The 72,089-nt window shown below is 38.4% G+C and overlaps 1 protein-coding gene, 1 non-coding gene and 2 pseudogenes across 2 annotated transcripts; 1 reads left to right on the top strand and 3 right to left on the bottom strand.

Annotated features, from left to right (window-relative positions):
- Nucleotides 1–18,160: 18,160 nt before the first annotated feature.
- Nucleotides 18,161–18,267, bottom strand: LOC125126642 (U6 spliceosomal RNA). The gene has a single exon (XR_007134737.1). It is a non-coding gene; the product is annotated as a U6 spliceosomal RNA (small nuclear RNA).
- A 21,703-nt stretch (nucleotides 18,268–39,970) lies between these two features.
- LOC125125426 (olfactory receptor 2T11-like) lies at nucleotides 39,971–40,937 on the bottom strand. Its single transcript, XM_047776420.1, has one exon. It carries the CDS (start codon nucleotides 40,935–40,937, stop codon nucleotides 39,990–39,992), a length of 948 nt encoding a protein of 315 aa, XP_047632376.1. The 3' UTR covers nucleotides 39,971–39,989.
- A 19,843-nt stretch (nucleotides 40,938–60,780) lies between these two features.
- LOC125124589 (vomeronasal type-1 receptor 5-like) lies at nucleotides 60,781–62,983 on the bottom strand (annotated as a pseudogene).
- Nucleotides 62,984–65,817: 2,834 nt separating this feature from the next.
- On the top strand, nucleotides 65,818–65,923 carry LOC125126621 (uncharacterized; annotated as a pseudogene).
- Nucleotides 65,924–72,089: the final 6,166 nt, after the last annotated feature.

Here is a 72,089-nt window from a genome sequence, read left to right as displayed (position 1 = left end):
TGTTTTTATTTTCATTATTCTAGGAGGTGGATCCAAAATAATATTGCTGCAATTATGTCAAAAAGTGTTCTGCCTAAATTTTCCTGTAAGAGTTTTGTAGTATCCAGCCTTTTATTTAGGTCTTTAATCCATTTTGAGTCTATTTTTATGTATGGTATTAGAGAATGTTCTAATTTCATTCTTTTATATATAGCTGTCCAGTTTTCCCAGCTGTTTACTGAAAAGACTATTTTTTTCATTGTATATTCTTGCCTCTTTTGTCATATATTAATTGATCCTATTAGCTAATTAGTGGATTAAGTCCCATTCCTGCCTCATGCTCTCATTTTGTTCCTTTCCCAAACAGTGGCATTTTTCTCCTTTGGTACAAAGGAGACCACTGGGCCTTTACTAATGTCATTGTTAAATTTATTGGTAACTTTGAAAATTCTATACTGTGTTTTTATTTTAAAATTACACCACTTGGAGTTCTCGTCGTGGCGCAGTGGTTAACGAATCCGACTAGGAACCATGAGGTTGCGGGTTCGGTCCCCGCCCTTGCTCAGTGGGTTAACGATCGGGCGTTGCCATGAGCTGTGGTGTAGGTTGCAGACGCGGCTCGGATCCCGCGTTGCTGTGGCTCTGACGTAGGCCGGTGGCTACAGCTCCGATTCGACCCCTAGCCTGGGAACCTCCACATGCCGCGGGAGCGGCCCAAGAAATAGCAACAACAACAACAACAAAAAAGACAAAAAGACCAAAATAAATAAATAAATAAATAAAATTACACCACTTGGAGTTCCCGTCGTGGCTCAGTGGTTAACGAATCTGACTAGGAACCATGGGGTTGCGGGTTCGATCCCTGGCCTTGTTCAGTGGGTTGGGGATCCGGCATTGCCGTGAGCTGTGGTGTAGGTTGCAGATGCAGCTCAGATCCCTCATTGCTGTGGCTCTGGGGTAGGCCAGTGGCTACAGCTCCGATTCGACCCCTAGCCTGGGAATCTCCATATGCCGCGGGAGTGGCCCAAGAAATGGCAAATAAATAAATAAATAAATTTACACCACTAGTACCATTCTCTGGAACAGGTTCTTTCCTACTTTTTCCTCACAGTATTTTAAGCCATGTTCAGTTTGTGATATGGACAGACACCTACATGATAATGCACTGTGGTTCTGGCTGCCTCCTACTCGTATCACGTCCCTTGCCTATCATATGTGCTGCTTCCAAAATTCTGCTACCAACTCAGCCCCTATGTCCATCTTGGGCCATGTTCCCACCATGTTCTTTTTCTTTTCTTTTTTTGCCACTGGGCCTTTACTAATGTCATTTGCTCTGTCAGGCTGAACTTTGCTCCTTCTCAGTCTCTGCCTATTGCTTCTCTTACTCCAAGAAACTTGTCCTGACCAACCTACTCCATTTAACAGTCATTCATTCAACTCACATTTTCTGAGCACTTAATATGTGCCAGGCCCATGAGTTCCTATTGTGGTACAATGGAAATTAATCCGACTAGTAGCCATGAAGATTCGGGTTCACTCCCTGGCTACACTCAGCAGGTCAGGGATATAGTGTTGCCTGGAGCTGTGGTGTAGGTCACAGACACATCGCAGATCTTATGTTGCTGTGGCTGTGGTGTAGGCTAGCAGCTTCAGCTCTGATTCAACCCCTAGCCTGGGAACTTCCATATGCCCTGTGTGAGAATTTCTCGCACTGATAACTCTGCCTGATTGCACTCTAGAGGCTGTACTACCTACGCTGGGGCCAACAGGATAATGTTCTTGCTTCCTACCATCTCCCCCACATTTGACCCTCCTCAGCTTTCTCATCTTTTATAGGTGTGAAGGGGTGTTTCACTTTTGTCTTAATTTTCATTTTTCTTACACTTGATTTTGAGCAACCTTTCACATATTTCTTGGCTATTCAGGTTTCTCTTTCTATGAATTGCCTCTTCACAGTCTTTATTTTTCCATAGAGCTTCCTATAGATTTCTTCTCAGGCTGCAGAAGCTCCTGGTATATTCTGGCTACTGACCAGAGTGTATTTTCTCATATCTTGGCTGTTGTAAATAATGCTGCAATGAATATAGTGGTGCATATATCAAATCAATGTTTTCATCTTTTGGAAAAATACCCAGAAGTGGAATTCCCTGGATCATTTGGTAGTTCTATTTTTAGTTTAGTTTTTTTTTTTTCTTTTTAGGGCTGCACCTGTGGCATATGGTAGTTCCCAGACCAGGGGTTGAATTGGAGTTGCAGCCGCTGGCCACAGCCACAGCCACAGCAACATGGGATCTGAGCCGTGTCTGTCACCTACACCACAGCTCACGGCAATGCCGGAACCTTAACCCACTGAGTTAGGTCAGGGATCAAACCCACATCTTCATGGATACTAGACAGGCTCGTTACTGCTGAATCACAACGGGAATTTCCTGTTTTTAGTATTTTGAGGAACTTCCATATTGTTTTCCATATTGGCTGTGTCAATTAATATTTTGACCAAAATTGTATGAGTTTCCTTTTCTTCACATACTTGCCAATATTTTTTGGTTGTCTTTTTAATAATAGCCATTCTGATAGGTTTGAGATGATATCTATTTGTGGTTTTTGTTTGTTTGTATGTTTGTTTTTGGCTGTGGCATGCAGTGGTTTAATGTGGGATCTCAGTTCCCAGACCAGGGATCAAACTCAGGCAGCAGTGGTGAAAGTGCTGAGTTCTAACCACTAGACCACCAGACAACTCCCTCATTGTGGTTTAGATTGACATTCCCCTGATGATTACTGATGTGAGTATCTTTTAATGTGTCTTTTGGCCATTCGTGTGTCTTCTTCGGAAACTATTTGGTCCTTTGCCCATTTTTAATCAAAAAAAATTTTTTTTCTTTTTTTCTTTTTTGGCCACTCCACATATAGAGTTCCTGGGCTAGGGATCATTTCTCTCTTTTTTTTTTGGTCTTTTTGCTATTTCTTTGGGCCACTCCCGCGGCATATGGAGGTTCCCAGGCTAGGGGTCTAATCGGAGCTGTAGCAGCCTGCCTATGCCAGAGCCACAGCAACGCGGGATCCGAGCCACGTCTGCAAGCTGCACCACAGTTCACAGCAACGCCGGATCGTTAACCCACTGAGCAAAGTCAGGGACCGAACCCGCAACCTCATGGTTCCTAGTCGGATTCATTAACTACTGTGCCACAATGGGAACTCCTAGGGATCATTTCTGAGTAGCAGTTGCAACCTATGCCACAGCTGTGGCAATGTCAGATCCTTTAACCCACTATGCCAGGATGGGGATACATCCTGGTGCTGCAGAGATACTGCCGATCCTATTGCACCAAGCAGGAATTCCTTAATCAAATTTTTTGACGTTGATGTGGGTTTTTTTTGATGTTAAGCTTTTACCAGATATATTGTTTGCAGTATCTTCTCCCATTCAGTAGGTTGCTTTTTTGTTTTGTTGTTAGTTTCCTTCACTGTGCAAGAGCTTTTTAGTTTGATATAGTTCCTTTGGTTATTTTTCCTATTGTTTCCCTTGCGTGAAAATACACATCCTCTCAAAATGGCTAAGATCAATGTCAAAGAGCTACTGCCAATGTTTTGGAAGTTTTATGGTTTCAGATCTTACATTTAAATTGTTAATCCATTTTCTAATTTATTTCTGTGTATGATATGAGAAAGTAGTCCACTTAGATTTTTTTGTATATTGCTATCCAGATTTGCAACCATCATCTATTGAAGAGACTGTCTTTTCCCCATTGCATGTTCTTGGCTTTTTTGTCATAGATTAGTTGATGATAGAAGCATAAACTAATTTCTGGGCCCTTTACTCTGACCTATTGATCTATGTATCTGTTATGTCAGTACCATACTGTTTTGATTGATGTAGCTTTATTGTATAGTTTTAAACCAAAGAATATGAATCTCTAGCTTTGTTCTTCTTTCACAAGAATATTTTCTCTATTTTGGGTCTTTGTGTTTCCATATGAATTTTAAAATTATTTTTTCTAGTTTTATGAAAAATGATTTTGGTATTTTGATAGGGATTGTTTTGAATCTGTGAATTACTTTGAAGAGTGTGGTTATTTTAACAATATTAATTCTTCCAGTCCATGAGCATGGTATGTTTTTCCATTTGTGTGCGCTGTCTTTAATTTCCTTCATCAATGTCTTATATAGTTTTCTGAGTATAGTTCTTTTACCTCCTCTTTTAAAATTCTGAAGTATTTTATTCTTTTTGATATAATTGTAAATGAGACAATTAGTTTCTCCTTTGGATAGTTCATTGTTAGTGGTATCTGTAGGCTTTTTTATATACAATATCATGTTGTCTGAAAATACTGACAGTTTTGCATTTTCCTTTCCAATTTGGATTTCTTATATTTCTTTTTGTTGTCTAGTTGCTGTGGCTAGCACTTCCAATATGATGTTGGATGAAAGCAATGATCATGGGCATCTTTGTCTTATTTCTTACCTTAGAGGAAGTGCTTTTAGCTTTTCCCTATTGAGTATGATATTGGCTTAGGTTTGTAATATATGGCCTTTATTATGATAAAGTATGTTCCCTCTATACCATCTTTTTGAGAATTTTTAAAATCATAAATGTTGAATTTTGTCAAAAGTTTTTCTGAGCACATGATTTTTACTCAATTTGATAATGTATGTATCATATGATTGATTTGATTATCCCAGAAATGAACCATCCTTGCATTTCTGGGATAAATCTCAATTGATCATTGTGTATAATTCTTTTCATATATTGTCAAATTCAGTTTGCCAATATGTTGTTGAGAGTTTTTGCATGTATGTTCATCAGTCATATTAGCCTGTAATTTTCTCTCTCTCTCTCTTTCTTTCCCTTCCTTCCTTCCTTCCTTTCCTCCCTCCCTTCCTTCCTTCCTTCCTTCCTTCCACTCTTTCTTTGGTTTTTGTTATTCAGGTAATGATGGCCTCCTGAAATGACTTCAGAAGCATTCCTTTTTGTTAAGTTTTTTGGACTATTTTGAAAAAAGGATGGCTGTTAACTTTTCTTTAAATGTTTGGTTCTGGACTTTTGTTTGTTGGGAGGGTTTTTTTTTTTAATTACTGATTCAGTTTCAATCTGTTCCTATTTTCTATTTTCCCTGATACAGTCTTGTGAGATTGTACATTTCTTGGAAATTATTAATTTCTTTCATTTTACCCATATTATTGACATAAAATTATTAATAGTAACCCCCTATTATTTGCATTTCTCTGATGTTCCTTCTTATTGTGTGAGCCCATCCCTTTCCTGAAGTTGATTGATAACTTCCCCCTGTCATTTGCTGCCTATTGCACATCTGTCTGGATGGAGTGATTGGATTGGTAAGCACTGTCTGCTGACCCCTGGAGCATCGCATATTATGTCTTTACTAGTTTTCCTCTGAGTGTGGGCAGGAAGGAAAGAGGAGAGATTTTGAAGGATTGATATGAAGAAGAATTTATATCATATTGTGCACTATATGTTAATGAAGTAACTTATGTGTTCTTTCTTATTGAGTTGTGTCAAAACCCTTTGTAGGCTGTATTCTGATTATTTCCTTCCCAAAGAGAATGTTAGGCTCTGGGGGGAGGGACGAGACTGGGGTTCAGATGGGTTCCAGAGTTGTGAAATAATAGAAAATATGGATTTTTCTTGCCTCCCAGTTCTGGCACAGTGATCCTGAAATCCCTGTGATTTCCTAAATGATAAGAATGCTAGGAACTATCTTTGTGGTAGTATTTGTCTTTGACCCCATTCCTGGCACAGAATTCCTGAATACTTTGGAATTTCCTGGATGACAGTGGTGTCTTTTCTCTTATTGAGGCAACTCTGGATGACTTCTGGATATTGGCTGATCACCTGAAAGTCTAGGCCATGATTAGAAGCTTGGAATTTTCAACTCCACCCCCATCCTCCAGATAGAGGAGAGTGGCTAGAAATGTAGTTAGTAATTGATTATGCCTACATGATGAAGCATCTATAAAAATGCCAAAATTAAATGGTTCAGAGGGCTCTCAGATTAGTGAACACATGCAAACTGGAGAGCTCCTTTTAGGTAGCTGCAAGTCATCTTGATTTTCTCCAACAAAGACTTTCTCCCTACCTTGATCACCTGAAGCAGTGGGTGATGGTAACTGAATAGCTTCCAGGGTTCTAATATGGAAGAATTGCGGGCTACATTCCTGCCAAGGAAGCCTCCTTCTCACATTACCCTAGTTGCAAGATTTCCATTGGATTTGTTTCCTCTTTCACATCCTATGATCTTATGTCCTGCTCATTTTTATATTGTAGAGGCTTATAGATAACATGATAAATTTGGACAGTGACCAGAGGAAACATCAGGTGGGCATGTCATGAGGGACCATCAGGAATAACTTCTATTTACTGCGGATATGTGCAGACATCAAGTACTTTTTGAGCATCTGCTGAGTGCCACACATTGAGCATAGCAATTTGCCACTATGATAGCTGCAGTGAGACAAGCCCTGGACACAGTGTAGCTATAGAGAGATGGCCTTACTTCTCAGTGCAGAATTCCAGATCTCCTTCCTTTATTTTCCCTAAGGAGATTTTAAGTGTGTCTTTATGACTGATCTCATATTTTCTCATAGTCAGTGAATTAGAGATTGTCCAGGGGAAAGAGCATGGAAATATCCTTGCTTTGGGCAGGCAGGCCAGGACTGCTTAGAGAAGCTCTACCATTAGGCCAGTTGCCAAGGCTACATTTTCTGGGCAAAGTTCTTCTTCTTTTTCTCTCTTTTTAGGGCCACACATATGACAGAGGGAAGTTCCTGGGCTAGGGGTTGAGTCAGAGCTGAATCTGCCAGCCTACCCCACAACCAAAGCAACATGGGATCCAAGCTGTATCTGTGACCTATGACACAACTTGCAGGAACACGAGATCCTTAACCCACCAAGTGAGGCCAGGGATCAAACCCACATCCTCATGGATAATAGTCAAATTCTTAACCTGATGAACCACAATGGGAGCTCCAAAATTTCTTCTTTTTTTAAAAAGAGTTTTGGAGTTCTCGTCTTGGTGAAGTGGTTAGTGAATCTGACTAGGAACCATGAGGTTGCGGGTTCGGTCCCTGCCCTTGATCAGTGGGTTAACGATCCAGCGTTGCCATGAGCCGTGGTGTAGTTCACAGACGCGGCTCAGATCCCGCGTTGCTGTGGCTCTGGCATAAGCCAGTGGCTACAGCTCCGATTAGACCTCTAGCCAGGGAACCTCCATATGCCGCGGGAGCGGCCCTAGAAAAAGCAAAAAGACAAATAAATTAATAGAGTTTTATCATTGTTCACCACAGTATCAAGGAAGTGATTTTGCAAATAGAATATCTTTTTAAAGTAAAGGCTGATATCCAGGATTTTCCCTAGTGACTGAGCAAATTTCTCAATATATTTCAAGTTTTCCCCCTAAGAACACATCATTCTTCTCAACAGAAAACAGAAAGACATACATTTGCCCTGAATTTCTCCACTGAAACATGCAAATCCTCAGATATGATTTCCAGGGATGTACCAACTAGCCCAAAATAAGACCTATAGAGAGTTAAAGTCTCCTTCAGCTTTGCCACTGGTCAAGTTCACAAAAAGGACAGTGGATGATGCTGCCATGTTCAGAATTCCCTCTTCCCATCAATGGAAGCTTCAGTAATACTGGGCAGGCATTGCATGAAGATGTGCTGCTTGAAATCATAATCTGACACAGGAATACTGAAGACTAAGAAGACCCAAGGGATCCTCCAAGTAGTTTTTCCAGAGAGTTGTCTCAAATCTTTTGTAGGATCCTTTCTTTTTTTCTTCCTTTTCTTTTTTCTTTTCTCTCCTTTTCTTTCTTTCCTTTTCTTTTCTTTTTTTTTTTTTTTTTGTCTTTTTAGGGCCACACCCATGGCATATGGAGTTCCCAGGCTAGGGGTCGAATTGGAGCTGTAGCTGCCGGCCTACACCAGAGCCACAGCAATGCCAGATCCAAGCCACACCTGTGACCTACACCACAGCTCACAGCAATGCCAGATCCTTAACCCACTGAGCAAGGCCAGGGATCGAACCTGCAACCTCATGGTTCCTAGTCGGATTTGTTTCCACTGGGCCATGATGGGAACTCTCTGTAGGATCCTTTCTTTATCCAAGGTTTTTTAGTCTTAGACTTTCGTTCACTGCCTAAATCACTATCTACCTTGTTCAAACAAAATAGAAATTCTTCCTTATTTTTTCAATGACCATGGCCAGTTATGCATTATTTTATTTGAAATGTGTAGCAAAGATGATAATAAAATTTCTCTTAATCATGCTGTGTGACTCTGGGTGTGCTCTATCATCCTTCAGGATTTGTGAACAATAAAACCTGTTTTTTCAAAGTTTCCTGATGGTTGTTGCTGAGATGTGTCTTGCAGTCATAATAAGAACCCCAAGGACCCGTAGTCTAGCCACAACATTAACTCCAACTAGGGAAATATCTGTAGGGACAACATATATCCTACATTTTTTATCATTTATTTATATATATATTTTTTCTATTGTACAATGTGGTGACCCAGTTATACATACATGTATGCATTCTTTTTTCTCACATTACATGTTCCATCATAATTGACTAGACAGAGTTCCCAGTGCTACACAGCAGGATCCCATTGCTAATCCATTCCAAAGGCAACATTCTGCATCTGTTTACCCCAAGCTCCCAGTCCCTCCCACTCTAACATACTAAAATGTTTCCCTTATTATTTTTAGTAGTTTTAATTACATACGTATTGCCTTTTTTGCCCTTAGGAACTTTAATTTCTAGTGAAAACCAAGAAGAAAGTAATTGTGAACTATTTTCATACTGCTTTTTTTTTTTTTTTTTTGCTTTAAAAGGCCACATTCGAGGCATATGGAAGTTCCCAGACTAGGGGTCACATTGGAGCTATAGCTGCTGGCCTACACCACAGCCACGGTGATACAGGATCTGAGCTGTATCTGTGACCTACACCACAGCTCACAGCAATGCTGGATCCCCGACCCACTTAGCGAGGCCAGGGATTGAACCCACATCATCATGGATACTAGTTGGGTTCTTTCTGCTGAGCCCCAATGAGAACACCCCAAATAATAATTTAATCACATGAATGAGAAAAGGCAGAAAGAAAGGAAAAGAGTAAAGTAAGAAAAAAATAAGCGTAGCCATTAAACAAAGTCAAGAACCTTAAGTTCCTCCTCAAGGGGTATACAGAGTATTCTGAGCCATGTCCTTTGAACTGTTTTGCAGATACTGAAACCCCCACCAGGTGGAAGGAATTAACTGTCAGCTGCCCACAAGCATGTAGACCCCAGACTGGTTGGAACCAGAAGGTTGATGATATTGGCTCCTGCTTAACTCACCAGCAACCAATTAGGAGGATATCCAAGAACCCACCACACACACAACCCCTCTCCCTCACCCTGTCTTTAAAAACTTTTCCCTGAAATACATTGAGGACTTTGGGCCTTTTAATCACTAGCTACCTAGACTCCTTGCATGATGCCCTGCAACAAACACTGTACTTTCCTTTATCCACAACCTGGTGTCAGTAGATTGGATTTACTGCATGTGGGTGAGTGGCCCCAAGATTGGTTTGGTAACAAGACTATTTTCTTTTCAGCCATGCCTGAGGCACGCAGAATTTCCTAGGCCAGGGATCAAACCTACACTACAGCAGTGACAACACCGGATTCTTAACCCACTAAGCCACTGGGGAACTCCTGTAACAAGACTTTTTAAGTAGACATTTCTAAAACATAATTATTCCCAAAGCATTCACTTCAAAAATCTTATTTCAATTACATTTAATTTTTCATCATATCAAGTTATTTTCCTTGCTGACAAATTTGCAACAGAAATAATATGAACTTACCTATTTGGGGAAAGAATTTGAAAAGGAATGGATATACGTATATGTATAACTGATTCATGTTGCTGTACCTGAAGCTGAGAACATTTTAAATCAACTATATGTCAATAAAATTTAATTTAAAAAAAGAAATAATATGAACTTAGTAAACCTAGATACAATTAAAATATACATAACATTTGATGACTCTAAAATATTTCTATATTAATTAAATCTATATAAATATTTTTATGGTGACACCTGTGGCATATGGAAGTTCCTGGGCCAGGGGTTGAATTGGAATTGCAGCTGTGGCCTATAACACAGCCACAGCAACACTGGATCCTTAACCCACAGAGCTAGGCCAGGGATTGAACCCACATCCTCACAGAGACAATGTTGGGTCCTTAATCTGCTAAGCCACAATGGGAACTCCTGTAAACTTGTTTTTATTTATTAAAAAATTAGTCTTGGATTATGTGATCCATTAAAAAAATTTGGGTTAGTTTCTGCTGTATTTGTAAATATTTGATTTGTAAGCACTTGCTTTCTGTTAAGCCAACTAAATACATCTCATTTATAAGTTAATTTTTACATAAAGTCTGATGGAACCAGAGATCTCATAGCTTCATTTAAAAACTTAATCATGAACCAGGTATTTCAATATAAAACTTATTAGTTTATTTTTATTTTTATGTATTTATTTTATTTTATTTTCCCACTGTACAGCAAGGGGATCAAGTTATCCTTACATGTATACATTACAATTACATTTTTTTCCCCACCCTTTGTTCTGTTGCAACATGAGTATCTAGACAAAGTTCTCAATGCTACTCAGCAGGATCTCCTTGCAAATCTATTCTAAGTTGTGTCTGATAAGCCCAAGCTCCCGATCCCTCCCATTCCCTCCCTCTCCCATCAGGCAGCCACAAGTCTATTCTCTAAGTCCATGATTTTCTTTTCTGAGGAGATGTTCATTTGTGCTGGATATTAGATTCCAGTTATAAGTGATATCATATGGTATTTGTCTTTGTCTTTCTGGCTCATTTCACTCAGTATGAGGTTCTCTAGTTCCATCCATGTTGCTGCAAATGGCATTATGTCATTCTTTTTTATGGCTGAGTAGTATCCCATTGTGTATATATACCACATCTTCCGAATCCAATCATCTGTCGATGGACATTTGGGTTGTTTCCATGTCCTGGCTATTGTGAATAGTGCTGCAATGAACATGCGGGTGCATGTGTCTCTTTTAAGTAGAGTTTTGTCCGGATAGATGCCCAAGAGTGGGACTGCGGGGTCGTATGGAAGTTCTTTGTATAGATTTCTAAGGTATGTCCAAACTGTTCTCCATAGTGGCTGTACCAGTTTACATTCCCACCACCAGTGCAGGAGGGTTCCCTTTTCTCCACAGCCCCTCAAGCACTTGTTATTTGTGGATTTATTAATGAGGGCCATTCTGACTGACTGGTGTGAGGTAGTATCTCATGGTAGTTTTGATTGGCATTTCTCTTATAATCAGGGATGTTGAGCATTTTTTCATGTGTTTGCTGGACATCTAAAACTTATTAGTTTATAAATAACAGTTGGAATAAGTTTAAGTTTACTCACTTGAATTTGAAAGACCTCTTTTAATTTTTTTTCTTTTTTTGTCTTTTCTGGGACCGCACCTGCAGCATATGGAGGTTCCCAGGCTAGGGGTCTAATTGGAGCTGTAGCCACCGGCCTATGCCAGAGCCACAGCAATGCAAGATCTGAGCCGAGTCTGTGACCTGCACCACAGCTCATGGCAATGCTGGATCTTTAACCCACTGAGCAAGGGGTCGAACCCGCAACTTCATGGTTCCTAGTCGGATTCGTTAACCACAGAACCATGACGGGAACTCCTAGTTTTCTTTTTTTGTTTGTTTCAAGTTCTATTATTTTAGCCAAGGCCATAGTCTCAGGCAGTGTGAGCTGTGCTTGCATTTCAAGGACATGGTAAAAGTTATAACTTCAAGCTTTCTCCTAGGAATAGTTTTATTTTTTTAGGGCCAAGATTTTGCAAAGACATTTTATCAAACCAGATTTCTCTAACTGTATATGCAAAAAATCAAGTTTTGGAATGTCAAAAGAATTCCATCTTTGCTGTTTTCCTTCAGAGTCTAAAGAATATTGTGGTCATTCAGTGTTTAAAAAAAAAAAAAACGCACACTTTTTTTCAGTGTTCCTGCTGTGGCACAATGGGATTGGTGGCCTCTTGGGAGCACTCGGACACAGGTTCTATTGCTGGCCCAGCATAGTGGGTTAAGGATCCGGCGTTGCCACAGCTGTGGCTTAGGTTGCAACCATGGCTTGGATCTGATTCCTGGTCTGGGAACTCCATGTGCTGCAGGGCAGTCAAAAAAAAAAAAAAAAAAAGGAAAACAAAAACAAAAACAATAACAAATTTTTTTCCTTTTCATTGGAACATAGTTGAAATTTTCCCAATTGTATAAGAAACACACCAGGAGACTACAAGATGGACCAGAGCTCTCATTATCCATTATTCTTATTTATGACCAATATTACCAGAAATAGTCCAGGACCAGAGAAACCGTTACTCAGCGTCTCTCAGGGTCACCATTCCCTAGCAAGAAAATGGAGAATTTCCTACCCACGGTTACAGGTGGGGGTACAAACAAGCCTTGGTCTAACAGGGAATTTCCCAGTTACTGATCAGGGAGTGCCAGACGGTGAAGAACTCCCTGACCCCAAAGAGAAATTCCAGTTAAAGTGGTACTCAAAAACAGGTGACCAAATCTTATGACTTATGCTTCCCCTCCAAAAGCAAAACTTCAAAAATGCAACCAGGGGATTTCCTGTTTTGGCTCAGCAGGTTAAGAACGTGACATAATGTCTGTGAGGATGGGGGCTTGATCCCTGACCTCACTCAGTGGGAAGGATCCAGCATTGCTGCAAACTGCAGAGTAGGTCACAGACGTGGATCAGATATGGTGTTGCTGTTACCTTGGCATAGGCCTCAGCTGCAGCTCTGATTCAACCCCTAGCCCAGGAACTTCCATATGTCACAGGTGAGGCCACTAAAAAATAAATAAAAAGGCAACCAGAAAGTAAGAACAGCCTGGTGTCTTCACATTTGAGGTTCTATCATTTACCTGAGACTTTTCACAGATCAGACCAGAACTGAGCTTGTTTTCTTTCCCCTGAGAAAGTTTTTTTTTTTTTCTTTTTGGATTGTAGCTGTGGCATATGGAAGTTCCGGGGCTAGGGGTTGAATCAGAGCTATAGCTGTGGGCCTATGCCACAGCCACAGCCACAGCAATGCCAGATCTGAGATGCATCTTCGGCCCATGCCACAGCTTGGGGCAATGCTCAATCATTAACCCACTGTGCAAGGCCAGGGAACAAACCTCCATCCTCATGGATACTAGTTGGGTTCTTAACCTGATGAGTCACAATGAGAACTTCCTCACCCCAGAATCAAAAGCACTGTGGACAAGTGAGGCCTGGGCAGTGCTTTCAGCTGTCCCTGAGAGAGACATTCAACAGCTGGACCTGCTCTTAGAGCTTCCACTGTAATGGAGTGGGTCTGTTTTCCAAGGTTTGGGCAGGGATAGTAATGTTGAAAACAAGTTAGGAAACCCTTATGCAGCCAAGAGATTGTGAACCTGGCTTTGCCACCCTTGATTCCTTCTCTGGGTCAGAAATGAATGGATGCCAGATTGAGAACAAGGAAGGGAAGGATCATGTTTCAGGGAGTCTTTTGCAAGGGAGTGTTCTTTCATTTTAAGCCAACCATGGGGCTGCATGAACTTGGGTAAGATGAACTCATCTAAAAAGGGTGGATTTCTTTACCATTTGTAAACATTGAAGAGGAAGTAGAAGGCCTGTGGGTTTGAGCTGTGTCTGTTGCCAAGATTCCAGTGGGGACATCAGCATGAAAATCCCCCTCCAACACCTCATGGTCTCTCCTAAATGAGAGACTTTCATTGCATCAGGGACCTTAGCAGGATTGCACCTGTCCCATCTGAGTGTGTCTTCCTACCCTTTATGTTCCCCTCAGCCAGCTCTCATCCTTATAATGGTGTCAGTGAGAAGAAGAAAGAGTGGAGGAGCTGACTCTTTTCCTGTCCCTACTGCAGCTCTCTGAGTTAGAGGAGGGGCTGAGTCAGGGCAGGTGAGATTTCAAATCTTTTAAGAGTTGAGAGAATGTTTATTAGACTGATTACTTAATGGGACCAGGACACAGAATTATTTCCTGAGCCGTTCCTCCCTTCCTCCAACCAGGAGAGGTGTACTTTGCATCTCTGCAGTTCAGAGACCATATTGATGTCCAAGAATACCTTCCCCATCTTGAGTGTGTGATGACCTAAGGAGACTAAAGTTTTAGAAACCTAGTCTTGTCAGTTACCACTGAACAGTGCCCAATACCAATTGAAAAGCTTAGTAAACATTTGCAGGGTAAAGAAAGGACCACGCCCATTTTCCACTTCAGCACCTACATTTATAGTTAGCTTGCAGAGAGTTTTCTGGACAAACTCACTCTGAACCTTGCAGGTCCCCACCTCAACCCAAGGGCTTTAAACAACTATTTTATGCCTGTCATCCTTCCTTTTTCTCCTGTTCCATGCTTTGCTTACCCAGATCCCTAGTTCTAGTCTGATCTCAGAAGGAGTCCTGGCCCTCAGGTTCTTGGTCAACTGTCCAGCTTGCCCAGTGTCTGGTGCTGAAGTGATGACCATGCAAACATCACATGGGTTGAGGGTCTGCCAGAAGTTAGAAAAACACGAGAGGAAGTGGCTTGACCAAAAAAAGCTGAATTTGGCTGTCTACCTGGACCTTGTGAATTCCTTTAAGCTCAGTTCCAAACCACATCAGGAATCTAATAGATTCACATTGAAAGCAGAACCCAAACCTGGAAAAGTTTTTCAAAGTAAGATCTTAAAGTACTAGCAGCAGCCTTTGTCTCTTGTGGGCTCTGCCCAAATTCTACTTTGGGTTCCTACTCTGTGTGAGGCAAAGGCATCTTCGCAGAGGCTCACAGACCCCTGATGGAGTCTCTTAGGAGTTTCTCCTACAGAGACAGCATCTGTGCTTGTGTACAAGGAGCAGTTTCACTTGGTAGGTGCTCAGTAGTGACCATGAGAAGTTGTGTCACCTTTTGTCCTGAGGAAGGTTCATGCGATCTCAGTGGACTTAGGGCTAGAAAGTCTGATTGTGGATTGTGAGGGATGCATTCAAGGGTATCATGCCCCAGCCCACTGGGCATTAGCCACTCCAGACCAGGGCTGGTCAAATGGGGCACCAGACTCAGAGAGACCCTCCCACTAAGGAACAGCCCAGCCCTGAGGAAACCTGAGTGGTATTTTTAATTTAATACTAAAGTCTTTAATTAGGTCTGTCTGTGTTCATCTGCATCCACACCTAGTTATTAAGTTCAATCATAAGCTTTCATCTTGGCCTTGCAGTTCTTTCTACCTGGAATGCCAGTCTTTCTTGTCCCTACCTCTTCTCTTAATGATTTCTCAGTCTTTCTCCTATTGTAGCATAGATTATCTCTATATGTCAGACAGCATATTTCTCTGATATTCTCAAAGTGTGGAAGGAGGGAGAGATTCATGACTAACTGCAGAGGAAAAAATATATGCAGCACCAATATGAAAAGAACTGAGAAAAATTTTCTTTTTAAAATCTTTTAGTTATTTATTTAAGGATTACCTACACACTGAGTAATCATTCCAATAATAACTTTTACCTCCTCTTGACTCACATTCTCTACCACCAGCCCTTGGGTAACTGTGTTTACACTTGTTTTACATTTACATTTGTGTTTTCATTTGTTATCACTTACATATGCATGCCTAAGCAGTACTTTGTTGTGTTTTCTTGAAGATTAATTTAAAGTGTTTTTTCCTACTAATAATTCTACTAAATGCCATTTATTTTAAACTCAGTGTTGAGTTATTAAGATTTGTTTACCTATGTATGACAATGGATCACTCTTTGCAATACCGTATAGCTCAGTTTATCCATTCTCTATTAATGGCTTGCCTATCTCTTCTCACAATTATGAAGACTGCTATTAGGAACACTTTTTATAAGTCCCCTGTTTATTCTTTTTAAATGGTGACACCCACAGCATATGGAAGTTCCCAGGACCAGGGACTGAATTTGAACCACAGCTGAAACCCACACCACAGCTGTGGCAATGCTGGATCCCTTAACCCATTGTGCCAAGCTGGGGATCAAACCTGCATCTCCGCAGCAACCTAAGCCATGGTAATCAGATTCTTAACCTACTGCACCACAGCAGGAACCCACCCTGCACATTTTTGCACAGTGACTCTTAGGTACCATCTTAGGAGTGGAAATTCTGGGTGTCTGAACATACAATTTTATAAAATTAAGTCACATTGTTTTTTCAAAGTAATTGTATTGATTACATTTCCAGCAGCTATGTTTTGAGATCCTACGGATTCACATGCTCCCTAATACTCAATATTGTCCAACTTTTTAATTTTTCTAATTGAATTGATGAACAGTGTAATCTCATTGTGCCTAGATTTGTGTTTGCCTCATACTATGGAGGCTGCTAAACTTTCTCTGTGCTTATTGGTCACACCTTTTTTTTTTTTTTTTGTCTTTTTAGGGCTGCACCCACAGCATATGGAGGTTCAATCAGGCTAGGGGTCAAATTGCAGCTGTAGCTACAGGTCTATACCACAGCCACAGCAATGCCAGATCCAAGCCACATCTGTGACCTACACCACAGCTCATGGCAATGCCGGATCCTTAACTCACAGAGCGAAGCCAAGGATTGAATCTGCATCTTCATGGATATTAGTCAGATTCGTTTCCACTGAGCCATGATGGGAACTCCTTTGTTTGTTTTTTTCCCTGAGAAATGTCTGTTCATTTTTTTTCTCCCACTTCTATACTGGATTGTTTTATTTCTTAGTGACTCCTAGCATTTTCTATTTATTTTTGGTTTCTATTTATTTTCTGTTTATTTTTAGTTTATGATATTTGTGCAAATATCTTCTCTAGGTGTCTGGAGTTTTTTTGCTGGTTTTTTTTTGTTGTTGTTGTTGTTTTGTTTGTTTGTTTGTTTTTTTTACTGCCCCTTAAGCATTTCTTTTCCAACAAAAGCTTTTCAATTTTAATGTAGTGTAAGGCACCCCATTTGTCAATCTTTTTTATACAATTACTATCTGGGTATCTCATTTAAGACGTTTTTCTCTACCCTAAGATCAGCTCTATTTTCCAGTAGAGTTTTCCATTTGAAGTTTAGGTCTTTACTCTCCTCTGGAGTTAATGATCAAAAGTCATATAGGTAGGGAATCAGTTAACCTTCTCCCATAAGGATAGCAAGTTTGTCCAGCACCATTTACTAGACAGTGCCTTCTTTACCCACTGACATACCATGTACATCTCCCATTCAATGTAATTCCACACATGCCTGAGTCCAAACAGGGTTCTATGTTGTATTATGTGGGTCAGTTGGTTTATCCCTATGCTAATACCCAGGTACAGCTTTAATATAATTTATTTTTATAGTGTATAAAACATACATGAGAATATACTGTATATGGTACAACAGGTTCTCCCATTTCCTCCTTGAAATGCGGGTTCTCAAATATCCACCAGATCTTCTGAGGGAGGAGCTCAAGTTAGAGACTATTATACTTCTTGCTGCCTCATTACCCAGGCAGCACAGAGGCTCATTACCCAGGCAGCACAGAGGCTTGCTACCCTTTGCTCTCTATAGTGACCACAGGAGCGCACTGTGTCTGCATTTTCTGGCAAGAACAGTTCTGGGGAGTTCTCCTGTGCATTTTCAGAATTTCCTGCTCTTTTGGTGGAAACATATGGATCTGATCTGTGTGGGAAATCTGACTTCTTTCTGGAGCTGGTGAGTGAGCAGACCCTGCACTGCAGTGGCCACTGCTGGCATTGTGCTTGGAGGATTAAGGACAGGGCTGACTGGTGGAGAGCTGAAATTCTATCCAGCAGCTCATGCCACCCTCTTTGTAGAACAGATAATCCTTTTGTCTGAAGATGCCTTTTCTTTTTTTGAAATAAAAATGCGTAAGAAAATCTGGAACAATAGAATGTTTACTAGTTGTCTCCAATGGTAAACTATGCAATGTTTTTTGCACACTCAGGGTTTTCTGATTTTAGCCTTCATTACTGTAGAGATATTTATTTATTTATAATATACAACAGAAATCTTTTATTTATTAAAGTGTAGTTGATTTACAATGTTGTGCCAATTTCTGCAAAAATGACCCAGTCATACATATACTTACATTTTTTTCCTCATATTACCTTCCATCATATTCCATCACAAGAGAAAAATATGGAACATTTCATGAATTTGTGTGGCATCCTTGCACGGGGGCCATGCTAATCTTCTCCGTATTTTTCCAGTTTTAGTATATGTGCTGCTGATGTGATCACCCATAGAGCTATTTAAATCTCTTTGAATTTTGACAATTAAAAGCAGTTCAAAATAATTATTTTCTTTGCTATTTTCTTATTCCATGCAGGCTCTAACTAAATACCACAGACTGGGTGCTTTATAAACAAAAATCTATTTCTTATACTTCTGGAGGATTGGAAGACCAAGATCAAGGCATCTTTACATTAGGAGTCTGATGAGAACATTCTTCCTAGATGGATGTCTTTTCCCTGTAAATTCACATGGCAGAAGTGTTAAACCAGCTCTCTTTATAAGGGCACTAATCCATTCATGATGGCAATGCCCATAGGATCTAAGTACCTTCCAAGGGTCCACTTACTAACAAAATCACTTTGAGCCTTACATTTCATCTATGAGTTTATGGGGACACATTTAGTCCATAGCAGGCATAGAAATAAATTCTGTCTGCTGAATTCAATGGATTTCCCACTCTTTCCTCAGAAGACAACACTCGTCTCAATATTTCAATATTCACGTCTCTCTTTTGTATTCTCCAATTCAGCTACCAGTAGCATTTGTTTGCTTTCTTAATTAGTCATTAATTAAATAAAATCCTTAACATGTGTCCATTTTATATTTGTTTGAGAGTCATGATTTTACTTTCTTTAAAAAATTATCCTTGTGCAAAATGTAGGATAGGAATAGAGGGCTTTCAGCATACCCCTGCTGGACAGATTCCACTGGTAATCCCTGAGATAACCTTATGAGTATAAATATTTTTTAAATCACTTTCTTTTTAAAAAGAAATTTATTGGGGAGTTCCCATTGTGGCTCAGTGGAAATGTACCTGACTAGTATCCATGAAGATGTATGTTTGATGGCTGGCCTCATTCAGTGGCTTAAGGATCCAGCATTGCTGTTAGCTATGGTATAGATAGCAGACACGGTTTAGACCTGGCCTTGCTGTGGCTGTGGTGTAGGCTAGCAGCTGCAGTGCTCCAACTTGACCCCTAGCATGGGAATTTCCATATGCCACACATGCATCCCTAAAAAAAATTATGGGAATATAGTTGACTTAAAATTGGGTTACTTTCAGGCATACAGCAAAGTTAAATCAGTTATACGTATACATATATCCATTCCTTTCCAGATTCTTTATGCACAGTATTGAGTAATCCCTGTTCTATACAGTAGGCCCTTCTTACTCACCTATATGTCTATATATAAATCCCAACCCCCTAATTTATCCCTCCCCCAGCACATTTCCCCTTTGGTAAACATAAGTTTGCTTTCAAAACCTTTCGTCTGCTTCTGTTTTTTAAGTTGTTCTGTTGTATCATTTCTAGTATATTCCACATATTAGTGATCTCATATGATATTTTGTCTGTCTGATTTACTTCACTTAGTATGATAATTTCTAGGTCCATCTTATGTTGCTGAAAATGGCATTATTTCATGCATTTTTATGGCTGAGTAATATTCCATTGTATATATGTATCATAGCTTTATCCATTCCCCTGTTGATGGACATTAGGGTTACTTCCATGTCTTGGCTACTGTATGTAATTAAGGAGCGGGTAGCGGTGAAAAGTGGGGCAGGGGACGCGAAGGGGAGGGGAGAGAGAAGGGGAGAGCAGAGAGGGGAGAGGAGGGAGGAGGGAAGGGGCGGGTGAGGAGGAGGGAGGAAGGAGACGAGAGGAGGGAGTAGGGAGGGGGGAGGGAGGGAGAGGAGGGGAGGAGGAGAGGGAAGGTAGCGGAGGAGGGAGGGAAGAGGGAGGGGGAGGGAGGGGGAGGGAGGGAGGGAGAGGGAGTGAAGGGAAGAAGGAGGAAGGAGGAAGAGGAGGAGAGAGGAGGGAGGAAGGGAAGGGAAGGAGGAAGGAGGGAGGGAGGGTGGAGGAGTGGAGGGAGGGAGGAGGGAGGGAGGGAGAGGAGGGGAGGAGGGAGGGAGGGAGGGAGGAGGGAGGGAGGGACGGGATGGGAAACGAAAGAGGAGAGAGAGAGAGGGGTCTTTTTTTCTTCTGCCCCAAGGGCTTTAGAGAAAACAGTGTAAATCCATTTAATCAGCTCTGAAATGTCTCCTTTATAAACTCATATTTATGAGGTAATTTTAAAGCAGTGTTCTACCTCAGCCATTAATTTCTGAGCATGAGCCAAGAATACTTAAGGTAAGCATTTATGAACTGCCTCACAAATTTTTATTTATAGGCCAGTATAATTATAAGTACCTCAAAGATAAAAATCGAACACTTCCATCTTATAACAATATATGTAAATATTTGTCTTCCATATCTACATAATTTTTGTAAGTACTGCAAAAATTAATTTGGTAATACAGAGATATCTGATTCCAAGGCAAATAACATGAAACCTTAACTGCAAAATTACTTAATAATTTTAAAAGAATTCTGATATGAAAGATATCTTGATAAACTTTAGAGGAATTACCTTTACTATTGAAAACCTAAGTCTTTTCCAAGGCATGAGAGTGAAGTCTCAAAAAAAGATCAATATGTGATTATTTTGACACAATCTCCTGGATGTCTTAGAGTAGATAAATGTTTCAGATGCCCTATTTTTAATTGAGACCTGGATTTAGCATTTAAATCCTGAGATAGTTTACACTAAAAATCTCTTTAAAAAAGAATCTCTGGGAGTTCCCATCGTGGCGCAGCGGTTAACGAATCCGACTAGGAACCATGAGGTTGTGGGTTCGATCCCTGCCCCTGCTCAGTGGGTTAATGATCTGGCGTTGCTGTGAGCTATGGTGTAGGTTGCAGATGCGGCTCGGATCCCGAGTTGCTGTGGCTCTGGCGTAGGCCAGCGGCTACAGCTCCGATTAGACCCCTAGCCTGGGAATCTCCATATGCCACGGGAGTGGCCCAAAGAAATAGCAAAAAAAGACAAAAAAAAAAGAGTGGCCCTACCCATCCCATGTGACTTTCCGGCCCCAGGCCCCAATAAAAAAAAAAAAAAAAAAAGAATCTCTGGCATAGAAATTAAACTGGGTGAAAGCCAGGAACATTTTGAGGGGATCAAGATAATAGTATCTGGGTTAAGAAGAATAACAGCCCCCCACCTCAGCAATATCCATGAACTAATTGTCAGATCCTGAGAATATTTTAGGTTCATGGTAAAGGAAAAATAAAACTGCAGATGTAGTCAATTTGACTAACCTCTTTATTTAAAATATGATAATTATTGTGGAAGAATTTGAATGTGTCCAATATAATCACAATGGACAAATAACTTGGAAGAATAAGGAAATAATAGAAAGTATCAAAGTGATGCAATGAGAGTCAACTGGTTATTATTTTTGCCTCCAATTGTTTGCTTACAATTTCAAATTTAACCAAAAAATTTCAAATTTAACCAAAAAAATGTCATTCAGTTATACTGTATAAATACCTTCAAGTAATTTTATACATTCCTCACTATCCTGTGTGCTAAATATCAAATGAGGGAATAGGAAAGAGTAAAAATAAAAATGCTTTCTAGTACAAAAGGCCCAGGTATAACAGTATCGATAATGGGCACCCTATTCAGGCATGATTGTAGGTACGTTGGTGTTTTACATATATTAAAAATAGTTGGTTTAGTAAATAATACTGAAGCAGTATTTTCAATAATTTATATGATATTTTCAGGGCCATTACAAAATTATAGGTTGAAATAAAAATGATAGTGGTGAAGATCTTGACTACTGAAGAGAAAAACATTGATGATGGGAAGTTTATTGTTTTTTTTTCCCAGATATTCAAAACATGTATCCTCTATGACTTTTAAGATCATCTATTTTGCCATATGTTACTATTAAATAATGCCTTTTTTTTTCAAGCTGCTACTGGAATCTTGGCCAACTCCTTGCTACTTCTCTTCCGTATCATCACACTTTTTCTGAACCACAGAACTAAGCCCACTAACTTGATCACATGTCACTTGGCCCTTGTCCACATAGTGATGTTTCTCACCATACTGTTTTCATTATCTCCAGACCTTTTCAGTTCATTGGATTTTCAGAATGGCTTCAAATGTAAGGCATTTTTCTACATGTACAGGGTGATGAGGAGCCTCTCCATCTATACCACATCCCTTCTGAGTGTTCTCCAGGCTATTATCATCAGCCCCAGTGAATCCTGGTTGGTCAGGTTTAAACATACATTCAGAAATTACATCACTCATATTTTTGTCTTCTCATGGTGCCTCAGTTTGTCTTGCAATAGTTATCAAATCTCCTACACTGTGGCTTCTTCCAATGGGAACCAAACCAAACTGACAGCTCTCAATAAACACTGCTCACTTTCTTCCATCAACTCTATAGTCAGTGGGTTATTTTTTACCCTGACAATATCCAGTGATGTTTCCTTTGTAGGACTCATGGTGGTCTCAAGTGCATACATGATGATTCTTTTGTTTAGGCACCAGAGGCAATCCTGCTACTTACACAGCACCAGTCTCTCCTCAGGTATTACCCCAGAAAAAAAGAGCCATCAAAACCATCCTTCTGCTGATGCATTTTTTTGTGGTCATGTACTGGATGAACTTTATCATGTCATCTTTCCATTTCTAGTAGGGGTAAATAACCTAATCATCCTGGGTCTCCAGAGGATTTTGGTCAATGTCTATGCCACTGTTAGTCCTTTGGTGCTAATTGGTTATGATAAAAGAATAATTAATATTCTACAATGCATGTAATGGAAGTGCCATCAACTTTTAAGAGTTAATGATGGAAAATTCTGAAAAACACATTCTTTCTCCATTTGTTAAATATATGTGTAGAATAATAGTTTTGTTATATCTGAGTACTCTTCAATCTGATATGGCCAAAGACAATATGGTTTCCTTAGTTTGCTGTGCACCATTACAGCTCCTACTCTTTCTTTTTGTTAATCAGACCTTCACTTAAGAAAAACATTTTTTTTTTTTTGCTTCTTGAAGTGTTTTTTTTTTTTTTGCTTTTTAGCACCCCACCAGCAGCATATGGAAGTTCCTAGTCCAGGGGTCAAATTGGAGCTATGGTTGCAGGCCTATGCCGCAGCCATAGCAATGTGGGATCTGAGCCGCGTCTTCAACCTGCAACATAGCTCACGGCAACACTGGATACTTAACCCATGGATCGAGGTCAGGGATTGAACTCTCATCCTCATGACTATTAGTCAGTTTCATAATCTGCTGAGCCACAACAGGAACTCCATTGAAGTGTTTTTTTTTTTTTTTTTTCTTTCAAGGCTACACCCAAGGCATATGGAGTTTCCCAGGCTAGGGGTCAAATCAGAGCTGTAGCTGCTGGCTTATGCCACAGCCACAGCAACACAGGATCTGAGCCGCATATGCGACCTAAACCACAGCTCACAGCAATGCTGGATCCTTAACCCACTGAGCAAGGCCAGGTATTGAACCTGCATCCTCATGGATGTTAGTCAGATCCGTTAACTGCTGAGCCACAACAGGAACTACTGAAGTGTATTCTTAAGATTCTTCTATTGTAATAAAATATCTCAGTGCTATAACTTTTGAAAATGTTTAAATGTATGCTTATTTATTAGATATATTTAAGTATCCAATTTTACCTTGAATAATAATTTATTTAAGCATTCAATATTTATTTCTATTTTTGCTAGCAATATACTGATTGTGAAGATTTTTCTCTCACCATTGTAGGTTCTCTCTCACTCTCTAGTTTTAAGTATATTTTCTCCTCATGGAGTTATGCTGTCTGAATAATATTTTTTTAAGTATTTTATTTATCATTTTGTTGGCACACAGCTTTTATGAATTCAAGCCTGCATGCCTCGTTCTCCAATTTAGAAATTTGTAATTCATGGTATCTTTGGTCATTATCTTCTATTCTTTTTACGTAGTCTAAGAAAATATTTAGATGTTTTATTTCATCTCATTTTAGTCTTATATGTACAACATTTTGTACCTCTTTTCTATATTTGTCTATATTAATTGTGTTCAATATTTTAGTTCATTATTCCTCTCATCAAATCTGTCTAATTTAATGTTTCACTCATATATTGTGTATTAAGTTTATTATGTTTTCAATTTTGTACTTTTTATTTGGCTCTTCAAACTTATTCTCTCTTGATATAATGTGATATCAAAATATCACATTATTTTGATTGTATATTTCTACTTATTTAATTAAGCATTTTAAACATAATTCCAATATATGAAGTTTATGTGGCATCATTTCTTCTGATACATCATTCTAGGAGTGTATTCCTAGCAGGCTTCTTAGTTTTTAATTTTATTCTAATTTTGGGGAGATATCACATTTGTAATGTTTTCAATCATTGCATTTATTTGTTAATTCCATTTGCCCTGGGGGCAAGGTGGACCACACACCAATTTGAAGTCCTTGTGATGTGTCAGTATCTATAAAAAGCACTTGCTTCTGAGTTTGATGACTTCTTTAGATATTTCCATAGATATGCTTCTCTTCCTAGAAAGTTCTCATACTTTTCTTTCAAATCTATCCAGCATTTTAAGAATTCTTGTAACTTGAAGATTTTTAGTTGTCTATATTAAAAGTTTTCGAAATAGTATTTTTCTTAAAGAATAAATAGTAAGAACATGAGTAAAATATTTTACATAGATAATTTTTGGCAGGAGATACTGTCTCAGGAGAATTTTCTAGCTTGTTTATGTGGAACACTCCCCATCAATACACTTTATGGAAATAATTTGTGGAGCATAACTAATATTTTTTTTTTTATTTTTAGGGCCACACCTGTGGCACTCAGAATTTCCCAGGCTAGGGGTTAAATCAGAGCTGCAGCTGCCAGCCTATACCACAGCCACAGCAATGCCAGATCTGAGCTGCATCTGCAACCTACACTGCAAGTTCATTAATGCCATATCCTTAACCCACCGAGTAAGGCCAGGAATTGAACCCACATCCTCATGGGTAGTAGTTGGGCTCTTAATCCACTGAGCCACAATGGGAACTCCCCAATTGCTTAATACTTGAAAATTGTTTTATATTTTGCACAATTTTCTGAAATGATACATTCCATTATAATAAATAGTACTCCTATATGGTGAGAATTAGTGTTTTTATCTGTAACATTAAGCTAATACAATAGAATCACTTATCTAATATATGTCTTTTAGTTCTCATTTCCATGCTTCCTCGTGGCATTTCTCTTTCTTAAAAATACTTTCAGTTTAGGTTTTTTAAAAATTCATAGTTTACTTAAAATGGGGCTAAATGAAATTTGCATGTGGCTAGATAGCAATTATTGATTACTTTAATCACAGTTTATATCATCGTTTTCAGGCCTAGATAATATGACCTGTTGGATTTCTTCTTTTATAAAGTTAATAACAATTATAGCCCTAAAACTCTTGTCATTTAAAAAAGTTTTTTTCGTATTTGAAAATAATATGCATTTCTACTTGCTGGTATAAAAAAACTTGTTTTTATTTGTATCTATTACCAATTAGATAAGCTTTTTAATAAAATAACTGAAACTTCTTTATGTTGATTTATTTATTATGTACCAAAAAAATTTTTATCTATGATGGTTTTAATGTCACCTAAGATAATGAAAATACTTCAATTGGCATTTTTCATTAAATTTTTTTTTGTCTTTTTTAGGGCCGCACCCACGGAAGGTGGAAATTCCCAGGCTAGGGGTTGGATTGAAGCTGTAGCTGCCACAGCCACAGCAACATGGGATCTGAGCCATGGATAGTAGTAGTAGTAGTAGTCAGGTTCGTTACCACTGAGCCATGACGGGTACTCCCATTAATTTTTAATTATAAATTTTTGACTCAGGTGTTAAGTCTATATGTATAAGTGGCTTAGAATAGTGCCAAACACACTGTATTTTCTAATTTCATATTATCCATTCTGATTCATTAAATTTTCATCTGTTTATAGCATTCTCAATTTGCTGTCATTTTGTATTTATTTTTTCAAAGATTTAATTTTTTGCCCAATCCAAATATTGATTTAAAAAAAATGAGTCACACTCAATCTTCTGTTGGGATAAGACCAAAAATCTAAGGGCATGCTTCACAAATTTATTCTGTAAAAAGTATCTTATTTGTCTGTATATTAAATGTGTTAATTACAGCAGTTATAACCTTCAGCCTACAACAGAAAATCATTGAGCCATCCATTGATTCCACAAAAGCCTTATTCTCATTTATCATTCTTTTGGATTATTCCCTGTCTGACTGACTAGAAAATCTAGAAACAAAGTATGCTACACATTACAAATGCATACCTTGATGTACACAAATTATCAAGGTAAACTCAAGAAGAAATAAAGTATATAATTAGACCTATATAGAAAAAATGTGACTAGATATAAGGAAATAAATTAATTTAAAAACTCCCAGAAAGGACATCCCATTATGGATCAGTGGGTTAAAGACTGAATGAATATTGTCTCTGTGAGGATGTGGGTTTGATTCCTGGGCTTGTTCAATGGGTTAAGGATCTGGCATTGCCACAAGCTGTGGTATCATAGGTCACAGATATGGGCTGGATCCAGTGCTGCTGCAGCTGGGCATTGGCTGCAGCTGCAGCTCCAATTCAACCTCTGGCTTGGGAACTTCCAAATGTTGCAGGTGCAGCCATAAAAACAAACAAAAATCTCACACAAATAAAAGATTGGGCTTAAATGTCTCAGTTGGTAAATTCTCCTAAATATTTTATAAGGCCAATACAAAGTCTTCATGAGTTCTTCCAAAAAATGGAAGTAGGAACACTTCCCAATCATTCTATAAGTCCTGATTCCACAATCAAAGATATTATCAGAAAAGAAAATAACAGCTCAGTATCTCCCATGAATATAAAAAAAAAACCTAGAAAACTGAAAATGCTCCATGATCAATTTGAATTATCTTACAAATACAATATTTGCCTAGCATTCAAAAATCAATCAGTCCTGTAGATTGGAAAGGAACAAGTAGAACTGTTTTTTGTTGCAGATGGTATAATTTTGTATATAAAAATCTGTTATGAATACATTGTAACCACTAGAATTAATAAATGAGTTGGAAAAGTCACAAAATCAAAAACAAATACAAAATTAAATCGTACTTTTATGTACTAGCAGTAATCAGTCTAAAAATGAAACAAAATTCATAATAACATCAAAAAAAATTATTTAGGAATAAATTCAGTTTTTACAAATTAAAAAAGTATTTGTTAATTCAAAGAAGAACAAAAATAAATAAGGAGACAATAAATATTTATTATGGTTAAGATCACAATACTCCACAAATTGATTTACATTTAATGTAATACCTTCAAATTATCAAGTCATTTTATAGACTTTGACAAGTTCACTTTACTATTCACATGTATATTTTTAAATTACTCACTGAATTTTATTACATTTATAGTTGTACAATGATCATCACAACCAAATTTTATAGCATTTCCATCCCAAACCCCCCTCATCCCCCCACCCACCAACCTGTCTCATTTGGAAACCGTAAGTTTTTCAAAGTCTGTGAGTCAGTATCCATTCTGCAAAGAAGTTCATTCTGTCATTTTTTTAGATGCCACATGTAAGTGATAGCATGTGATTTGGTGTCTCACTGTCTGGCTAACTTCACTTAGCATAATAATTTCTAGGCCCATCCATGTTGCTGCAAATGCCTTATTTCTTTCCTTTTAATGGCTAATATTCCTTTGTGTATAGGTACCAGCTTTTCTTTATCCACTCCTCTGTTGATGGACATTTCTTGGCTATTGTATATAGTACTGCAAAGAACATTGGAATACACATATCTTTTCGAGTGATGGTTTTCTCTGGATAGACACCCAGGAGTGGGATTGCTGGATCAAATGGTAGTTCTATGTTTAGTTTTCTGAGGTATCTCCATGCTGTTATCCACAGTGGTTGCACTGATTTACATTCCCACCAACAATGTAATATGGTTCCTGTTTCTCCACACCCTCTCCAGCTGTTGTTTGTAGATTTCTTGATGATGGCCATTCTGGCTGGTGTAGGGTGGTACCTCGTAGTAGTTTTGATTTGCATTTCTCTAATAATGAGTGATGTTGAACATCTTTTCATGTGATTTTTTGACCAACTGTATGTTTTCTTTGGAGAACTGTCTGTTTAGATCTTCTGTCCATTTTTTGATGGGGTTGTTTGTTTTTTTGGTATTGAGCCACAGAAGGTGTTTATAAATTTTGGAGATGAATCCCTTGTCAGTCACTTCATTTGCAAATATTTTCTCCCATTCTGTGGGTTGTCTTTTCATTTTGTTTAAGGTTTCCTTTGCTGTGCTATACTATTCATATTTATATTTAAATGAGACTGCATATACAAAAACTCCTGGAAAAAAATTTGATGACTCAGTTTCCTATATCAAATCCTAGTACAATATTACAGCAATTAAGACTATGTGGTCCTGGAGTTCCCGTCGTGGCGCGGTGGTTAACGAATCCGACTAGGAACCATGAGGTTGTGGGTTCGGTCCCTGCCCTTGCTAAGTGGGTTAACGATCCGGCGTTGCTGTGAGCTGTGGTGTAGGTTGCAGACACAGCTCGGATCCCGTGTTGCTGTGGCTCTGACGTAGGCCGGTGGCTATGGCTCCGATTCAACCCCTAGCCTGGGAACCTCCATATGCCACAGGAGCGGCCCAAGAAATAGCAACAACAACAACAACAACAAAAGACAAAAGACAAAAAAAAAAAAAGACTATGTGGTCCTATCATAAGAATAGATTCATGTAGATTAAATGATGTAGATTGAAGGTTTAGTAATAAACACTTCAATTTATGGTACGATGGTTTTGACCAAGTTTCCAGGAGAGTACAATTTAGAAAGAATGGTCTTTATAGTAAATGATGATGTAAAAATTGGCTATTCTTATGTGAAATGACAAAGTTGAACCACTAACTCAAATCATAAAAAAAAATGCTCAAACTCAATTATATACAAAAATGTAATAGCTAAATGTATACATTTCTTAGAGAGATTTTGGAACACAGTCCCATTCACCTGCAGACAGGCTCCCTGAAGTTACCCTGAGCCCACAAAACCTCTAAACACACCCCTTGGCACAGCTCTGATCAGATGGATGAGACCCAGTCCCACCCACAAGTGGGCAGGTGCAAGTCCCCCCTAACAGGAATTCTGCACAAGTCCTTGGACAATCTCATCCACTTAGGACAGACACTGGAAGCAAGAGGAACTATGATCCTGCAGTCTGTGGAACAGAGACCACAAACAAAGAAAGTTAGACAAAATGAGATAGCAGAGAAATATGTTCCAGGAGAAGGAACAAGCCAGAAGAATAACCAAGTGAAGTGGAAATAGGCAATCTATGTGAAAAAAAAAATCAGAGTAATGATCCAATATCTCCGAAAAAGAATGGAATCACAGACTGAAAAGATAGAAGAAATGTTAACAAAGATCTAGAAGATTTACAGTACAAACAGAGATGAATAATATAATAACTGAAATTAAAAATACCCTCAAAGGAATCAATAGCAGAAAAACTGATGGATAAGAAATATCCAAAATAAATGGATAAGTGAGCTGAAAGACTGATTGGTGGAAATCACTGCCACAGAATAGAATAAAGGAAAAAAATGAAAAGAAATAAAGACAATCTAAGAGACCTCTGGCATAACATTAAATGCACAAATATTCATATTATAGGTGTCTCAGAAGACAGAGGGAAAGGGCCTGAGAAAATATTTGAAGAGATTATAGCTGGAAACTGTCCTGACATGGGAAAGAAAAACTCACTCAAGTCTAGGAAGCACACAGACCCATACAGGATAGACCCAAGGAGGAACATACTGAGATACACAGTAATCAAATTGACAAAAATTTAATACAAAGAGAAAATGTTAAGAGCAACAGGGGACAAGCAACAAATAACATACAAGGGAATATCCATATGTTCATCAGCTGATTTTTCAGCAGAAATTCGGTAGGCCAGAAGGAAGTGACATTATATATATTTAAAGTGATAAAAGTGAAAAACTTACAACCAAGGATGCCATACCCAGCAAAGGTCTCATTCAGGCTTGACAGAGAAATCAAAAGCTTTAAGATAAGCAAAAGCTAAAAGAATTTGTCGCCATCAAACCAGCTTTGTGAAAAATGCTAAAAGAACTTCCCTAGGAAGAAAGAAAAGGCCACAACTAGAAATAACTTTAAAAGAAAGACTGTTTAAAGACAACTTTAAAACAAAGTCTATTAAAAGTGACAAAGAAGAACATTACATAATGATCAAGAGATCAATCTAAGAAGATATAACAATTGTTTATATATATGTACCCAACACAGGAGCACCTCAATGTATAAGATGTATGTTAATAGACATAAAAGGAAAATTTGACAGTAACATAATAATAATGGGGGATTTTAACACTCCACTTATATCAATGGAAAGTTCATCCAGATAGAAAATAAATAAGGAAACATAGGCCTTAAATGACACATTAGGACAGATGGACCTAATTGATATTTATTGAGCATTCCATCTGAAAGCAGCAGAGCACACATTCTTTTCACATGCACATGGAATATTCTCCAGAGAGAGAATGAGAAAGTGGCTCATCATGTCACATTAAATTCGGATGTTCAGTCTCCATTTACCAAAGACAATAGGGAAAGATGACCACCACATAAACTGCATGATTACATCTCTCTCTTTCAAGGAAATCTAAGCCATTGTCCTTGCATCTCTATCTCACACTGTTGGAACAAAGTCTACTTCAAATAAAATGATGAGCATAAATTACAGTTAAAATTTTTTTCTAATGACCTTAATGACTGGGGAATAAAAAAAATTTAGAGAGGGGAAATAAGCATTTAATGAAGTATAGTAGTTTAGAAAATATCACAATGCATCACAGATAATAAAGGTGAGACCTAGACCATGAAAGTTAAGCATTCCAATACTGATTCACAATGTTAATACATTTCTTAAGGTATATTTTGGCCAAGAGAACTTGAAAAAGTGCTGTTTTTATGATAGAAAATTTTGGAGATGCTAAATATCTTCACAAATATCAGGACACATGAAAAATAACCACTACAAATCCCATTGAAAAGATGGCTTTTCTATGAAAAAGCCTAAAGAAAAACAACTTTTGGTTTCCTTACATTCGGGCTATGAGGCCATCTTTCCCAGCCCTGAGTATTTAGAGCTCTCTTATTTGTCTTCGGAAATGTCACACTGTGATCCATAAAAGAAGCAGCAAGAAAAATTTCATAGGTGGGATGGTCTGGATTCCACAGCAAGGAGAAACACTCTCAAATAAGTTAGTATCATACAATTTAATATCCTGAGGTCTTTGTATGTGCTGAGGGGAAAGGAATGTGTGGGGCAGTGGTGGAGAAATATTTGTAGGGTCACATTTGTGTTCTCCCTGTTCTCTTCCTTAAGAAGGCCCTATGTCAACGGTTTCCCCAGACATCCCACCATTCCCTTGCCATTCCATCAGATTAGATTCACCTGCCTGCAAGAATGCTCTTTCAAGATAAAGAGCATTCTGTTTTCCTATCCTCTCCTAAAGTAATTTCCTTAGATTAGATGACCACATTAGAGCTGGGATGGAAATTTTCTTTCATGTCTTGGTCTTCAATGTGATGGTGGGCTGCCTCTTGACACAGACCAAAAATTTTGTGACCTCTGACACGTGGAAAACTAGAAAAAAACAGTCTCTGGGTAAAGACAAGTTCTCAGGACAAAAAAAAAGGGGGGGGGGAGAATAGAAGAACTTTATCCAATTTTATTGGCGATCCAAACAAAAATTGTCCTAATGGATGCATGATCAGTAATAACCACAAATTCATCTGTCTATGAGACTGTTTAGGAAATCAGCTTTATTGGTTCTGTGACCATTGTCTACTCTCTGATTCTCGATATTAGGACAAGCAACATTTCATATAGCACAAAGTAAAACAGTAACACAAAGAGAGAAAATTTCAACCAAGAATGCCAAACTAATGGGAATTATTTATTTACTTATTTTTGTCGTTTTGCCATTTCTTGGGCTGCTCCCACAGCATATGGAGGTTCCCAGGTTAGCGGTCCAATCGGAGCTGTAGCCAACGGCCTATGCCAGAGCCACAGCAACGCGGGATCCGAGCCACATCTGCAGCCTACACCACAGCTCACGGCAATGCCGGATCCTTAACTCACTGAGCAAGGCCAGGGATCAAACCCACAACCTCATGGTTCCTAGTCAGATTCGTTAACCACTGAGCCAGGACAGGAATTCCTGGGAATTAGTAAAATTATTAATATTACAACCTAGGAATAAAACTCAGAATAAGCAGTTGAAGATTTGAAAACACAAAGAAGAGTACAGACTTGGTGCTGACTTATCAGTCAGTGTGGAATTGATGTCATGAGCAGCAGCACACAATGAGCTTTTACGAATGGTCTACCTGGTGGAAGTCTTGGGTCTGTGGCAATAGGCAGTGCAGAATATCTCCCAATGGGGCCTCCATGGTAACTATGGAAATAAACAGAGGGCACCAATAAAATGCTACTTAAGAGTTTGTAATAGCAAGAGAGTCAGTCTTCTTGTGTTTAGCACAGAATCAAAAGCAAGCAGTAAAGTGAAAAGTTTATAGCACAAAAAGGAAACCTTCAGATATGCCCTGAATGGAGCTGTGGGCATGAAGAAGTTGAAGGTAGACTAAATAGAAGCAGAGATGATGCAGAATAAATGAAACACATCTACTATTCCTTTATTTTTTTTTATTTTTTATTTTTTTTAGCTTTTTAGGCCTGCTTCTGCGGCATATGAAAGTTCCCAGGCTAGGGGTCAGATTGGAGCTACAGCTGTTGGCCTATGCCACAGCCATAGCAATGCTGGATCCTTAACCCACTGAAAGAGGCCAGGGATCAAACCCATGTCCTCATGGATAATAGTTGGGTTTGTTAACTGCTGAGCCATGAGGGGAACTCCACATCTACTATTCTTTGATAAATGATCTTAGTTTAGGGTGTATCTGGAAGTATAATATTTGCTGAAATGATAATTATAATGTCAAGACATATAATTTTCACCCCTCCTGGGGAATAGCATACTTTAAGGAAAAGGAAGCAGGGAAGACAAAATGCTGCAGCAGCTTGATTACAAATCTCATGCAATAAATTTTTAAAAAATCTTAAAAACTTCTTGACAGTGTTTATTTTCTCAACATTAAACCAAGATGATGCCAGGAAAGTATAGCAGCTTTATATTCTAAAAACTTGCTAAGTATTTTAACCATTGCACTCTGTTCAAAAAGTAATAAGAGTGTCACATTAATTCTGTAGAATATTAACATGGAGAGGTATTAATTTGGAAACTGGAATTGGGAAGAACACATCTTTTGTTTGCTAAGTTTGCTGATTGAAATCAGTCAATGTCCCTCCTCTCTGACATAATCCTGATGAAATGAAGACTTTCTTTTACAAGAATGTTTTTTTTTAATCTTAAAATTTTCCAACGTCTGGAGGCATAGAGGTTTTCTACTTTTAAACTTTTAGGAGAGCTTGATACCCTCATGAGTCACAGATGGACAAGGACTCTCATCATTATTTATCTACATTCTGTTTTTATTTATTCTGATTTTATTCTCTCTGTCTTCAATTAGAAGAAATATATGCACTAGAAGACAATATTCCAAATGAATTCAGCTATTGTTATGAAATTTTCAACAAGATTGTAATTTGCTTGTCATATTTGTGAATATATTTTGCAACTTAAAAAAGAACTCAACAAGGACACATTTAGAGAATCTTTTTATTACAAGGTATGTTATGTCTTTCAAAGTGACAAATTATTACTCTGTTCTCACTCATCTCTCTCATCCAAACTAATCTAGGGAAAATTTTATGAGTTTTTTGGTTATTTAGAAAACATAAAGTATCTAAACTAAATATATTTGGCAAATATTTGAATATGAAATTAGGCAGAATATTATAAGCCCCTTTGTAATATTCATATATGAATATTTATTATAATATAATGCAGGATATTAATTAGTTATACAAAATTTGATACATTTATAAAGTGATATTTTGATACTTTTTGACCAAGAAGAAATTGCTGTATTAGCAACTACTGTAAAAGAATAAAACAAAATCATATTTGTTTATACGCTAAAAAAATGGTAACTGCCATCCTGAATTAGTTGTTAGTTCTTTCTTTTTTCTTCTTTTTTTTTTTTTTTTAGGGCTGCTTCTGTGGTATATGGAGATTCCCAGGTTACGGGTCCAATCAGAGCACAGCTGCTGGCCTAGGCCACAGCCACAGCAATGCCAGATCAGAGCTATGTCTGCAACCTACACTACAGCTTACCACAATGCCGGATCCTTAACCCACTGAGCAAGGCCAAGGATGGAACCCTCAATCTCATGGTTCCTAGTTGGATTCGTTTCTGCTGCACCATGATGGGAACTCCAATTAGCTGTTAGTTCTTGTATTTTAAAAGATAAAATTATACCTAAGCACATAAACTAAGATAAATGGAGAAAAAATAGCAAAATTGGAAAAAATCAAATACAGTTCAAGTTCAAAAATATTACTAAATTATAAAATTTCTATCAACAATCTATAAATCTATCAACAATCTTATAAATCTATAAGCCTCATAAGATTCATGAATTTGGTCTTTCCATTCAGAAACATCTACTGTATTTAGTTGTTCTTCTCTGGGATATGCCGGAGATTATAAGAAAATTCTCCTAACACTTCACTGAGAACATCCTGCCTGAGTCTTGACCACTCTCCTTTAGTGAGGCTGAGAAGTGAACACTTAGCCAGCTGGGTCTTTGGAGTGAGTCCATGTATAAGATGAGGCCCCCTCAAGACATGAGTATAAGGCAGCTCATCTCCCTCCAGACTCAGAATTGTTATGTCCCCTTTAGAAGTAAGGCAAACCTTGGTCCCAGGATTATTCGACATGGAAGCCACCAGAGGGGAAACTAAACTTACCTCATTTCTGGGAAAGTACAGAGAAGGAGCAGCTGGGTGCTAAACCTTACAATTTGGGAGCTCATTTTCCCAGGTCACCTGTCCTGGTTGGTTGTATTATTTCAGTTCTTATCAACAATGATTGCCAAAAAAAGTCAAACCATCACCTTAACTTCAAAACAAATAGAATATTATGTCACATTCCCAAAGGTCCCCCAGTGACTCAAATGATTCCTGGCAGTTTCACATATGTTCCCAATTGATCTCTATCTGCAGGATCATAACAAAACTAGAAACTCCTTTGTATGAATTAGGAAAATGCCCTCTCAGCCTGAGCTACATGGGGGAAGAGCTTGTCCTCAGAATACAGCTCTGAGCAAGGGATCTAGCTTTGGAAGTAGAATGCCGGTGGTTTTTCACTCTTTCACCTACTTTTTCAGTGCCCACTTTAGAGGGCAAAAAGGACACCTCCATTCAAGTAGCACTGAGATTTAGGCTATGAAATGTCTTTCCTGAAATTTCTTACTTTGATGTGAAGTGTCAGGTTACTGTGGTTGTGTATTCTGACTCCAACACCCCTCAAGGTCTTCTGATGCTTGTGCACACAGGGTTACTTTATTTTATACATTCAGCTTTAGAATACCTCCTTCTAGCAAGTGCTATTTTTAATTTTTTTTTCTGTCACATTCATCAACTCCATCTTTGTTACAGCTACCTTAATCTTAAGCTTAATTACAACTACATTATTTGTGGTTGTCTTTTTTTTTTTCTTTTTAGGGCCACACCTGCTAGGAAGTTCCAAGGCTAGGAATCGAATCAGAGCTGCAGCTACTGGCCTACACCACAGCCACAGATCTGAGCTGCATCTGCAACCTACACCACAGCTCAAGGCAATGCTGGATCCTGAATCCACTAAGTGAGGCCAAGGATCAAACCTGCATCCTCATGGATACTAGTCAGGTTCTTAACACACTGAGTCGCAATGGGAACTCCTGTGGTTATCTTTCTTAATCAAATATTATCTAATATTAAATTGGGGACTTTTTCTAAAGTTATGAATATTAGCATTGTGGATATTAACAGTTCTTAACCTCTTTGAGTTCAGGCTCATGTATTTCTCATAAATACTTTTTTCTTCTCCAATGAACAAGTTCTTTATTTGCACTCAGTCAAAACACCTACTCCACAGACATTTATAGTCTGAAAATATGATATTTCCTGCCTACCATCACCAAACTAGCCCAATTCATCATCCACCACTATTGCTATGGCATTGTTGATCAATATGGGCAGATTTATTAAGTGTGGGATTGTTTGCCATCTTGAAAGCTTTTTAAACTTTTTGTATAGTGCTCCAAGAAAAAACTTTCAACCAAGAATCCTATGGCTAGCAAACTATGAAAAATAAAGCCAAATTAAAGACATTACAGTAAACAAAAACCGAGAGTATTTGTTTCTAGTCACCTTACATACTAAAGAAATTTCTTCAGTCTGAATGCAAGTGAGCTTAGACAGAATGCAAGAAAAGCAACAAAGAGCATCAGTAAAGATAATTTTGTAAACATAAAAAGACAGTATGAATGCATATTCATGTCCTTTCTTACCTCAATTGATTTAAAAGATCTATTGTATAGAATAAGTAGATAATTGAATTTTTAACCATCTAACTATAGAAATGCAATATATTACCAAATACATGCACAAAGAAGATGGATGGGACAAAGCTGTTTAGATCTCAGGAACTTGTTCTAGGTAACTTGAAATCATTAGAATAAATGAAAGGAACTAGAAATAGAAAATAAAATTGATGTAAAAATGTAATATAATTGCTCTCCTTCTCTCGTTTTGTTTAAAGAAGATAATACTATATAATGTGATAACTAAAACAATATGTTTTTGATACATACGTGTAATAACTTACTACAATAATATTACTACCACAAAAAGAAGAGAAAAGTTATTTGAACAATATTGAAGTAACACTTCTGTGTCTCATCAAAATATGTTAGTATAAATCTGAAGCAGATTCTGATGAGATAAAAATGGATATGATAAGAACTAGAGCAATGAGTAATGCTATACACAAATAGTTCAGATTAAAAATAATGACAATATTGATCCAGCAATTCCACTCCTGGGCATCTATCCAGAGAAAACCATGACTTGAAAAGCCACATGTACTCTGATGTTCATTGCAGCACTATTTGCAATAGCAAAGACATGGAAATAATTTAAATGTCCATCGACAGAGGAGTGGATCAAGAAGATGAGGTACATATACACAATGGAATATTACTCAGCCATTAAAAGGAACGAAATACCAGCATTTTTAGCAACATGGATGGACCTAGAAATTATCAGGCTAAGTGAAGTCAGTCATACAATGAGACACCAACATCAATGCTTTCACTGACATGTGGAATCTGAAAAAAGGATAGCCTGAACTTCTTTGCAGAACAGATGCTGACTCACAGACATTGAAAAACATATGGTCTCTGGAGGAGACATTTTGGGGGGTGGGGGGATGTGCTTGGGGTTGTGGGATAGAAATCCTGTGAAACTGGATTGTGATGATCATTATACAACTACAGATGTGATAAAGTGAGTAATTAAAATAAATAAATAAATAAATTTTTAAAAATAATAAAAAATAACAATGGCAATATAATAATAATCTATAATAATCTATAAGGGAAAAGATTCTGGAAAGGGATATATATATACACACACAATGAAGAATCCAAATATATGGCAATTGGTGAAAGGTGTTCTACAAGAAAATGTATAGCAGCGAATATCCAATTTAAAAAGAAAATAGAATAGGTGTTCCCATTGTGGCTCAGCGATAATGAGCCCAGCTAGTATCCATGAGGATGTGGGTTTGATTCCTGGCCTCGCTCATTGGGTTAAGGATCCGGTGTTGCCACAAGCTGTGGCATAAGTCTCAACATGGCTCTGATCTGGCATTGCTGTGGCTTGACATTTGTTAAAAATATTTAAAACAGATTATATACCCATACAACCATGGGGAAAGGATACCACCTGGGGCAAAAAGTACACATTTTTAGAAGCCCACATGGAAGAAATGAGAAATGAGGTGATTTGGAAATTAGGGCTTTGAAAAAAAAAAAAAGTTAAGTGTGCCAGGAGAATACTCAGAGGGGGAGACATCTCCAGGGATGACCTAGAAGATCTTAAACTCTCAGCCATGTTTGACCCTTAAGCTCCATGCAAGCAGGAAGTAAAGAAGCACAATTCCTGAGTGTTAAAGGAATTCCAATACACACGGAGCACACAGGGTAAACTGGAAGATTTATTTTGGGGAGATTTGTATTTACTCAAAGGGGTTGAAAACACATCCACACAAAAACTTGCACACTCATGTTCATAACATCTTTATTTATAATTACCCAAACTGGAAGCAACTAAAAGATTTCTTTTAGTAGGTAAATGGATTAATAAACTCTGGTATATCCAGACAAGGTAATATTATTCATCACTGAAAAAAATGACTTAGCAAGCCATGAAAAGTTATGGGGAACTCAATTGAATATGACTAAGTGAAAGAAGCCAGTCTAAAAAAGATACATACTATATGATTCCAACTATATGATATTCTGGAAATGACAAAAACTATGGAGACAATAAAAATAACAGTGGTTGTCAGAGATGAGGGAAATAAAACGAATAGGCAGAGCACGTAGGATTTTCAGGCAGTGTAAATATATTGCATAGTATTGTGATTGAAGTTAAGTCATTACACATTTTTACAAATTCATAGAATGTACAACACCATCAAGAATAAATGCTATGTGAGGAGTTCCTGTTGTGGCTGAGTGGCAATGAACCCGACAAGTGTCAATGAGGATGAAGGTTCTATCCCTGGCCCTGCTCAGTGGGTTAAGGATCTTGCATTGCCATGGCTATGGGGTGGGATGGCAGCTACAGCTCCAATTTGACTCCTAGCCTGGGAACTTCCATGTGCTGTGAGAATGGCCCTTAAAAAAAAAAAGAATAAATTCTATATTAAATAATGCTATTTGCAGCAACATGGACAGACACACACTGATTCCACAGAGTCTGTTGAATATTAGGCATGGGCAGTGGGTACCATCTCTAAATAAGTGACTGGTAGATGTAACTTTTTGAGACCTTTATTTCCACTTTCTCTCTTGAGTTACAAATACAGTTACTGGCTGAGGATCAGAGCTAATGCTAGCGAGGGCTTAGTGAGTTTGTAAAGTTCAAGAGGAAAGCCAACTTCACTTTACTTGCCCATGGGAGATAGTATTTTTAATCAAATCTAGGTATGTCAATTTCTGAAGGGAGAGACTTCTTGCACAATACGTGTACTTAGGTCTCTAAGAGCTTCAACCAAAGACAGGCAAGGATAATAGAGCCAACATACTGAATTTTCTAGGGCATTTAAGAGAAAAGGTTTTGTTATTATTCTCCTTGATAAAACATTCTTTTTACATCTCAGTCACATATGTTGTTCCTAGGAAGTTAAAATTTCTAACAATCGACAATAAGAAGACCTGAATCACCAATAATAAAAAATAAAGCTGAACCTCAAGGACACCGAAAGATGTCTGAATATTTCAGGTATAAAAAGAGATTAAAATTTTGTCTATGCTTATGAACTGATTTGGAGAACAACAGTTGAACTGATCCCTTTTGAAAACAAATTATTAGAAACTTGAAAAAAAGCTCTTTACAAACTGTTTATAATTGAATTAATATTGTCAATTGAATTCAACAATGTGGTTTGCCTCATGTTGGAAAATGCCACTATGGATGCTCGTGCAATCTTTGTTCTTGATCCTCTAGAAAAATTTTGTCCACCTTGAATTATATGTTCCATTTAGAGATTAGATGTTTCCTTAGGACTTTCTGAAAAGCCCCCACCACATCTTTGTTTCTCAGGCTGTAGATGAGTGGATTTAGCATGGGTGTGAGAACAGTGCAAAATACAGACACAGCCTGCTCTTGATCAGGAGTATGAAAGGAACCAGGTGTCATGTACATATAAACACATGGTCCTAGATAAAAACTTACCACTGTAAGATGGGAAAAGCAGGTGGCCAAGGCTTTGTTTCTTCCTTGAGAGGATTTCATATGAAGGACAGTGAGGAAAATGAAGGTGTAGGAAGCCATAATAAATCCGAAAGGGATGATAATAAATGCAATGCCCATCACAAAGACCACCATCTCATAGGTAGAAGTGTCTTTGCATGAAATCTTCATGATTGCTGGCATCTCACAGAAGAAATGGTGGATTTCTCTTGAGCCACAGATAGGCAGGTTCATTGTATAGAATGTGTGGGCTGTAGAAGCTAAAATACCCCCAGTCCAAGACACTATGACCATCTTCAGACAGACCACATGGTTTATGATGACTGCATATCTCAAGGGGTTACAGACAGCTACATATCGGTCATAGGCCATGAGGGTCAAGAGGATAGATTCAGCGCCACCAAGAGTAAAAAAGAAAAATATCTGGGTTCCACAAGCAACACGTGTGATGTCCTTTCTTCTGGAGAAAAAGTTTACCATCATCTTTGGAACAGTGCTGCTGATGAGGGCCAGGTCTATGAGAGAAAGTTGGCTAAGCAGAAAGTACATTGGAGTGTGGAGCCTCAAGTCCATCCATATCAGGAAGAGCAAGATGAAGTTTCCAATTACTGCGGCAAAGTAGATCAGGATGATAATATAGATAAGAATACTGACATACTTCATATAGGGGAAGAGTCCCGAAAGAATAAAATCTGTTGTCAATGTCTCATTTTCTTCCTCCATCACTAATTGGTTTGAACCAAAAGAAGGAAGGGGAAACAAAAGGCAAATTAAATGCTTTGATGCTTTAAAAATATCTTTATTGGTCAGTTATTGCTGTAATAATGTGAGATAAAAAAAATAACTCCACAAATTTCTGTGACTTGATGACAACAAACATGTATTTTCCTGCTCCCCTGTCTGTGATTCAGGTTGGACCTTTTGCTTTAGGCTGCCATTCAAGTACAGATTTACTCCACCGTATGTCTCTCGTGCTGAGACTTGCTCTTCTCTTCTTTTGGTTTTGTTTTGTTTGTTTTTGGCTGTGCCTGTGTCATGTGGGTCAGGGATTGAACCTGTGCCACTGCAGTGGCAACCCCAGGTCCTTAACCTGCTGCAACACAAGGGAATTCCTGGGGATTGCTCTTCTAAAGGAAGATGGCAGAAACCAAAAGATGATGAGCAAAATTACATGTTTCCTCCTAAGGTCTGAACTTAAAACTGACTCTATTATGTTGAATAACATTTCACTTACTAAAGTAAGTCACATATGGAAGCTGAACATCAGTGTGTTAGGGAAGTAAACTCCACTCACAATGAACCATAAAAGGATGAGTTTAAAGAGAGAAATGGAAATAGCTAATATGATCTACTCTATTTCTCAGAGCTCCTAGCTCCACCATCCTCAATTTTATGGTCTTGATGCTGGGTTTTCAGATATTTCATAATTTAGTGTTCCATTTAATGTATTTGTTCTGTTAAGCCCTCGTAATAAATATCTTTGGGTTTCCTATGATCACAAACTATTTTCACTATAGTGGATGCCTGGAAGTCATATGTAGCCATTTCTTATGTCCATGGCTAGACACGAAACTGGTAAACACATAAACTTTTTTTCTTAGTACTCCTATATCTATGGATCTGTTTACATATATCCATGGAAGAAAGCATAGATGAATGTGAAATAGAGTACAGTAAAATGAATCTGTTCTCCCTGTACTTGAATCTAGGTGGTAATTTTCTTTCTTTTTTTTCTTCTTCCTTCCTTCCTTCTTTCCTTCCTTCCTTCCTTCCTTTCCTTCCTCCTTCCTTCCTTCCTTCTCCTTCCTTCCTTCCTCCATCTCTCTCTCTCTCTCTCTTTCTCCCTTTCTCCCTTTCTCCCTTTCTCTCTCTCTCTCTCTCTCTTTCTTTCTTTCTTTCTTTCTTTCTTTCTTTCTTTCTTTCTTTCTTTCTTTCTTTTTCTTGGCTGTACCCATAGCATATGGAAGTTCCTGGGCCAGGGGTTGAATCCAAGCTGCAGCTGTGACCTGTGCCACACTGCAGTCAGATTCTTAACTCACTGTGCCATAGCAGGAACTCCTAGGAGGTCATTTTCTAAAATAGTATATACTAGCCAAGGAATGAACCCATATAGTCAATACTGTGTTTTTCTTTAGATTTATTCATAGACTTATGAATAAGAAACCACATCAGGATAAATTCAGAAATAATAATTACATCAGATTTCATAAGCTCTAAATGAGAAATAAGATTGTGCCTGCATTCAAGGGGGAAAATACTCCTCCCTACAAGTTTATGAAAATAAAAATGGAGCATTTTCCACTTTAAGCAGCTTGAAACAGGCTAGGAGCAACTAAGCATGAAATGTAATTCTTATTGCTATGTCATTAGTTACTCAGATTATATTTAAGCATTAAGAAAACTTCAGTCTACAACAAATCTGTAAAGTAAGACAATGCAGTTAAGGAGTGAGATGAGGGACAAATTTCAGAAGGAAAAACCATGATTAAGACATGAAAAGTTCACTAAGATTTCCCACTTTCCCAACCAACACTACTTCCTGGTGGCAACAGTGGTGATGTGAAATTCCCATTGCAAATTAAGCTAACACTGAGGATTTACTGTTAATTCTTGCTTCATTGGTGTTTGCTAGGTTTACTTACTTCTGGGACTCAAAAATTTATATTTTCCCATTAGCTGACTACTAAATTTCCAGCAGAGGTATGTAAAGCTCTTAGGGAGAAGGAGGTGAAATCTGAAGAAAGAACCAGATCCAAGAGATGTAGTAAAATGTTTAGTAAAAACGTTCTTAATGTTTGTCCTATATCCTTAAAGTTGGACCAAGTTAATTGAACTAAATATTCTTCCCTGGCTTTTCCAGGTGCTACAAAACACTCTATTAAGGGGAAATATTACCCTGAAGAGCAAAACAGCAGATAAAATTACTGGAAACCAGGACAGTCTCCTTTTTACCTGTGCTCATGTACCTACACACATTGGATTTTCCTCAATACAGCATGCATCCCGCAAGTAGTGATGCTCCTGGTTACTTCCTGAGGAAGGCTTGGTGTTAGGAGTCTGGAGAATTTTGGTTTCCACCTACAGGCAGTATTTATGAGATCAAATAGACAATTATAATACACATGACAACATCAAGTACCTCAGAGGATTATGAAGAAAATAGGAAACCACAGAGGAAGTGAATCCCTAGATACACATTAAATGATTTGTTTTCCTCTACTGCATTGGATTTTGCTTAAAACAAGACTCTGTAGGTGGGGGGAGGGAGATTACCCTGTTTATCCAGAATTTTATTATCCTGGGCTGCTTAAATATACCTTATATTTTAGCTTCTCATGGAGTCTCATTTATTTGGGATTGATTTTCTGACTTATCAAGATGAAATTTGGTTGAAAAGATGGGAAAAGGAAGAAAAATTATTTTTGTAAACCATTATTGATGGTAAATTTTACTTTCTCGATTCAAAAAACATTGTCCTTTAGAACAAACATAGCTATTCATCATCATGAAAACGGGCCATTTTGGTTTTCAAATAATTTCTTTTCTAATGTTTTTCTACGAATAATATATAAATATATTATTAGTGATAAAGCTTTTTTATTTTTATTTTATTTTATTTTTTGTCTTTTTGCCATTTCTAGGGCCACTCCCTCGGAGCTATAGCTGCTGGCCTACACCAGAGCCACAGCAACATGGGATCCGAGCCATATCTGCAACCCACACCACAGCTCATGGCGATGCCGGATCCTCAACCCACTGAGCAAGGCCAGGGATCGAACTCACAACCCCATGGTTCCTAGTCAGATTCATGAACCACTGAGCCACGATGGGAACCCCAATAAAGCTTTTTTTAAATAGAGTTACAAGGAGTATCTAGTGAAATCCATTTACTCTCCTATCTCTTCTCATACTCTCCCTGGAGGTAATTATTAATAACAAATTGTTGTGCATATTTTCAACTAGATATGAGGTTTCTTTATGCTTCATTTCTAGCTTTTTTTTTTTTTTGTCTTTTTGCTTTTTCAAGGGCCGCTTCCCTGCGCACATGGAGGTTGCAAGGCTAGGGGTCCAATCGGAGCTGTAGCCACCGGCCCACGAGAGAGCCACAGCAATGCGGGATCTGAGCTGTGTCTATGACCTACACCACAGTTCGCAGCAACGCCAGACCCTTAACCCACTGAGCAAGGCCAGGGATTGAACCCACAACCTCATGGTTCCTAGTCGGATTCGTTAACCACTGTTTGTTTTTAATGCTGCACGTGTGGCATATGGAAATTCCTGGTTCAGGGGTCGAACTGGAGCTGCAGCTGCCAGCCTATGATACAGCTGCAGCAAACCTGGATCAGAGCAGCATCTGAGACCTATACCACATATTGTGACAACATTGGATTCTTAACCCAATGAATGAGGCCAGGAATTGAAACTGCATCATCACGGAGACTAATGTTAGGTCCTTAACCCTCTGAGACATAATGGGAACTCCATCACTTTTTAAGATAAATTTTATATTGAAATGATTTTAGACTTATGGGAAAGTTGTAAGAATAATATAGAGAATTCCCACACGCTAGATTTTTAAAAAAAATTTATGGCCGGCATATCGAAGTTCCCAGGCCAGACATTGAATTTGAGCTGCAGCTATGACCTATGCCACCACTGCAGCAATGCTGGATTCTTTAACTCACTGTGCCAGGCCAGGGATTGAACCCACACCTCTGCAGCCACTCAAGCCACTGCAGAGAGATTCTTAACCCACAGCACCACAGTGGGAATTCCAACCAGATTCTCTTAATGTTAAACATAATGTGTTTGTTAAAACTAATAAATTAACGTTGGTATATTGAAATTAACTGTACTCCAGACTTCATTTGGACTTTATCAATTTTTCAACTAATGTTATTTTTCTTCTATTCCAGGACTCAATCTACAATACCATGATTCATCTAGTCATCATGCTTCCTTAGTCCCCCTCATCTGTGACAGTTTCCTTCTTTCCATTTTTAAAGACTTTGAAACAGAGAGTATTTATCAGATATTATATACAGTGCCCCTCAACTTGAGTCTCTCAGATGTTTTGCTATGATTAGATTAGAGTTCTGTATTTAGGGATGATTATTATATAGATGATATTATGTCTGATCAAGGGATACATGACACCAACATGAGTTATTGGCGTTGTTAACCTTCATCATTTAGTTAAGGTAGTGCGAACCGACATTTTTCCACTTTAAAGGTACTGTTTTTCTTCTTCCGTACTCTAGTTTTGGAAGTCAATCTCTTATGTCTGATTTCTTCTAAGAGTCTTACAACTTCAGCTCTTACATTGAAGTCCTTAATCCATTTGAGTTAATTTTTCTGAGTTATATAAGATAGTGATCTTATATTTATTTGCATGTGGATATGCAGTTTTTCAACATCTTATTCTGGCTAGGACATCTAATACTATGGTGAATAGAAGTGATGAGAATGAGCATCCTTATTTTGTTTCTGATCTAAGAGAAAAAATTTACAATCTTTCATGACTTTGTATGATATTAGCTGTGAGTTTGTCATATATGAACTTTTTTATGTTTATGTATGTTTCTTCTAAACCAAATTGGTTGAGAGCTTTTGTAATAAAAGGATGTCAAATTTTGTCAAATAGTTTTTCATCTACTGAAATGATCATATGGATTTTATCCTTTATGCTGTAAATGAAGTGTATCACATCTTGATTCTCATGTGTTGGAGCATCATTGCATTTGAAGCATAAATCTCACTTGATCATGGTGTATAATCCATTTAATATGCTCTTGAATTAGATTTTCTAGTATTTTGTTGAAATTTTTATATCTATTTTCATTGAGGATATTGGCCTCTAATTTTATTTCTCATACTGTCCTTATCTGGTTTTGAATCAGGATAATATTGGCCTTATAAAATGAATTTGGAACTACTCTCTACCTCTGCAATTTTGTGGAAAAGTTTCAGGTGAAATACATTTCCCATCCCTTCACTTTCAGCAAATGAGTGTCCTTAAATCTTATGTGAGTGTCTTGTAGACAATAGATAATTGAATCTTCTTTGTCTATTTAACACTCTATGTCATTTGAAAATTTTAAACTATTTCCATTTAGAATGATTACAATGACCTTTTTAAATTGTTTTCTGTTTTTGTAGTTTCCTTTTTTTTTTTTATTAACTCTTGATCTTCCAGTGAAGATCTCTTTTTGTTGACCCTCTTTGGGTCTTTGAGATCCATGCACATAGATAATCATATATAACCCCAGACTTTTTCAGTTTTCTAAATTTGTTCTTTAAATAAGCTTTCTACCTCTTCTCCCTCTCTCTCTTCTTCTGGGGCTCTCATAATGCAATTTTTTTTTTGCGTCTTAGGGTTGCACCCGTGGTTAGGGGTCTCACTGGAGCTACTGCAGCCAGCCTATGCCACAGCCACAAAAATGCCAGATCCAAGCCGTGTCTGCGACCTACACCTCAGCTCACAGCAATGTCGGATCCTCAACCCTCTGAGTGAGGCCAGGGATTGAACCTGCAACCTCATGGTTCCTAGTTGGATTCTTTTCTGCTATGCCATGATGGGAACTCCTCATAATGTAAATATTATTTTACTTATTGATGTTCCATAATTTACATAGGCTTTCCTCACTTTTTTCCATTCTTATTTCCATTTTTCTTATGTGAAAAGATAATTTCAAGAGATCTGCATAAAAGTTCACAGATTCTGCTGTTGAATCACCTTACTGTATTTTATTTTTATGGCCACAACAATGGCATATGGAAGTTCAGGGGCCAGGGATTGAATCTGAGCTTCAGCCATAACCTATGCAGCTCTATAGTTGAATTCTTAACGCACTATACTACAGAGAGAACTCCTCCTTGCTGTATTTTTCATAGTAATCATTGCATTCTTTAGCTGTGGAATTTCTGTTTGATTCCTTTTTATGATTTCTATCTTTTTAGTTTACTTCTAATATTCATACATTATTTCCCTGAGTTCTTTGAGTTGTCTGTGTTTTCTTCATTCTCATTGGGCTTCCTTAATATAATCATTTTGAATTCTTTTTCTAGGTGAGTTACAGATCTCTTTGGGGTTATTTCCTGAAAAATTATTCTGTTCCTCTGGTGGTGGAAAAATCTTTCCTTGATTTTTCATATTTCTAATGGCTTTGCACTGATGCCTGTGCATTCGAGGGAGCAGACACTTCTTCCGGCCTTAATGGACTGACTTCAATATGGAAAGACTTCCAGGTGAAGGTGTCTATCAGGGTAACATGTCTGGTTCCAGGGAGACTGTAGTGTTATAATCTCCATGAAGCTCCATCTGTTGAGGTAAACTTTAGTAAAGACTCTAGGAGTCCATGGTGACCAAGACTAAGTATGTGTGGTGACAGTGGAGTCTAGAGCTATTGAGGTCTTCAGTGAAAGAAGCTATTGAGGTCGTCAGTGAAAAAGCTGTTGGGGTCTTCTTGTTCTACTTTTTCCCCATTAAAAATGTTCTAGGTGGAGTTCCCATCATGGCTCAGCGAATCCGACTAGGAACCATGAGGATGCGGATTCGATCCCTGGCCTTGCTCAGTGGGTTAAGGATCCGGCATTGCCGTGAGTTGTGGTGTAGGTCGCAGACGCGGCTGGGATCCCATGTTGCTGTGGCTCTGGCATAGGCCGGTGGCTACAGCTCCGATTCGACCCCTAGCCTGGGAACCTCCATATGCCATGGGTGTGGCCCTAGAAAAGAAAAAAAAAAAAAAAAAAAAGAATGTTCTAGGTGAGGAAATTCCACTTGGTGCCAGGTACTCAAAGCATCAGTATATCCAGGTCCTGGGCTCAGGGTTATAAAGAGCTACAGTGGCACCTAGGTCCTGGGGCACAGGAACACTTGCTGAGGGAAGTGGTATCTGAAACACTGGTGGTATCTGAATTTTGGACATGTGAAATCACCATGGAATGAGAGTCTGGGTTACTGGAGCTCATAGGAGTGGCTCTATTCTTGGGAGAATCACAATGAAGCAGCAACACAGGACCAGAGATTAAAAGGCATAGATATGGCCTGGACACAGGGATGAGGTACAGTGACAGCATGCCCTGGAGATGGCAGATCAAAGTCCTGACTCAGGCCCCAGGGTGTAGGGCACAGGCAGCAACAGCATAACTGAGTGATGATAGCTCAAAGCCCCATCTTAGATGATAGTGGGTTAAAGTTGTGACTTAGAACCCTGGGTGCAGTGTGCAGAACAGGGCCAAGGCACTGTGGCATTTCAATAACTAAGAGAGAGGTGCATTAGAAACTTAGATGCCTGGAACAAAGCTCCAGCCTCAGAGGAGGGACAGTGTCAAGATAAGTAGGGTACTTCAGTGTCCACACAAGATGGACATTTTCAGGAGGTACATGCAATACCCCTGGAAACAAAGAGTTAATGCTAGGGCACCTTAAAAAAGCATGCATTATGGAGTTCCCATCGTGGCTCAGTGGTTAATGAATCCAACTAGGAACCATAAGGTTGCGGGTTCGGTCCCTGCCCTTGCTCAGTGGGTTAAGGATCCGGCATTGCCGTGAGCTGTAGTGTAGGTCGCAGATGTGGCTCAGATCCCTTGTTGCTGTGGCTCTGGTGTAGTCCGGTGGCTACAGCTCCGATTAGACCCCTAGCCTGGGAACCTCCATATGCCGCGGGAATGGCCCTAGAAAAGGCAAAAAGACAAAAAAAAAAGCATGCATTAGTCAATCAGATTAACAGGGCTCCAAGTGTGGTCCCCTATCCTGGGGAGTTCTACCCTGGGGGTTGGTGGTCCAGTCTGGATAAATTGTTTAGACCTCAGTATATGAGGGCCTATTCAAAATAATATTGTTTGTCTATGACATCAGTTTATTTTTCTCATGAGTGTGGGTGATATCCAGAGCTCTTTTGGAAAGAAAATGCAGGAGCTAAAGATTTCTTGTGCTGTATTATAGTCAACACTGTCCTGTATGTCCCAGACAATAATTGAAACTTCGCATTTTCCAAGGCACTCCCTATTTTTATTCTATTTTTTATTTTTTGCCTTTTTAGGGCCACACCCATAGCATATGGAAGTTTCCAGGATAGGGGATTGAATTGGAACTGTAGCTGCCGGCCTACACCACAGCCACAGCAATGTGGGATACAAGCTGCATCTGCAACCTACACCACAGCTCACAACAACACTGGATCCTTAACACACTGAGTGAGGCCAGGGATTGAACCCATGTCCTCATGGGTACTAGTCAGGTTTGTTACAGCTGAGCCACAACAGGAACTCCCAGCATTCCCTATTTTTATTCAGATCTTTTTTCCAAAAAGGCTGTATGCAAGGAAAAAAAAAGTTATATAACCTGACCAGAAAGACACATTGTGTTACTATACAATTTGTTAGCATACAATCTTGAATTTTAAAAGACTTTTAAATGAATTTACATAATCTCTCATCCATTGATGATTAATAGCCATCTTAACTTTTCATCTTTTCAAGCCTTAGGAAAAGGAGTTGACAGTGATGGAAAGCCTTTTCAGGGTACCCCATGAAGACAGAGTGTCAATATATGGAATAGAATAATATACAATTGAAGTAAATCAAGATAAACTTGCTTACCTTAAATGCTCTATTCAGCAAGATTATTTATATAAAGAGAATACTGGTACATGACAAGTTTGGACAATGGTAACTAATATTATCAAGGAATAGTGCACACTGTAGAAATTTTGAATTTCTTTTTTTTTTTTAAGGACCGCATATGGAAGTTCCCAGGAGCTATAGCTGCAGGTCTATCTCACAGGTACAGCAATGCTGGATCCAAGCTGTATCTGAAATCTACACCAAAGCTCATGGAAATGTCAGATCCTTAGCCCACTGAATGAGGCCAGGGTTTGAACCTTCATCCTCATGGGTACTAGTCTGACTCATTTCTGCTGCACCATAATGGGAACTCCCCCAAAATTGAATTTCTAAAACGTTTGCCTATCTAACAAGGTTGCTTCTTAGTTCTGTTAAAATGAGCACTCTTCTTATAGGCAACACATTTCTCTGTTGCCCAAACAAAAGAAGAAAGTATGTGACTGGTTCTGACCAATCAAAGGCCTCACTGTCTTTTAAACAGTGACCAGATCAATAGTGTGCTCCTGAGCATAATATGGCAGACCTTGACGACCACATGAGTCTTTTTGCTAGAATTAGTAAGAAGGATTCTTGACATTCTCATTGTAGCTCAGTGGGTAAAGAACCCAGTGTTGTCGCCATGAGGATGCAGGTTCAAACCCTGGCCTCACTCAGTGGGTTAGGGATCCAGGGTTGCCTTAAGCTGCAGTGTGGGTCAAAGATATGACTCGGATCCTGTGTCATTGTGGCTATTGGTGTTGGCCTCAGCTGGAGCTTCAGTTCAACCTCTGGCTGGGAACTTCCATACCAGAATCCTTTAACCCACTGCACCAGGCCAGGGATTGAACCCATACCTTCACAGCTACCTAAGCCACTGCAGTCAGATTCTTAATACACTACACCACAGAGGAACTCCCTGATGGCATCTCAGCCTGTTCGGTAAGTATCCTAAGTGTGTGACAGACGGTGTTCCCCTAAAAAGTCAATTCAGCTAAACTGGTTTCTGTTATAACTAGAAAAAAAAATCTCAAAGCACAGGCTTGGCAGACATAGTTCTTTAGGAGAGAAGATATTTAAAACATTACACCTGAGATTTTAGTGTTATTGGTGTGGTTAGGTGAGCAGTGAGAAAAACTTTTTCAGGAGGATACAAGGCATGGAAATACCTGGATTCAATCAGCCCTAGAGCTGGGGCTCTGCTCTAAAATCCATAAATGTCTAAAAAGCACAAGTTGGGAGTTCCCATTGTGTCTCAGTGGTAATGAACCCGACTAGTGTTCATGAGGACCCGAGTTTGATCCCTGACCTCACTCAGTGGGTTAAGGATCTGGTGTTGCCATGAGCTGTGGTATAGGTTGCAGACACAGTTTGGATCCTGCATTGCTGTGGCTGTGGTGTAGGCCAGCACCTGCAACTCCAATTTAACCCCTAGCCTGGGAACTTACATATGCTATGGGTGCGGCCCTAAAAAGACAAAAAATAAATAAATGAATGAATAAATAAATAAAATAAAAAGCACAAGTTACCAGTTCCTCCCAGAAACGCCCTAGTTAGAAATGATGTCACCGAGAGGATAAAATAGAAGGCCCCAGCCTCCATCTAACTGCAAAGATCAGCAATTAGATTGCTATTCATAAACAAAACAGCTCTGAGAGAGCTCAGGATGCCACAAGTTCAGCAACACAGTGGAACAACAACAACAACAAAAGTGAGAATAACTGTACAAAAAGAAGAGGAAGGACAGTGTTATTTTGACTGCATCATCCCAATCTCAGACTGGCACTGCTCATTTCCAAGAGAAAAACCTCCAATCAAGAAAAAGTTTCCCTTACTGAGAAAGGAAGAGTGAAGGAAGAAACTAGTTTCTCAAGCCTTTCAGGCACCACATTAACGTCCCACTTAGGTCACACCACACTTATTGAACAGCAAAGTTGAGGTGGATAAAGAGCTAGAAATGCGAATGAATATCAGGGGATACAAATAACAGCCATTCAGCAGGAGTGATCACAATGCTTTTGGACCTGCAGAGAAATCCATCAACTTCTGCCACTGAAGAAACCAATGGCCGGCAGAACTGCTATGGCCCATCTTCAAATGTAATTGGCTTTCACCCCACAGATACAAGCCACTGAGTCTCTTCACACCCCGTCCCCTACTGCCACACCCAACAGCTGCTTGTGGGCCTAGATCTGGCTCTGTCTCCTGCCACTGGCCTGCACCACCGGCTCACCTGAACCTAGCCCCTCCAGCTGTATATCTACATGATCAAGTTTGATTCCAGTCAGTAGCATCCTCTGCCTTGCACTCATGGCAAGAACTTGCTGCCCCAGGAATGCACACTGACAGCTAGGGCCCCACAGCTGCCAATTTAACCCCTAGCGTGGGAACTTACATACGCTATGGGTGCGGCTCTAAAAAGACCAGGCCCTTGCTAGTGGCCATTGCCCACCATTATGTGTACAGTAGAAATCAGCCACTAAGTGTACAGTCACTTAGAATTTGCACCAGCAAATGAGTATGGGTACACCACTATTCTGACAACCACTGCTTACCTTGGTCGCTAGCCACTAGAATGGGAACAATGCGGAGGATCCCAAGAGCCCTTGCAGCCACTGTAGACCCTGGTAGTGTTTACCAAGGGCCATAGAGTTGTTGACGCTGTGGATTGCAGCAGCCTTGAGCCAACAAAATGTAGCACATATCCCAGACTCAGAGCTACAACACACCATATATATTTGGTGATGTGCACCATAAACCTGGGGTCACTGCATGCTGGAGCATCTTTCAACATGCAGGTGAAAGTCTTTATTCATAGACATCAGTCCATAAAATCAGGATGACTGCTTTGTCCAATATGTAAGTAACTCAACAAGGTGATAAGAATAAAAAATCAGAGAAAATGACACTATCAAAGGAACACAGTAGATTTAAATAATTATCCCAAAGAAATAGAGGTATGTAAATTGCCCAACAAAGTGTCCAAAATAATTGTTCTAAAGATGTTCAGAGAGGGATTTCCTGTCTTGGTGCAGTGGAAATGAATCCGACTAGGAACCACGAGGTTGTGGGTTCAAACCCTGGCATTGCTCAGTGGATTAAGGATCTGACGTTGCCGTGAGCTGTGGTGTAGATCGCAGACATGGCTTTGATCTTGCATTGCTGTGGCTGTGGCCTAGGCCAGCAGCTGTAGCTCCTATTTGGTCCCTAGCCTGGGAAATTCCATATGCCACAAGTGCAGCCCCAAAAAGCAAAAAATAAAATAAAATAAAATAAAATAAAATAAAATAAAATAAAGATGTTTGGAGAGCTACAAGAAAACATAGATACACATAAACAAAACCAGAAAAACAGTACAAAAACAAAATAAGAATTTCAACAAGGAGATAGAAAACATTAAACAGTACTAAGAAGGCATTTTGAAGATGAAGAATGCAATGACTGGCTTGAAGAATTTAATAAGGTGCTTCAATGTCAGACAGGACAAAGCAGAAGGAAGAATAATTCAGTTGATGCTTTTGGAATTATTTATTCAGAAGATCAAAAAGGCAAAAGAATGAAAACAAATAAAGAAAGGTTTTAGGACTTAGGGGACATCATTAATACAAATAATCCACACATTTGTAGAATCCCAGAAGGAGAAGAGGGAGAGAAAGGAACAGAAATAATTAAAATAATAATGGCTGAAAACTTGTTAAAACTAGGGAGAGACCTAAAAACATCAAAGTTTGTAAACTAATAAGTCACCCCCAAAATACAATCCAAAACAATATTCTCAGGTGACATCACTATTGTGGTGGTTTAAGTCATTTCTCTTTTCTCTACCCTTTGACTAACAACTAACTGGACATCCATAACCAAAAAAAAAAAAAAAAAAAAGCCTCTACACAGTACACTCGGACACCTAGAAGATTTCTATCCCCCAAGCATCCTAACGTGGGAGGAGAGGACCTTGGTGGTAGCTGCAGAATCAGAGTTGGTGAGCCAGTTGCAATCAGGAAGAAAAAAAAAAAGGAAACTAGAGAGTACAATATTGAATGACTACTTACAGGCAATAGAGAATTTGTGGTGGTCCAGCCTGCCTGAGAGGAGAATCTGGTATGCTATCAGAGCTTAATAGATGAGTTTTGAGGCAGAGGAGAGGAAGGACACTGGCTAAGTTTCACTCAGGATGACCGTGCAAGGTGCTGAGGTTTTAGCAGCAGCTTCCCCAGCAAAGATGGTGGGAAGCAGCAACATCTCCCACAGAGCAAGAGGAAAGCAAAAGTGGTGAGTTGCCACAATTGTGTGAGATGCAGGTGGGAGGACCTATTTTTCTTCAGGAGCAGCTATATTTTTGGAGAAGGATTTCTCTTCTGGAGGTGGGAGAGAAAAAGAAAGAAGGCAGATAAGAATAGCAAAGGATAGGATTTCCTCTGGTGGTTCAGTAGGTTAAGGATCTTGTGTTGTCACTGCTGTGGCTCAGGTCTCTGCTGTGGCACAGGTTCTATCCCTGCTCCTGGAAGTTACACCTGCCACAGGTGTAGCCAAAAAAATAAAAAATAAATAAGAATATCAAAGGATATTGAAGGAACACATTTCTTTCAGATACATTTACTGCTGTCTGCTTTGTGACTTCATCAAGAGGTCTGTGCCCCATTCTATCATCTCCCCCACACCATCTATGGCTACAGCCCCCCACAAGGGGCCAGGTTTTAAGCCATAGATTTCCTCACTCTACTGCTGGCTCTGTGTGTGTGCTCAAGTGCACCCACAAAAGCCAGCTCCAAAACAAAACAAAACAAAACAAAAAAAACAAGCTTGTGCTTATAGCACTACCATCTGGAATACCAAAGTTTCTAATAGCTGGTCTATTGAATTGTAAGAATCAAAGAGGACATAAAGATCCTTAATTAAGGAGTTGTCTGCTACTTCAAATTGTGAAAGCAGAAGGACATACCTTCAAAAAGAATTTAAGGAGTTCCTGCTGTGGCACAGCAGAAACTAATCTGACTGGTAACCATAAGGTTGAAGGTTCAATCCCTAGCCAAGCTCGGTGGGTAAAGGATCTGGTGTTGCCATGAGCTATGGTGTAGGTCACAGATGTGGCTCAGATCCAGCAATGCTGTGGCTGTGGTGTAGGCTGACAGCTGTAGCTCTGACTAGACCCCTAGCCCGGGAACATCCATATACCATGGGTGTGGCCCTAAAAAGCAAAAAAAAAAAAAAAAAAATTTAAAAATCAGGAAATGTGGTATTACAAAAGGAAAATGATAATTCTCTAGCAACTAAACTCAAGGCATGAAATATTGTGACCTAATTGAGAAGGAATTCAAAATGGTCATGAAGAAAATCGGTGAGCTACAAGAAAACTCAGAAAGACAGTTTAATAAACTCAGGAATAAGATTAACAAAATTAATGAAGGAGATTTTTACTAAAGATATTGAAACTATAAAAAAGAACCAGGGAGTTCCTGTCATGGCACAGTGGTTAACGAATTCGACTAGGAACCATGAGGTTGCGGGTTCGATCCCTGGGCTCGATCAGTGGGTTAAGGATCCGGTGTTGCTGTGAGTTGTGGTGTAGGTTGCAGACGCAGCTCGGATCCCATGTTGCTGTGGCTCTGGCGTAGGCCGGCACCTACAGCTCCGATTCGACCCCTAGCCTGGGAACCTCCATATGCCGTGGGAGCGGCCCAAGAAATGGCCAAAAAAAAAAAAAAGAACCAAACAAATTCTGAAGCTGAAGAATTAACGATGATATAAAGATTGCAATAGAGAGCACTAGCAACAGGTGAGATCAAATGGAACAAAAAATAAGTGACATGTAGGATAGGAATACAGAAATGAATCAATTAGGAGAGGATATAATCTAGGATTTTTAAAAAGTAAAAGAACTCTATGAGAGCTATTGGATTCATTCAGTAGAGCAAATATAAGACTACTTGGTATACTAGAAGGAGAAGAGAGGAAGAAAGACACAAAGTTTATTTGAAGAAAAATAGCTAGGGTTCCTTTTGTGGTGCAGTAGGCTGAAGACATGGTGTTGTCTTTGTGGTAGCTTGGGTCCAGTCCCCAGAATGGCACAGGGGTTTAGGATCTGCGTTGCCACAGGTATGGCATACGTCACGGCTGCAGCTCAGACTTTATCCCTGGCCTGGGAACTTCCATATGTCATGGGTAGGAAGTTGGATATGAGGAGCAATAAAAAGATATAGCAACAAATGTGTGTGTGTGTGTGTGTGTATTTTTATAGGTAAATAAATATATGTTTCTATCATCATAAAATGGGAAGTTTTATATATGAGATGTTTTAGTAAGTCTGATGGTAACCACAAAGCAAAATCACTAGACATAAAGAAAGATGAGACAGAGTATACCACCATGGAAAACCAATTTACAAAAGCACGCAGAAACATGGCTTTGGCGGGGGGACAATGGAGATACTAAACAAAGCAGAAGGCAAGCAGTAAGATGGCAGCAGTAGGTCCTTTCTTATCAATAATTAATTACTCTGAATGTAAATGGATTGAATTCACCAATCCAAAAGCACAGACTGGATGGATAGATAAAAATAGTAATACCCCACTATATTCTGCCTGCAAGAAACTCATTTCAACTCAAAGAATCAAAGTAAAAGAATGGAAGATAACATTCCAAATTATCATAAAACCAAAAATGGTGACAGAAGACAAAGTAGGTTATTATATAATGGTAAAAGCATCAATACATCAAGAATATACAATAATCATGTATACTATACACACCATCTGAGGGGTGAAATAGGCAAAATACAATAATAACAGGAGACTTCAGTACTCCACTATCAAAATGGATAGAGCATGGGACAGAAAATCAACAAGGAAATATTGGAATTGAACCATCCTTTAGATCAAATAGACTCCTCAGACATATAGAACATTCCATCATTCAGCAGAATATACATTCTTCTCAAGTGCACATAAAAAAATCTCCAGGACACAGCATATGATAGGATACAAAACAAGCCTCAGCAAATTTAGGAAGAGTGAAATCATACAAGCAATCTTTTCTGACTACAATTACATGAAACTAGACATCAAAAACAAGAAGGAAGATGAAAAAAACCATAAACAGTGGAAATTAAACAACTACTGAATAACTTATGAGTCAAGGAATAAATCAGATGGATAAATTTTAAATATCTTGGAAAAAACACAAAGGAAACACAATATTCCAAAACTTATGGCATACAAAAAAAGCAATTCTAAGAGGAAAGTTCATGCTATACATCTCCCTTTATTTATTTGTTTATTTATTTTGGAAAGATAATGAATATATTATGAATGAGTTATGGGCCAAAGAAATCATAAAGGAAGCTAGGAAATATCTTGAACAATAATAAAGTAATGTACAACACACAGAATGTAGCCAATATTTTATAACAATAAATGGAATATGACTTTTAAAATTATAAATCACTATAGTGTACATGTAATATTGTACATCAATTTTATTTCAATTAAAAATTAGCAACATGTGTAAGAATGTGACTATAATAACCCCTGGAGGAAAATACATAATCTTAGCATATTATAACAGAAAAATAAAACTGAAAATTTAAGAACTAAGCAGACCTCCACCTCAAAAAGTAAGAAAAAAACACATTTTTTAAGTTGAAGGGAGAATATAATAAAGATAAAACAAGAAATTAAGGAAATAAAAAACATATATACATATACACACACTTTTTTTTTTTTTTCATTTTTGGCCACCCTGTGGTTTACGGAGCTCCCAAGCCAGGGATCAAGAACAGTGCAGAACAAGATAAATGATGGTATACAAAAACTTTATCATCAACATAATTAGAGGATAGAAATTCTGAACATCAAATTACTGCAAGTTAAAAAGAAAAGACACAAAATCCTAACGAGTCATGTCTCAAGTTCTCAACAAAAACCCTTCTTTGGTAAATGAAGACACTCTTGGAGAAATTACATGGTAGGCAGAAGTCAGCTTAAAATTGGTAAAAAAAAAAAACAGAAAAAAACCCACTAATAAGTAGATGAAATTAAGACTTAAATACACAATTTAAGTTTACAAAGAAATTTGAAGGACAGGTGATTTGGGATGGCAGTCTCTGAAAGGAATTGATTGTGTATGAGAAGAAGATCAAAATAAGCAGAGTGACCTTTTAGAGGCCGGATAGTAAAGGGAAAAAAGAGGAAAACTGAAGATCCCAAAAGTCAAAAAGAATTTATTAACTGGAGATTACACATCCCCTCTGGTATCAATGAATTAAGAAAAAAAAAAATCTTTATTAAAAGAAACTGTACTTTGCTACACTGACAGAAGAGGGCACCACTGAACTACAAACATTGTAAACCACCCTGAATTAACAAAAGGAGTTCAGGAAAACTGACTATTCACAGAAACTCTAATAAAACCAAAAACAAGAATCAGAATACTTTAGTGAAGAAAATTCCCCCCCAAATCAACTATAATACTGAAAATTATAATACTCTGAAGTAAATTATATATTTTCAAACAAGCATTTGAGAATATGAAAAACTGCCTTTGGGAATTCCTATTGTGGCTCAGTGGTTAACGAATCTGACTAGGAACCATGAGGTTGTGGGTTCAATCCCTAGCCTTGCTCGGTGGATTAAGGATCTGGCGTTGCCATGATCTGTGGTGTAGGTTGAAGACACGGCTCAGATCCCACGTTGCTGTGGCCCTGGTGTAGGCTGGCGGCTACAGCTCCAATTAGACCCCTAGTCTGGGAACCTCCATATGCCCCGGGAGCGGTCCTCGAAAAGGCAAAAAGACAAAAAAACAGAAAAACTGCCTTCATACAGAAATTTAGAAATTAACTACAAATAAAATTTTAGGTGAAATGAATGAAATAAAATTCATTCATAAATTAATACCTAATTATATCATGACCAAGGAAAAGGCAGTTAAAATAAAAATTTACTGAGGGACATTGAAGAAAACAGGAAAACACCCAAGGAAATAAAAAGAAGATGAAGAATTAGTTAAAAATAACTGAGTGAAAATGGTTGAAAAGGAAGATAGGCAAAGAAAAACAATATAATTGGGATCCCTGAAGAAAAACTAAGCAATTAGAGGAAAAAGAATGAAAAGAATACTTTAAACTAGGAGTTCTCAAACTTGGTACAGCTGACATTTTGGGCTGGAAAGTTCTTTGTTGTGGGGGCATTTTGTGCAATGAAGGATTATTATCAGCATTCCTTTCTTCTCCCCGTTAAATGCCAGTAGCACCCTTCTTGGTGAATGAAAATCCCTTCTCAAAAAGGTAGAAAATGGACAGCAAAGTAAACCCCCCTCCCCAAAAAAAGTATAAGAGAAAAAATATAACAGAAGAAATGAATGAAGTCATGGAGATGAATAACACCTGCTCAACTTACTGAAGTGCTGAGATCTCTAAGAACAGGAAAATAACATGACTTCTACAATTAGACCAGCTTACTACCTAGAGACAGTTTCTCAATCACAGTCCAGGGAAGGGAATCCATACAAAGCTTTAAGCTCTTACAGACTTAAGGTACATCTCCCTTCAGAAAAAAAAAAAAAAAAAAAAGTCTCAAGCTAAACAAGAAAAACAAGATCAATATTAGCTAAACGAAAGAGATAACAAATATCAAAGGAGAAATAAATGAAAAAAGATCAGGAAAATAATAAAAAATATCAACTTAATTATGAGTCATGGGTTTTTTTTAAAGAAATAATCAGAGCTTTAGCTAGACTTACCAAGAAAAACAAAAGACTGAAATAAAATCAGAAATGAATGAGGAGATATTACAACTATACCACAGAAACACAGAAGATCATTAGAAACTAGTACAAGCAATTATTCTACAACAGGACAACCTAAAAGAAAAGGATAAATTCCTAGAATGATACAACTTACCAAGCTTAAGCATGAATTTTAAAGGTGGCTATTCACAAAGAGATACAGCATAGTTAATAGGAATACCAATGTGTAGGGTAAAAATGAAGTTAGCCAAAAGACAGAGAAACAAGCTACCTAAAAAAATATCATGAGTTTCAGTACAATTTACAAAATTTCTACTGGAAGCCAAGAAAAAAGAAAATATTATCTTAAAACTGTAAGAAATTTTAAACATAGAACTATATATAGTGATCCTCTTTAAATGTGTATTTAATATTTGTAATTTTACTTATTCATTAACATTTATTTGTGACTCCAAAAACAATATTCACAGTATTTCCATGGTGATTCAGGGTTGTGCACAGAAAAGCAAAAAACTGGAACCATCTTGCATGCATGTTCCCAGCAGAAGTCAACAAGCCAATGCTCTGTCTTCTTGTTTCAGCTAATTTTGCTTAAAACAATGAATTAGCAGATACTGATCCATTACTTCTAGAAGAAATGCAAGGTTATGTTAGTGTATTTCTATTTATAGACAATTTAATTAACATTGAACTCATGGCCAATAGCACTGTAAATCATGCCTCAAGGAAGTGTATGTAGCATACAATTTTTTTGGTTAAGTCACATCACAGACTTCAGTGCTTAGTCACACTGGATGGTACTTAATGCTAGGCTTAACAAAATCACCAAAACAGAAGACAAAAATGCAAAGTTGTGGCTCCATATATTTAACAAAAATGACAATTACTGCATAAAAGCAAAATTATAGAATGTAACTCCCATAAGTAAGGATAATCAACTACACTTTGACTTTAAGAAATCAAGAAAAAATAGACATTTTAGATCAAGAGGGAACATTTACCTATAATCAATGTTTAATAAAATAATTCCTAATAATATAACTGAAGAAGAAGACAATGGTCCCAGAAATCTGGACTGAGATACAAGAACGAATGGAAAACAAAAAATTCAAAGCCTATAGATATGATTGATGTGTACAATTAATTCAACTGTATTTGCAAACCATACTACAAAGGTCAACATAACAAATATAATAGAATTAGTAATAACTCTCAATGAGTTTATTCAGAAAAACAACCTGTGAACAAGTAAAACTATTTGAGAACTGTCCAATCTTATTAGTTGTAAACTTCCATTAATTTTGTAAACCTTATTACTTCTTCCCCAAAGAGTTTGCAAAATCTTGAATATTCATTTATCCACATGGATTAGCACCAAAGGACTAATTGTGGCATAGCTATTGACCAAAATAATCTGGAACCACACCAAAAGAGGGTTAGTTCTCCATGTCAAAACCAAGAAAATGAGAAGGTGAAATCCACCCAATATACGAAGAGAAAACAACTCACCACCATCAAGATGGTCTGGGAGGCCATTTTCACTGGTGCAACTCTTGACAAAAGGCTGGCACTATAAAAGTGCTGGGATAACCTCTTATGTCTGTGCAAAATGATCACCATGTAGCCACTGGAGAGGACCATTAACCCAATGAAGGTAACATCTTTCAATGTCATTAGTGTGAAAAATAGGCTTCTGTGCATATAGCTCATAGGCAAAACAGAATAGTGGTCAGTGACAAACAGAAAACTGGCCTTTGTCTCATTAGGAGTAGCCACCATATAGAGTAGAAGTTTACTACTAACAGACAGATTGAGAAGCCATGTGAAGAGGAAGAATCCTAGGGTGTGATTTGGAGAAATACGTTTGAACTTTGCCAAAGAGAAATTGCTGGGGGTGATGATGATGGACTGGAGAATACTCAGGAAGCAGGGTGTACAAATGGAGAGTTCTCTCAGCACCTTGTTTAAAAAGACAATTAATTACCTTACACCTTATGTCATTCCAAATATTCTGTGACCCAAATAAGTCTGAGGACACCAATGTTGCCCTGGTGAAGAGCACCAATATGTGGATCAGGGACAGGTGACTAATTGTCATGTCAATGGCTTAAACTTGTGAGTAAAAACAAAGGTGAAGATGTGGAAGAGAATAAGAAAGCTGTTTGATGAGAGTCCAAAGCTGGCTTGTGAATAAAAGGAATTTTTTATGACAATATAACTGGGATGTTTGGTCTTTGTAAATTTTTAAAATGATATCTGTGGAGAAAAACAAGAGATCTGATGATAATTGCATTATTTCTGCCGTCTGCCACAGGCTTGCTTTGGCAATTCTGGGTCTTTTATGGTTCCATGTAAGTTTTTGGATTACTTGTTCCAGTTCTGTGAAAAATGTTGTGTGCCATCTTCCAAATCATCATTACTGTGTTCAACAATCTCTGTGATCTGGAATCAACAGTTTCTATATGTTAAAAACATAGATTGAAACCGAGTAGTTAATAATTCATGATTCAAGATTCAACAACTCCATCATGCCATTCTCAGGATGCTCCTTTTCTGTCTCCCACCCTACGGTGCTCTGAGTGTACCCTTCCTAGGTTCCCACAGAACCTGTGTTCTTTCCATAGCGAAATTTACCTTATAAATGGAAAGTATGTGAGAGTTCCCATCGTGGCTCAGTGGAAATGACTCTGACTAGTATCAATGAGTTTGTGGGTTTGATCCCTGGCCTTGCTCAGTGGATCGGAGACCCAGAGTTGCCATGATCTGTGGTGTAGTTTGCAGACGTGGCTCAGACCCCATGTTGCTGAGGCTGTTGTATAGGCTGGCTCCAATTGTGACCCCTAGCCTGGGAATATGCCATGGGTGCAGCCCTAAAAAACAAAAACAAAAACAAACAAAAAAGGAAAGTATGTGTTTCTTTCCCATCTGCCTTATTAGTACTTTGTAAACAGGAAGAAACTTGGATTTCTGCCATGCACAAAATTCTAACTCTTTTGGGGGTCATTGCCAAACAAAAGCGAAGTATGTATTTGGCAAGTGGAAGCAGTAAAGTATCCAAACAAGACCATTACCATCCTTGGCTCATCTTCTCTAGGTCTCCCTCTCTGGTACACTTGAGGGACACAAGAAATTTTGGCCAAGAAAAACATTCTATTCATCTTCTATTACATTATTCAAATGTAATATTTTCACTGAACAGTAATTATTGACAATAGGAGAGTGACTTCTCACATTTACCTTAGCACTTAACTGCAGGAAAACAACGAAGTCTTAAGATCTGAAAACAAACCAAGCTTTCAAATTCAAATTTGGGCACTTACTTTAGTAAATGAAGACAGGACCACATGATGATGATGAAGGTTGCAAGAGTATGCCCCAGTGTTCATGAAGGTCCCACCTTGATGGGGGCAGGCAGCACTTGTCTCCATGGCAAACAATTTACCCAATGCTGGACAGCAAGTCTGGTCCTTAATCATGAAAAATCATGTGATTCATAACATCATCACAAGAAGCTGTTAAGTGGCTGTGCCTCATTAGGAAGGGGGAATAAAGGAAGAAAAGGAATGGGTATAAAGTAAAATGTGTCCACTCAGCAGTTCCAGGGTGACTTTGACAGAGGTGATTGTGTTAGAACATCACAGAGAACAAGGAAATGAGTCGTGTGCATCAGTGTTCACAGTTGTAAAATTAGAAAATGAGAATATCTTGGAGTTTCCATTGTGGCATAGCAGAAACAAATCTGACTAATATCTATGAGGCATGGGTTAGATCCCTGGCCTCGCTCAGTGGGTTAAGGATCTGGAGTTGCTGTGAGCTATGGTGTAGTTTGCAGACGTGGCTTGGATCCCACATTGTTGTGGCTGTGATGTAAGCTGCAGCTCCAATTCAACCCCTAGCCCAGGAATTTCCACATGCCACAGGTGCAGCCCCTTCCCCCCCCCAAAAAAAACATGGGGGGAGTTCCTGTTGTGGCTCAATGGGTTAAGGACCCAACCTTGTCTCTGTGTAGATGAAGGTTTGAACCCTGGCCTCACTCAGTGTGTTGAGGATCCCAAGTTGCCACAAGCTGCAACACAGTTCATAGCTGCAGCTCCAATTTGACCCCTGACCCAGGAATTTCCATATGCCATAAAAAAAAAAAAATCCCTTTAGGGGGTTAAAGGCAGAAAGGGAATTTTCCAGTAGTTTATGAGACTGTTGTAAGCTAATAACCTCTCAAGAAAAGAATTCACTAGCCTAGCAACAATCTACACTACCTTGAAAGAAGACCAGTTGCCATCTAAGCACCAGACACACTCAAGCCACAATTCCTGATGGTTAAAATGCAATACAATAGATATGAGGTCTGAATCTTGTTACATGAATTCAGAGAGTTAAAGGTCCTTGAAGAGCAGCATATCTGCATGTAGCCAAGACACAAATATAGGTGAAAGGGGAAAAAAACTAGGTAAAGGGGGGAACATTATACCAAAACCTGAGATGAATTACCATATTTTAGTATATGTTACCATCCTTTTCCTAATATACATATGATTTAATTAGTGCCATGATAGTCCCAGTTAAACCATATAGAATCAAAGGAAGAACTAATGATGGAAGACTTGACATCTACCCAAAACTGAGGAAGAAGGTGGTGGTCTCCCCTCCTCATCTTTTCTTCGATTATAAAAATGTAGCCCTATTTGCTCTTGGGGCTGCTGCATTCTTTGCCAGCCCACTTGTGTTTTTCACAAGTGTCCTACACTAATAAACTCACTCTTTGCCTGCTACTTAGTCTCACACTAAATTCTTTCTGAGACAAGACAAAAGAACCTGAGCTTCAATAAGTCCTGATACCAGGTGAGTGGTCTCAATTAAAAGACAGTGGGTTAGAGTCCCCTGCTAAATTAGGAATCATGGATTCAAGTCCCAATCTGAGGTGCAGGTGGATTTGAGGCCCAGCCCATGGGTTCAAGCCCCAGTCTGAATTTTGGCTGGGTTCAAGTCCCACCCAAGGAGTGTGGCTTCAAAATCAATTGGCATGCCTGTTAGCAGAGAAAAAAGAAATAATTTTCTTTGAATAAGTTTAAGAAAAACTGGAAATATTCTTATTGTATGGTTTTAAATAAAGGTTTTCTGGAGTTCCCGTCATGGCACAGCAGAAACGAATCTGATTAAGAGGTTGTGGGTTTGATCCCTGGCCTCACTCAGTGGGTTAAAGATCCGGCTTTGCTGCTAGCTGTGGTGTAGGCTGGTGGTTACAGCTCTGATTAAACCCCTGGCCTGGGAACTTCCATATGCTGGGGGTGTGGCCTTCAAAAAGACAAAAGACAAAAAAAAATCTAATTAAGGTTTTCTTTCATATGGGTATTATATTTTGTCATTTATTTTTGAGAGCCAAGAAGGAAATTTTTCTGCCATCCTGAAGTTGTCCTTTTATTCCTCATGTTTGTGTACCAGCTACAAATTTCTTCTCCTTTGAAACCATAAAATATATAGGATATGTAGGATTTAATTAATGGTAGATGACTAAAGTTGACATTTGTGATAAAGCTCTCAATTTTATGAATAATATTTTGTTAATTAAATTAAAATTTGAGTTTTGGGTAGAAAATACATTAAAATTTATCAGTAAACAAAATATTTTGAACAAGAGAAAGGAAATTTTCCTACTTATTTTGACTTACTCTTACTGTTAATTGTGAAAACAAACTGAAATATAAAAAGTAATATAAAGTATTTTGTCAATAATTCTTTGGATCTTTTGGTTATTTAGATAGTAAATTTCAAATGTTTCTGTAAAATCTATAGTTGATATTTTATGGTCTTTTCAAATTAAATATGAATTTAATTTTTTATTTCTAACTGTGCAATCAATTAAATGACTAAGAAGAAGATACCTCAAGTTATAAGTAATAAGAATTTAGGAGTTCCCATCATGGCTAAGCAGTAACAAACCTGACTAGTATCCATGAGGACGTGGGTTTGATCCCTGGCCTCACTCAGTGGATTAAGGATCCGGTGTTGCTGTGAGCTATAGTATAGGTTGAAGATGTGGCTTGTATCCTGTGTTGTTGTGACTGGTATGGACTGACAACTACAGCTCTGCTTTGACCCCCTAGACTGGGGACTTCCATATGCCTTGGGTGCAGCCCTAAAAAGACCAAAAGAAAAAAAAAAATGGTAATAAGAATTTATTCACTAAAGTACAGTGACTAAAAAAATAAAAATATTTGATCACTAGTTAAAATTATATGCTATGCATTTTTTTTAAAAAATACCAATTGCTTCTAGGCCTTTTGGCTAAGATCAAGTGTAGTATCTGTTCTTATCAGTTTAAAAAATACCAGACACTATTCTGCGACAAAAGTAAAATAATTCCACCACTTTATTCCCCTCTCACAACATATTTAGGAAATCTCAAGTAGAATATAATGCAGAAAATTTTCAATTATGAAATAAAAAGGAAGTGAGACATTCATGAGCCTTTAGAATTTGAAGAAAAAAACATTTAAAATAAAGAAAATGGAATACATTTAGTATAACTAGAGTCTACAGAAAATACTAGAAATAACTACTCAAAAAGAATGAAAATTGGAGTTCCATTATGGTGCAGAGGAAACAAATCCAACTAAGAACCATGTGGATTCAATCCCTGGCCTCGCTCAGTGGGTTAACAATCTGGCATTGCCATGATCTGTGGTGTAGGTCTCAGACGTGGCTTGGATCTAGCATGGTTGTGGCTGTGGCTGTGGCTATGGCCAGCAGCTGTAGCTCCAATTAGACCCCTAGCCTGGGAACCTCCATATGCTGCAGGAGCGGTCCTAAAAAAAAAAAAAAAAAAGAAAAAAGAAAGAAAGAAAGAAAGAAAGAAAAAAAAGAATTAAAATTGTCTACCTAATATTCTTTTTAAAATAGCATAAAAAAAGAGAATAAAGGAGTTCCCACTGTGGCTCAGTGGTTAACGAACCCAACTATCATCCATGAGGACTTGGTTTCGATCCCTGGCCTTGCTCAGTAGGTTAAGGATGTGGCGTTGCTATGAGCTGTGATGTAGGTGGAAGACATGCATTGGAATGGCTGGTGGCTATAGGCTCCAATTGGACTCCTAGCCTGGGAACCTCCATATGCTGTAGGTGTGCCCCTAAAAAGACCAAAAAAAAAAAAAAAGAGTATAAGATTTCATTCATATAAATAATTTAGAAATTGATATTTCCAGAAAGTTGTCACTCTCTCTTTTTTATCTTTATTTATTTATTTTGCTGAAGTGAGCCTTTCAACTAAAGTATACTAGATTTATTTTGAGCATTCTCATAAGTCATTCTACACCTTAAGATAAAATCCTGCCTCCCACATTTGCCTGGGTAGATCATGGAGAGCAAGTCACTGAAATAAAAAACTCAGATCTAAGCTTCTTTTCCATTGCCTCCTCTTCACTGTTTCTCAGTCTAGGAAATAAAGTGACACTTGAGGATGTGTCTGTCTTGAAAAAGGATAGCCAAGCTGTAGTTATATGAAAAAGATATCATTACCTCATTCTCCCCAGATGAGTAATTTTCATGTTACATTTGAAGCTTAGTGATGTCTGGTTGTTTTGGAAAAAAGAAGTGCTGAAAGGGGATAAATACTTACTCCATTTTCAAAGCAAAGCAAAGTAAGCAGGGGATACCTCAGTTGAAAACTTTTAAATGCTGTAACCCATAATGCCCAAACCTGTGGTTTTCATATGGCTAAAATATGGAAAAACAAAATCCCCACACCTCGATTCTACCTTCTATATGGAAATAATGTAGATAAATTCAAACACATTGAGAACTAGAAATAGCAATATGAGCCCTTAAGTTTTTATGTATATTAGCCAGCTTTTCTCACTGAAATAGTTGAAGGTAAGGAGACAGCAAGAACAATAAGCATATTCCATAGCCAGATTTTTATTGCTAAATATCCATTTCCTTGTAAGATTAAACATTAATTCCTTGGCCGTGAGTAAGAAATGTATAAAATGGATTTGTATCAAAAAGGAATAAATGGAGTTCCCGTCGCGTCTCTGTGGTTAACAAATCCGACTAGGAACCGTGAAGTTTTGGGTTCGATCCCTGGCCCTGCTCAGTGGGTTAAAGATCCGGCATTGCCGTGAGCTGTGGTGTAGGTTGCAGATGTGGCTGGGATCCCCTGTTGCTGTGGCTCTGGCATAGGCCGGTGTCTACAGCTCTGATTAGACCCCCGGCCTGGGAACCTCCATATGCTGCAGGTGCAGACCTAGAAAAGACAAAAAGATTTAAAAAAAAAAAAAGGAATAAATTATGCCAATACTAGTGAGATTGTTTCAAAAGCACAGAAAAAAATAGAACTTAGGGGGAGTTCCCATTTTGGCACAGTGGTTAACAAATCTGACTAGGAACCATGAGGTTGTGGGTTTGATCCCTGGCCTTGCTCAGTGGGTTAAGGATCCGGCATTGCCGTGAGCTGTGGTGTAGGTCGCAGATGCGGCTGGGATCCCCCATTGCGTGGCTCTGGTGTAGGCCGGCGGCTACAGCTCCAATGAGACCCCTAGCCTGGGAACCTCCATATGCCGCTGGAATGGCCCTAGAAAAGGCAAAAAGACAAAAAAAAAAAAAAAAGACTGGAACAGATTGAATGGTATTATAAATATAAATGTCCATGATCCCATGCTCCATGTTACTCAAAAATGATTAAGGAAAGATTTTGACATAATGCAAATGTCATAAAATAGATAAAATGTTAGTGCCAACCTCACTTTGTCTATTAACCAGTCTTAGACTGTCTAATGATAGGCAGTCAGACATTGTAGGCTATGTTAGTTTTATATTGCTGTGTAACAAATTACCATGAACTTTGCATTTTAAAATAACACAAGTTTATTTAGTCAAAGTTTGTGGTCAGGAGTCCAGAACATTTGAGTTGTGTCCTATAAAATCTGCAGTTAAAATTTTGGCTAGCTAGGTACTGAAGCTTCTTCAGGTATTTGGAAGCATTGTTTTTATGTCTTCTTCCTAGTTGTAGGCCAGCACTGCTCTCACTTCTAGGGATTTTCTCTTGGGTCTTCAGCATTTGGTCCTTTTATAACAAGGCAACTAGCTATTGGGGGTAAAGAAGAGGATCTCTGATGCTGCCTCTTTCCTCTTTTTAAGGTTGTTCCTAATAATAACAGACCCACCTTGGATGCTATCCCTTTTGATTTACATGATATCAACAAATTAGTTATGATGATATCTTCAAAATTGCTTTTTCTATATGACAGTGTATTTACTATAGTGATACCTCATTATAGTCATGAGTTCTTCCTGTACTCAAGGTGATTAATTATACAAGCCAAGTGTACCACATGAAATCTTAGAATATTACCTTAGAATTCTGCATATAAAATATGCCTTCTGATTAACATAACAACATGAAGAATACAACATTTCTGTGAAATGTTTCTCCCCAAAATATTTAACCTCAGTTGAATCAGGCCTTCATATATAAATTTCAGTTTCTGTGAAGCAGTGGTTATAAAGGAAAAAAATTACCCTGATGAAGCATTAAGAAAATTCCAGAACATGGACCGTGTTAGAAGACAATGAGGAGTTCCTGTCATGGCTTAGTGGAAACGAATCTGATTAGCATCCATGGGGATGCAGATTTGATCCCTGGTCTCACTCAGTGGGTTAAGGATCCAGTGTTACTGTGAGCTGTGGCATAGGTCATAGATGCAGCTCAGATTCCAAGTTGCTGTGGCTGTGGGGTAGGCTGGCAGCTACAGATCTAATTCAACCCCTAGACTGGGAAACTCCATATGCCATGGGTGTGGCCCTTACAAAAAAAAAAAAGAGAGAGAGAGAGAGACAATTATATAGTACCTTCAAAAAGAGTTGTGGTTTTTTTTGTTGTTGTTTGTTTTTTGTCTTTTTAGGGCTGTGCCCGTGGCATATGGATGTTCCCAGGCTAGGGGTAATTGGAGCTGTAGCTGCTGGCCTACTCCACAGCCACAGCAACAAGGGATCTGGGACACATCTGCGACCTATACCAACCTGTACCACAGCTCATGGCAACACTGGATTCTTAACCTGCTGAGGAGGGCCAGGGATCAAACCTGCATCCTCATGGATACTAGTCAGGTTCATTAACAGCTGAGCCATGACAGGAACTCCAAAAAAAGAGATTTTATTAAAAATCACCCATGATATAGTACTTATACAGTAAAAGAGTTAAACGACATAACAGAAGTCAAAGAGAGGTTATTAAATAGTGTCTGATCTGAACAAAAAGACTCTAGAGGATAGAGAGTGACGTCAGTGAAAACAGAGGAGTAAGCAGCTCCAAGGGTTTATCCCAAAATATAAACAACAAAAAGTTAAGCAAAAACAATGGGCATTAATAGTAAGACTGGGAAAATAGTCAAACATTTAGGAGTTCCTGTCTTGGTGCAGTGGAAATGAAACTGACAAGGAACCATGAGGATGTGGGTTTGATCCTTGGCCACGTTCAGTGGGTTAAGGATCCGGCATTGCCGTGAGCTGAGCTGTGGTGTAGGTTGCAGACAAGGCTTGGATCCAGCATTGCTATGGCTGTGGTGTAGACCAGCAGCAACAGCTCCAATGAGACCCCTAGCCTGGGAACCTCCACATGCCACGAGTGCGGCCTTAAAAAGACTATATATATATATATATATATATATATATATATATATACACATATATACACACATATATATATATATAGAGAGAGAGAGAGACCAAATGAATGCTATATTTAAGAAAAGGAATCTTTTTTTATTGTTTTTTTCTCGCTTTTTAGGGCTGCACTATGGCATCTGGAAGTTCCCAGGCTAGGGCGCAAATCATAGCTATAGCTGCTGGCCTATGCCATAGCCACAGCAACATGGGATCTGAGCCACATCTGCAACCTACACCACAGGTCACAGCAATGCCAGATCCTTAACCCACTGAGTGAGGACAGAGATCGAACCTGTATCCTCATGGACCCTAGTTGGGTTAATTAACTGCTGAGACACAAAAGGAATTCCCGGGAAAATTTTGAATGGTAGAAAACTGCAGATGTTTTATTTACCCACTAGTTTGACAGTGGTCTTGAAGATAGCAGCTCACACACCCAGTGCAGGATTCTGGTCCTTAGTTCCAAGAAGGAGGAAAACAGATTTTATTTTAAAAGAAATGGTGCTTATCTGTTTTGAGCTGTCTGGGGTCTACCTGAAAGACTTATGCAAGCACTCACTTTTGTTTCTGTTAGAACTGAAAAGTAGCTAAATAGAGAACTGTTTAAAACATTGTAAAGAAAATAATGCATTGCATTCTAGAACAAAGATTTCAGTTGGGGCAAAAAATAGACACACTAAAAATCTAACAGGAAAACACGGGAGATATTTGATTTGAAAAATTAGTACACTGAAAAGATCCTATGTATGCCAGGAAATTTAGAAAGTTCTGTGCACACCCAGGAGGGGACATGTACTCAGAAAATACTTGAGAGGATTCTAATTGTTTATATCTTGCTGATCTCTAGGATCTGCACAAACAAGAAGTGGAAACTAAGTCTGACTGGTCAATACTCTGGCTAAGCATGGAAGAAGCGCCCCAACAGAAAAAGTATATGCAAAGACGGGGAAAGGGTGTTATTTGTTCTTTTTGCTTTGGGGCTCCATGTGTTTAAGGAAATCTCTATCAGAACACTAGCTGACCACAGCTAAAAATCAGAGACTTCAGAAACCACACATAACAAAGATTATAGACTTTACAAAAACTGAGTGGAAAAGTAATTAAATATAAAACTACCACACATTAGCAATCAATAAAAACAAACCATGAGAAGGAAAAAGAACTGGATTACCAAAGTTACCACATTATTATATTTCAAAGATCCAGTTTTCAACAATAACAAAACAAAGCATTCAAGTGACAATGACAAAATAATACATACTATTTCCAGCAGAAGATAAAAGAAAATGTGCCTGAGGTAGAACAGATCGTGGACTTACCAGACAAAAAACCATAGTCTAATTATGGTGAAAAAACTATGGATAATCAGAAGAAGTATGGATCACCAAATAAAAAAATGAAACAAAAGAATTACAAAAAAGAAAGAAACAAAATATGGAATTAAAGAGTACAATAACCAAAATGAGAAATTCTTTAAAGAATTGAAGAGCAGATTTGATTAGTGAGAAAAAAAGAGTAATCAAACTGGAAGATAGGTCAATTGAAATTACCCAGTCTAAGTAATGAACAGAAAAAACAGCAAAGAAAAGTAAAAAGAGACCAAGACATCTTTAGGGTACCATCTTTAGGAATGCTAGAAAAATTCAGTTAAGGGACACAAAAAATATTTAATGAGGAGTTCCTGCTGTGGTGCAATGGAATTAGTGACATCTTGGGAGTGCTGGGTCACAGGTTTGATCCCTGGCACAGCACAGTGGGTTAAGGATGTGGTGTTGCAGTTTCAACTTAAGTCATGACTGTGGCTTGGATCTGATCCTAGACCCAGGAAATCCATATGCTGCAGGAAGGCAAAAACGGAAAAAATTAATGAAATAAA

Source organism: Phacochoerus africanus, chromosome 4, assembly GCF_016906955.1.
Source record: "Phacochoerus africanus isolate WHEZ1 chromosome 4, ROS_Pafr_v1, whole genome shotgun sequence".
In the NCBI taxonomy this organism is placed as follows: Eukaryota; Metazoa; Chordata; class Mammalia; order Artiodactyla; family Suidae; genus Phacochoerus; species Phacochoerus africanus.
The sequence above is the reverse complement of the archived record's forward strand: the minus strand, read 5'-3'. Positions and strand labels throughout refer to the sequence as shown.

Bases quoted from the DNA above. Each gene is read 5' to 3' on its own strand.
- LOC125125426 (XM_047776420.1), bottom strand. From the start codon at position 40,937: ATGGAGGAAGAAAATGAGACATTGACAACAGATTTTATTCTTTCGGGA.